Source organism: Lissotriton helveticus, chromosome 4_1 (assembly GCF_964261635.1).
Source record: "Lissotriton helveticus chromosome 4_1, aLisHel1.1, whole genome shotgun sequence".
Taxonomy (NCBI): domain Eukaryota; kingdom Metazoa; phylum Chordata; class Amphibia; order Caudata; family Salamandridae; genus Lissotriton; species Lissotriton helveticus.
This window is the reverse complement of record NC_136063.1, coordinates 1,662,635,026-1,662,707,114: the sequence shown is the minus strand read 5'-3', so window position 1 is coordinate 1,662,707,114 and position 72,089 is coordinate 1,662,635,026.

Here is a 72,089-nt window from a genome sequence, read left to right as displayed (position 1 = left end):
TCCCTCGGGTAAAAAAAAAATATATATATTTTTTTCGATTTTCGCGGGGGGAGCGCCCGGTACGCGCACCGGGGAGCGTACCGGGGAGCGTATTTTGGTGAAAAATAGTGAAAATAATAGTGTAAAATAATCATTTTGAGGTATTACAGGTAGGGTAGCTCTGAAAAGAGGTTTGGGGTTCTGTGGCTGTTTTAGGTACCTACAAGTACGTCCCACACACACCCACATGCACACAACCCTACACCCCCACAGTCACACACTCCCCACACACACCTTACACATGCACACCTCCACCCACACTCAAACACCCCACAGCCCTACACCGACACCTTACACATCCACACCCACAACCACACATCCCACACACCCAGACACACACACACACCTCACCTGCCCCCAACACACACACACACACACACAGATACCTCACAGACACACCTCACACATCCCACACACCTCCCCCCCACACACACACGCACACCTCACAGACACATCCACACATCCCACACATACACACACATCCTATACACATACTCCCCACACCCACACACACCTCAAACACACCTCACACACCCACACTTCCACCTACACCAAAACACCCCACACACCCACACCCACACACACACTTTACACACCCACATCCCCACCCACACCCACATACCCCACACAGATATACACCTCATCCCCCCAGACACACACACACACACATACACACCTCACAGACACACCCCGCACATCCCCCACACACACCTCCCCCACCCCCACACATGGGGAAAACTCAGTGAAACACTAAAATAATAATTTAAAGTGCTTAAAGGTAGGGTATCTCTGAATAGAGTTGTTGTGTTGTGTGGGTGATTTAAGTACCAACATGTAGGTACCAATGCAGAGTCTTAAATTCAATGTACACCGTTTACTCTGTAGATAATTTGCATGTTGTTATAGAAGTTATTGTGGTATATGGAATGCATACCATAGTCTGTCAGGAAAACACAAAGAACATGGAGGCAGGAGATGAAAAAGAGATGTCAAATACACTTTGGAGATAATATAGTGGGAGAAAGTAAGTATCTATGAGCAAAATTACTATGTAAAACAAAAAAGTTGCACAGTATACTATAAGTTTGACTTTACATTATAATCAATTTGGTAGCATTTTAAGATTTACATATAAAAATGAATAATGTCTCAAACAATTTTAGAATTATTAAATATAAATTTATTTTTGAGATTCATTTTCAAAATTTGATAGAACGTCTAACATTTGACTGTCCGAAATGTCCTCTTTTTGAGTGAACATAACTTCCAACATTTGACTGTCAGAAACATCCTCATATTGAATTAACAAATCCACAGATTCTACACATTGTAGATGTTCATGGTCCCGTGATTCATCCATGAAAGTCCAAGTCATTGGGTTCAATGATTTCCTCATTGTTCATCTCTAGGACAATTTCAAAGGAAACGTTCTGTTCTCCTTCCATTTTTGTGCTGAAATTTACATTAAAAAAAATCAGTAGAAATATGGCACTGTTGGGTTTAAGTTCAGAAAGGTAGTTTTGATTTTTTAACAGTGAAGTTAACTTTGGGCAGTGTATGGTAACAGGCAGGAAGTAGAAATATAAAAAAGTGCCTGTGAAGAAATGTAAGTAAATTCATAATTATAGCATAGAAGCCTAAGTCAATCCATAAATATAACAGAGGAGCCTATCTCTATCTATAACTATAGCAGAGGGACAGTAAATAACTATCAGAAAACGTTTTTAAAAAATAACTTGAAGAGCCCCTTACAAATTATCAACTTACTTTACAGAGAGGTGAAGAAGACAAAATGCGAAAATCCTTTCAAGATGTACCTCAGGTAGTTGTAGTCAAAATGGCTGTGTTTCCCTCTCATTTTTCATTTATATTCATGTACATAACCAATCAAATGTCAGGAAAAAAATTTGAAAATGAAAGTAACATTTTAATTGGTTGTCAATTCTAACACTTCAGATGTGTTTTTGTGAAGTAATTTACCTCAGGGTATTTAGAGAGGTCTACAGGCTAAATGGCTCAATGGAATTCCATCGAATTTGGGAAAATGGTAGGGATTGGTATGTAGTATGAGCTATTCTATATTTGGTGAAAGTGTCTCCAGTGGTATTTATGTAAATTAACTTTTAATATTTTTTTAGAACGCTTCCCGGTGCGCGCCCCGGTACGCGTACCGGCAGCGCTACGGCAGTCCTCCATTTTGTTTTCGGTAGATTTAAGACAGAAAATGGAGGACAAACAATGTTGGGAATGGGTATAAGGGGGCATCGTAGGCACTCCTTGACCCTCTATGTTTTGTGAGGGGGTCTTAGGAGGCTGTCACGGGTCCGACGAGCATGAAGCTGTTGACCCCAAAGACTGGTGGTCCGCCACCCCCCTTACACCCTGCACCTTTTCCCCACAGCCACAAACCAGTACGTGGTACGAGGTACCTGGAGACGTCGAGAAGGAATGGTCAGACGGGATGAACGTGTACGGCTCCTTTAAGGCAGAGGATTGTGATGACGAGGCTCCACCCCTGGTGACGACAAAAGCAGGAAGTTCAAGCATGAAGACGGACGGCGATTCCCCGGCGGAGGTGGAAGCAGAACGAGAACGAGAACGAGGACGAGGACGAGGACGAGGACGAGAGGTGACCGAGAACGGGACAGAGGCCCAAGTAGGCAAAAAAAAAACAAAATTTTTTTTTTTTTTTTCGCGGGTGGGGAGCGCCCGGTACGGGCACCGGGAAGCGTACCGGGGAGCGTACTATGGTGAAAAATAGTGAAAAAAGTTAGAAAAAGATAATCATTTGGAGTGATCAGAGATAGGTTAGCCCTGAAAAGGGCTTTTGGGTTCTGTGGCTGATTTAGGTACCTACAAGTAGGTACCAATGCACAGTCTTAAATTCAGGAGGAATATTCTATTCCCCTCATCTGAAAAGTGCACACCATCTTCCCTGTAGATATCTTGCATGTTGTAACGCAAGTTATTATTGTATATTGAACCCATTCCATAGTCTCTCATGTAAGCAGAAACAGATTTATTCACATGTTTCCGTGCTTTCTCAAATTGTGGACAAAATTGATTGGACCACTTCAATTTCTGCCTTTGGCATATATTGGAATATACCAAGGCAGTTTGAGGAAAAAGTGCCATCAATTGATCAAAGGTGTCCTTTATAAGCATTTGCAGACCTACCCCAGTCAAAGTGCCCGAGTCATTTCCTCCACAGTGCACAATTAAAAGGTCAGGGTGTGGCAAATGCAAAAAGGTTTTCACCAATGGTATCAATTGGTGACATTTCAATCCTCTGTGGCCAATCCATTTAATCTTCACATTTGGTAAGTCAAGGTTGTGCAAATTGCTGGTAGCTGCATACCTTTGAGCCCAGTGGATATAGCTATGTCCAATAATCCAGACAGAATACATGGTGAGAGGAGATTCTGATGCAGTCAGATGAAGTGTGGAAAAGAAATGGCAGTTGGAACAATAGGAGTTTGCAAAAAAAAACCTGTGGAGTTTCAGTGCTCTTGAATCACAAGCAATGATTGGTACATTTAGGAAACACAGCACAGATCCTATTTACAATCATCTGCCTCACAGCAGGGATAAGACTGAGGCAAATTCTTGCACCTGTCTCACAACAGGAATAAGACTGAGGCAAACGCTTTCTCAAGGAGCTTCACAATTTTACAAAATACAATTACTCTATGCAAACAAACTCAATATGCTTCTTACACTGAGTTAAAACACAGGTAACATCATTGTAAAGAGTCAAATTGACACCTGTGTCTAAGAATGCAGCAGAGATAGGCTTCATGAAGCCTAGTACACTGCACTCTTAGACACAAGCCTCATCACCTACGCTCCCCAGGAAAGCCCAAACAAGTACCTTTTTGCCCCATATTTAAAAATTGACGCATGTAGGTAGATGCGTCACTTTTTAAACCTCTGCGCCACATTATACTCAAAAATATAAAAACCATTTATTTTCCCCAAAATCGTTTTTGACATCACATTTAGGAAACACAGCACAGATCCTATTTACAATCATCTGCCTCACAGCAGGGATAAGACTGAGGCAAAATCTTGCACCTGCCTCACAACAGGAATAAGACTGAGGCAAACGCTTTCACATGGAGCTTCACTATTTTACAAAATACAATTCCTCTATGCAAACAAACTCAATATGCTTCCTGCACTGATTTAAAACACAGTTAACATCATTGTAAAGAGTCAAATTGACACCTGTCTCTAAGAATGCAGACAGGGATATGCTTCAGGAAGCCTAGTCCACTGCACTCTTAGATACAAGCCTCACTACCTAGGCTCCCCAGGAAAGCCCAAACATGTACCTTTTTGCTCCATATTTAAAAATTGATGCATGTAGGTAGATGCATCACTTTTTAAACCTCTGCGCCACATTATATTCAAAAATGTAAAAACCATTCATTTTCTCCAAAATCGTTTTTGACATCACATTTAGGAAACACAGCACAGATCCTATTTACAATCATCTGCCTCACAGCAGGGATAAGACTGAGGCAAAATCTTGCACCTGCCTCACAACAGGAATAAGACTGAAGCAAACGCTTTCACATGGAGCTTCACAATTTTATAAAATACAATTCTTTATAACTATATAACTCAATACTTTCTCGGGAAGCATAGGTGGTGAAGCCTGTGTATAAGAGTGCAGTGGACTTAGACATAGGTCTGATCTTCTTTGTACTTGTGGACAAAGCTGTCTTCCACTATTCTCTTCAATACAGGCCTCACCTTTTGTGCACCCCTGGAGAATCCTCACCTGTAACCCTGTATAGATCGTTTGCTTTTTGTCATTGCTTTGTTGTTTGGTAATAGTGGTCTATAATGTGCTAATTTTTTCTTTAACACAGATTGAAATCGTTATTTGAAGAGTAAGCAAAGATGCCCACAAAGGAAAGGACAAAGAAACAACGTAACCGGGAAAAATCAAAAACAGCAATGGAATTACAGCACTCTTCCCCAACAAATACTTCAAAAAACAGGAACAAAGCTCCTGGTAAGACAACTAAGTCTTTTTTACGTAACATATGTACATCCCAAAAAAATGATGGACAGCATGTAGAAAAAGAAAATGAGAGAGTAAAATTGAAAAGGAAGGAGAGAACTTCAAAGAATCCTAAAACTGGAGCAGGAGAGAATAATATGTATAGGAATAGAGGGCAGAATCAGTTTAGAGACATTCGAAGACGAATGTTTCGCAATAGAGTGGTTTTAAATTTGTTAAAAAACATTAGGAAAGGTAAACAGAGAGCTGTTTTTTATAAGAAAAAGAAACGTGTAGAGAAGATTGTTGATCAGGCTTTTGAAGTTAAGAAAAAATGATTTATTTTAATAATCAATAGAATTAGGACACTTAACAAGACAATTGATGTTTTCAAATCAAACAGTAGATGGAAAAGAGTAAATAATCGGACTAATTTTTGTAAAGTTTTTTCTGGAGACTGGCTGCACAGTTCAAGTTGTGAGCCATTTTTTAATGAGGAGAGTTACTTCCAGGAGAATTATTTAGTGCATGCAGTTGACACCAGTGGTCGAGCGTATGAAGTGAAAGACGGTTGTCCGATTGAAAAAGAGAAACTTGTGCCTAGAGAACCAGAAGAGGTGTTATCTGATGGAGTTTTAGGGAGAGCTACTAAGGGTCCAGTGTACACTTGGAAGTGTAGTAGTATTTGTAGTGTGCGACAGGAATCAATTGATTTGTTTTGTAATTTCTTACGTACATATAGTAAAAAAAAGTATAAAGCAGAAAGTGAAGTTGTTGCAAGACTCAGATCCTTGCAGAGTGAGAGGAATCACAGGTTTGCAAGGCCATTCACTGGCTTGTCTTTCTAGAAAAGTCTGTCAGAGTGTTTTTCATCATTTTAGGATGTTAGCAGTGCATCATACCAAAATGAGGAAATTAGTGAGAATGTTGTATTATGCAAAAAGTCCTGCACTTAAGCTTAAACAATTAAACAGTGCTCTTTTGCATGGAACTGAATTAGATGTGAAGAAGATTTGTTATTTTCGTGAAAAAGAGGACAGTGTAGAAATTGAGACAGCAATTCAAGGTAATGTGGAAGACAATGTACAGATTTTAAATACAGAAATGTTTGAGAAGGAAATTACCAGGTTTAAGGTGAAATCAAGTGAAAGGCCGAATTTTACTTGTGTGTGTTGTCGATGGACTCATTATAAGATTCAGACTAGGTTAGTTACTTTATATGCAAAAAGTGAAAACATGGATAATTATGAGTGGAAAGATTTAGCAACTTATTTGTGGGTGGAGAATTGTTTTGATTTGAGTTCTGATCAGCGTATTTGTAAATATTGTTATGATAAATTAAATCAAAACAGAATGCCTGCTAGAGCTGTTCATAATAATCTGGAGTTGGTAGACATTCCCCGTGAATTGATGGATTTAAATACATATGAGTCTATTTTGATTCAATGTGTCCATCCTTTTCAGGCAATTGTTCGCATGGAGCCTAAGATAGGGAAATTGCCTCCTACAGATTTGCAGAGAGGATTAAAGGGAAGAGTTGTTTATTTGCCCCTAGATTTGAAAAAAATATTGATACAATTGGTATAGAAAAAGTAGAAGAGGAACCTTTAGTTATTCTAGTTAATGGGGTTCCAACAAAGAGTAAAAAAATCTGGCGAGATTTAGTGGATGTTAGGAAAGTCAAAAAGGCAATGTTGTATTTAGTCAAAAACAATGAGTACTACAAAGATGTATGTGTTGCAGCAGAGGAAACAGCTGCAGATGAAGACAGTGATTGTTCAGGCGGCCAAATTGAAAAAGTTGATGTGTCTAGAAGTGAAGAAATATATGAACATTATACTGTTCATCCTTTGCATTCCAAAGAAGTAATGGGGAATGCAATTGAATTGTTTCAAATAAAAACAGCAAAAGGAAGTCCCATTAGTGTATGGGAAGAAAGTTTGGAAGCTCGTTGTTTTCCACAGCTATTTCCAACAGGTCGAGGTGGACGATATGACGATCGACCACTTCAAATTCCTGCATCTGAATATCGAACTGTAAGATTATATGCTGAAGATGCAAGGTTTCGTCAATGCATTCCCTATTTGTTTCATCTACTGTATGAAAGTGACTTGTCTGGGCTTTTTTATGCAGTAAACCATATTCTGAAAAGTGGAGCACATCTGCAAAATGTTTCCGCGAGGGACTTTATGGAGCAAGTGAATCTGCAAGATAATATTTTAGAATCTCATCTAATCAATCTCATGGCATGTCAGCGTGGTACAAATGAGTATTGGTACCGGCGCCATGGAGAATTGAAATGTATGCTAAGAAACTTAGGAACTCCTACATGGTTCCTCACTCTTAGCTGTGCCGAGTATGCATGGGAGGACTTACTTCAATTTCTACGAGAGGCCAATGCTAATATACAAAATATAGAATTCAAAACACCTGGAGAACTGTGTTCTTTGGATCCAGTGAATGTATGCAGATATTTCAATCATAGATTTGAAGCTATGATGTCTTTTATTACCAACAAAAAAAATCCTCCCCTTGGAGAGGTTTTGGATTTCTTTTGGAGAAAGGAGTATCAAGCGAGAGGTGCTCCTCACATACATATGTTATTATGGATTAAAGATGCACCCAAGTTTGGAACAGATTCAGATGAGACAGTGATGAGCTTCATTGAAAAGTATTCAACATGTGCTGTTCCGAACTACCGAAGAAAACAATTTAAGGCAACAAGTTTTACGCTTTCAATCCCATCGTTGTGGAAAGTACTGTCGTCGAAAATTCAGAAACAAGGACAAGTTCTACACAAAATGTTGTTTCGCTTTTCCACGACCAGTGATTTCTAAAGGAAGAGTAAATAATTTAATGTCTTCTCTGCGACATACTGTGACGAGAAAATCACCAAAAAATACATACAATTTAAAAAGAAACGAAGAGTCCAAGTACATCAATGACTACAACCCAGTGATTTTGTCCATGTGGAATGCTAACATGGATATTCAATTCGTTGCTGACAACTCTATTGCTGTAGCTCGATATGTGACGTCTTACATCACAAAAAAAGAAAAGACAGAACTGAAGGAAATGTGGGAGGACATTTCACATGAAAATAGCCTAAGCAAGAAATTGTACAGTTACAGTCTGAAGATGTTGTCGCATCGAGAAATTGGAGCATATGAATGTTCTGATCGATTGTCGTCAGCAAGTCTCTATGCCAAATCAAGAACCATCATTTGGGTGAGCCTAGGTCTTGCTGCAACACGAAATCGAGTTTTGAAATCTGTACAAGAGATAGAGTATTTGGCGGAGAAAGAACCAGAAAGTACAGATATTTTGAAGACAAACATGTTGGATACATACTATCCAAATAGAAGTCCTCACCTTGAGAACGTTTGTCTCTATGAAGTTCTGCAAAGATATATTTATAAGAGGAACATCAGAGAAGATGTCAATAATGGAATATATGGAATCATTGGATGTGAAGGATGTCTAGTGAAACAGAAAAAAGGTCATTTGATTAATCATCGAAAATTGAGTTGTGAAAATCCAGACAAAAGAGAATTTTACTATTTGGCTCTTTTGCAACTCTTTAAACCATGGCGAGAAGAAGAGGAACTACTTGGAGATTTTCTCTGTTATGAAGACTCATTTAATGCTACGAAGGATACCATAGAATGTCCTGTTTTTCCAAATTATCTGCAAATGTTGAATGAAGAAATAGAGCAAGAATCAACAATTGCTGCAGAGATTGCGAGAGATAGTTCTCAAGGCAGTCAGAGTTCTGCTTCATTGAGTCAGGATCCACTAGGAGGACCAATTATCCAAAATGAAGCTGCCACTGCCATGGATGAAGTGGAAAGAGCTATGGAGCAAGCTTAAGAGGATGTAATTCATTTAGAAGATTTGGTGAAACAATTAAACCTTGAGCAGAAACTGATATATGACGAAGTCACAGAACAGGTTGAACATGGGTTGAGTCATGAGAAGAAAGAGTGCTCATGTACATCATTTAAGCCTGTCTGACTGTACGTGAGTGGAGAAGCGGGAACTGGAAAAAGTTTTTTGATTAAAGCAATTGCATCTTATCTGCAGAAAAGGACTGAATCACCACTGTCTTGTGTTGTTACCGCTCCAACTGGGCTGGCAGCACATAATATTAAAGGGATTACTTTACATTGTTTACTGATGCTGCCAGTGGAGCATGATAACAAATTGCAATATCACAAGCTATCTGGAGATGCGTGTTCCGAAGTTTCGAGAGTCCTGAAGAAAATGAAACTTCTTATCATTGATGAAGTAAGCATGGTGTCAAATATAATGCTTGCTTTTGTGCATTTGAGAATGCAAGAATATCCTAGAACAGACTATGATGTTTTATTTGGAGGAAAACATATTATTGTTTTTGGAGATCTTCTGCAGTTGACTCCAGTGAAAGGACAACCTGTGTTCAAAATGCTCACACATGAAGATACCAGGAAGTGCCTAGGAAGCAATGGAAACGTTAATATATGGTTAGACTTCAAATATGCAGAACTGCTTCAAAATATGCGGCAGGCAAAGGATGAAGATTATAAAAATATTTTACAAGATGTAAGAGTAGGAAAAATAAGTCAACAAGGGAAAGAAGCTTTACATGGACGGTTAATTTCTAATTTGTACCCAAATGAAAACATTCTTCCAGAGAATATTTTTAAGAAAATTAACGAGAAGAAATCTGCCATATGTTTGATGCCTACTCTGAAAGAATGTTCCATGTTCAACATCAAAATGCTGAAGTTAGAAAATGAAGAGATAGTGAAACTGGAAGCTATAGATAAAATAGAGCATATGGGAGCAACAATTATTTTGTCAGAAAATTTGAAATCAAAATTGGATTCATTGGAGAAGACTATATCTAAAACTGCTGGTTTTGAAAAGACTCTGAATGTTTGTTTGAATTGTCGTGTCATTTTGAGAAGGAATTTAAATGTTGAAAGAGGTCTGGTAAATGGAGCAATGGGTCATGTTGTTGGTTTTGTGAATTACAAAAATAGAGATGGAATTGAAATTTTAAAAATTAAATTTGATGGCATTGATGAAATAGAACACATTTGTCGTTGTTCAGCTAGATTTTTGCTCGTGAAAGACTTATATGTTCGCCGAAAACAGTTTCCTATTTGTTTGGCATATGCGGTGACAATTCATAAGTCTCAAGGTTTAAGTGTAGATAGCGCTTTGGTGAACATTGGAAGTTCTGTGTTTAAAGAGGGTATGGCATATGTGGCATTATCACGAGTCAGAAATTTATCAGGATTCTACTTGATTGAGTGTGACGAAACAAAGATTTGTGCAGATCTAGATTGTGTTAAAGAATACAATAGGTTAAGAAGAGAGTATGCTCCACATTTGCCTCAATATCCTCTGATTGAAAAACGTGTGGTAGACCGAAAAAGAAGATATGAGAGTAATTGCAGTGAGGTAGTAGCAAAAAGACAAAAAGTAGATGAAACTGTAATTGTAAGCAGAAGGAAAAAGGATTCTGTTGAGGATGTTGTTGGATTTCAGTTTGAAAACAGTTCTGGTGTCAACTGCTATGCTAATGTAGTAGTTAATGTTGTTTTTTTTCCTCAAAATTTACAAAAACAGATTGTCGAAAATCGGGAACAAACATTGTGCTGTTTATTGAATTCTGTGTTAGAGAAATGTAGTAGTGATAGAGGAAAAATAGAAAGTGTTTCAGAAATTAGGAATCTTGTAGACATATGTTCAGGTCAAAATCAATTTTCACAGATAATTCAGCAGGATTGTCAGGAATTTTTAATGTATATGTTTGATGTATTGGAAGATGAAGGAGTAGATATAGAAAATCTTTTTAACCTTTCTTATCAATGGCAACATGACTGTGATAACTGTGCTTCATCAAGTACTACTAGAATAGACAGTGAAAGATTTATATATTTGACTTTACCAGACTGCAAATCAGTGCCTTTTAATAATCTAGTTAAAGCAGCTGATCACAATATGGTGTGTATCCAATGTAAGTCTACAACGCTGTCCACATTATTTCTACAAAATTATGGTCACTATGTCATTTTAATGTTCCAACGATGTAGACCTGATGGAACTAAATTGACAACGTCTATTAAAAATTTCGTGGCTTCTCAGTTATCGATATCAGGAAGAACCTTTGCAACTGTAGCTATTATTTTTCATGACGGTCCTTCTACAACATCAGGGCATTACACATGCTATTTAAAAACTTCTAAAGGTTGGACCCAATGTAATGACACTCATTTGACTTTCAAACAACGTTTGCCTTTTGGCTTTATAAATTCATACTTAGTGTTTTTACAGCCAAAATTTAGGTAAAGGTAATTGGCCTATGAAGACGGGAGGAGTACTGATATATACTCATACATCTGACACTATTTGGCCAAATGGAAAGGTGCAGGAATGAGTAAAGAGTCATGACTGAAAAAAAAGGAGTATATGAAAATATTGAAAATATTTCAGATGTTCTTGGAGTTTTTCTTCTAGAAAGTCGATGAAATGGATTTTTTACTGAACAGCAAAGTACTTTGCAACGAGAAAAGGACCTCCATGATATACTATTTGGCCTCAAGGAAAAGTAAGTCAATCAAAGATTAGTGTACATTTGTCATTTGTTAGTATCTAATGTTTTTTTTAAAACACAATCTTTTAGATTGTGGTTTTTTTTTCCCACTGTCATATGATGAGTAATTTGAACTCACTGTTTTAAGTGAAATTCAATATATTCTGAGAACAGCAAAAATAAACTATGTAACATGTTGTACAAGTTATTCTATACTTTGGATTGTGTAAATTAAATTGTATTCCCATTCTCTGACACTCACTTTCCTTTTTCCGTCCTCTTTCAGCTCTTTTAACTCACTTATAATGTCTTTCTCTCACTCTCTGTAACCCCCAATCCCTTACTCCACTTCTTTGACAACCCCTCATTTTCATTTCAACTGTCTGCATCACCTCTCTCCCTTGCATAACTTTTCAGCTTTCAGTCTCTCTGCTTTTCTTCTCTTTTCCGTATTTTCCTCCTTTGCTCTTTTAGTAATTCCTGTTTACTCACTTAGCACTATTATCGCACTCTATCACTATAAATCACCCACTCTCCCTCGCTTATCTTTGTTAGCTCCTTACTTTTGACCTTTTCTATCTATTTTTCGTTCACTACTTCAATGTCCTCAGTGCCTCACTCTTCTTGTGTTATGTTCACTTGAGTTTATCTACCTTCTATCATTTCTTTTACAACAACTTCAATGCTCCTCTCTCATCGTTCTTCATCCCATTTCTTTTACTCTGGTTCCATTACTATCTCTAATTTCCTATGTTTCACACTGTTATGATTTTTAACCTCTTCATGTGTATCTTTTAATTTAAAATACATATTTTACTAATTATACCTTATTTTTTCTGCTCTCTTTCACAGATATAAAGTGTACTAAAAAAATGTAATTAAAGTTAAATTTATTATATGGTAAGTGTGACTAAATAAATGTAGTTTGTCATCACCCTTTGCTTTAAGCTCACTAATATTTTCTCAACCAACCTCACTCCTGTTTCTTTACTCTGCTTCCCTCACTTATTCTTATTCTCCATGTTTACTCCAATTTCCCTATTTCCCCTCTCATATTCAACTTCTTTCAGTCCCTATTCTTTACTTCACTTACCCTCTGTTCTCTTTCTTTGCTTCTTCACTCATTCTGTTTTTCTTAATTATTTACCTTACTCCTACAAACACACCTCATCCCCGTCCCAACACATACACACACCTCTGACATACACCACACACACACATCACACACACACCTCATACACAGAAAAAAATCCCCCCACACACACACTTCACATACACACACACATTCCATTCAGGTACTGTTACCTTTATTTTCTCTGTCCTTTGTGTTTGTCACTCCCCATCTCTTATCCTAATTCAATTTTTCACTGTCTTTCACCCCTCTTTACTTATACTAACTGGTCTTTTCTTACCCTCCCTCACCGTTATTCATTTATCCCAGTTACGCCACTACCGTTCATTCTCAATTTTTTTCTGTCCTATCGTTTTCTTTCAACACCCACTCATATTCTCCCACTATCTCTAGTTTAGTGTGCTTCCTCTCTCTTCCCTTCTTTCGCTCCTTTAGTGATTTTACTTTTCTCATTTTCACCCTATTACACATTGTCTGTTTTTAACTATGTAGTAAACAATCCCTCTGTGTTTCTCCCTCGAGCTCTCTTTCTCTTAACATTACTCTCTTTGTGTTCTTCCCTCATGCTAACTCCTTCATAAATTTTTTTTTCTTTTTTTTTTTTGGTGCGCTCCCCAGTGCGCGCCCCGGTGCACGTACCGGTACGCGTACCCTGCAGAAAAAAGATTGACACAGATTCTTTAAAAATATAGGTTTATTTTTATAAAGTAAAGGTAGTTCTAAAAAGAACTGTTTTTTTCTTCCTTTTGTTGTTTTATATTTTTTTATGTTTTTTTGAACATTTTGTACTTTTTTGGCTTTTCTGAACACTTTTATATTTTTTTGTATTTTTTATGGGGAGAAACAAAAAACAGGGAATTGTAATTGGCTCAACTGGAGCATGAAAAAAAATCAGGAAAAATTAGGTTTTTTTTGGACACTTATGGTTATCACCAGAAACCATAATAAGTTCAATGCTTTGCTCACCATAAGCAAGTAACTTGTTACAATATTTGCATAAAATTTTGTAATCATTAAACTTTGGTTGGATAGTAGCCAATGTGTCTCTTACCCCCGAACCTGATGGAGTGGGTTGTTTTGATGTTGAGCCGATGATGGGGGTAGTTTACTGCAGAGGTCCCTTAACTCTGCATTAGAGTAGTTGTTTGGATGCCAACGCATCATGTGGCGAATCATCGTATGATTCCCGAGGGAATACTTTTTGTTAGGGTTCCCCCTGGATAGCTGATCACCACAAATTAAGCAAGTCACCTTTGCTGCGTTGACTTTTTTAAAACCCCTTGGGAGTTTGTAGAACTGCCATACAAAGTGCTCTTTGGGTTTGTAGGGCTGTTTATCTTCTGGCAGGAACTCCCTTGTCTGTGCCTCCTCTTCCTCATCCTCCTCCTCTTCCTGTTCACCACCAATATAATCTTCTGGTGGTCTTTTAGATGGTGGTGGTGGTGGTGGTGGGCCAGATGCTCCAGCTGCTGATACTGCTGTAGCCATTTTCTGAGATAGAACTCGAAACAGGTCTTCCTCAGTCAAAGGACAAAGTCACAGTAAGGAAAAAAGGAGGGGGCTTTCATCATTTGGAAAACAAAAGTGTTCTGGACCAATGAAAAGTGTTATTTTCAAGTCACATGATCCAAGCTTTCATCATTTGGAAACCAAAACTGATCTGCACCAATGAAAAGTGTTATTTTCAGATCACATGACCCGATGCGCTTACGCTACGCGCCCCGGGGCGCGTCGCGTAAGCGCGTCATGACGTTGCGCGATCGTATGCGATCGCGTGATTCCGGGTGCGCTTACGCAGTGCGTCATATGACGCATCACGCGACTACGCGAAACGTCATGATGTTGTTTTCGTTCCCGGGAATAGCGCTCTCGGGACGCTCCCCGGTACGCGCCCCGGGGCGCGCCGTAACATTGCGCTTACCCGTGCGTTAACCGGTACACGCCCCGGGAGCGCTCCGGGGCGCGTACCAGGGCAAACAATAAAAAATATATATATATATATATTTACACTATTTAAAATTTGTTATAAAAATTATTACTTTCTTACCTATAGATATTTGCTATTAAAAAACCTATGAAATTCACTGGAAAAACCATAGGTTTCACCCCAGTCATAGTTAGGAATTAGCATTTAAAAAACCTATTAAATTCACTGAAAAAACCATAGGTTTTACACCAGTTATAGTTAGCTAGAAATTTTACTCGCATAAAACCATTGACATTCCCACGTTATAGTTAGTTGGACTCACTATAACTTGCGCGTGCAATGCACTGCTGATGACGTCACATATTACATCACTCATGACATGGTCAGTGACATCACTCATGACATCACTGATGACACCATCATTGTGACAGAGTGACAGACCTCCTTTCACTGTAATGTAACCCTTGAAACACATATTCAAAAATAGAAACTAAAATTTTCAAACAAAATGGAGATACCCATACCAGATACAACAACCAATTCAATAATTCCACCATCTATATATACATCCACTCATTCACCAACAGTTCTATATAGTCACTCATACATATACTCACTCATCATATGTAATGATACACCTATACATCCTGTTACACACTGACAGGCATCCAAAAGTTACTCACACACATACTCACACATGCAAATAAACTATTGAACATCCATTCATTTGCATATATAGCTATACACACACTACCACTTTACTTCTAAGGAAACTTACACATACTTACTCTCTTAAACAATCACTTATAGAAACGCATACTAATTTAAACAGGAACTCTTAGAATCCCTCACTCTCACATATACTCACTTATATACATCAATATTCACATATACTAGATTAAAACATATGTAGTTACTGATAAAGACACTAGTGAGACAGTCATTCACTCACTAACACACACATATACACACTCATCCACCCATACAGTCCTGCACATATGCTGTCTTCAAAACACATACAAAGAGAGAGTCAGTCATTCATGCATGTATGTGCTAAGTAATACCCCCACCAAACCATACAAACACTCATACTAATACTAAGAAAAACATCTAATAACCCATATACAAACACATGTAGCTACTCACCAACCCATGCAGCCACTTATACACAAAGCGAAACTATAATACATATATTTAAATATTTAAACATTACTCACTATTATTTATTTTTCAGAAAGACACACATTCACTGGATGGTGTCATCAGTGATGTCATGAGTGATGTCACTGACCATGTCATGAGTGATGTAATATGTGACGTTATCAGCAGTGCATTGCACGCGCAAGTTATAGTGAGTCCAACTAACTATAACGTGGGAATTTCAATGGTTTTATGCGAGTACAATTTCCAGCTAACTATAACTGGTGTAAAACCTATGGTTTTTTCAGTGAATTTAATAGGTTTTTTAAATGCTAATTCCTAACTATAACTGGGGTGAAACCTATGGTTTTTTCAGTGAATATATATATATATATATATATATATATATATTACCTACTGGCGGTCGCCAGTAGGTATATATAGTTAGGATTTTTTCTCTATGGGTTTTTTGAAAATTCTATGTCTAATAACTTTGGCGTTTGTGGACGGAATCGGCTGAAATTTTCAGGAAAATGGCACATTTTGTTTCTGAGCAGCCCTTGAAAATTTGGGGGGGGTTCGTCCAGTGGGGGCCGAGAAAAAAGGGGGTCCCAAAACGTGTTTTTAACATTGAGTTTTCCATAGGGCGGTTGGCCTCACTTTTAGCCCGAACGGCTGAATGGATTTGCACGAAACTTGGCAAAATTGTAGGGACTGGTAGCCCGATGTGCCTTTTGTAGGTCTCAATATATGTGCTCCAGTGGATTTTGAGAAATTAACGTTTAAAAAAAGATATATATCTGTAACAGCGGACCGGTTAGCGCTCTGGTTCGCGGACTTTTCGCGCAACGGAGCTTTGTGAAGCGAAGCTGATTGGCTCTCCGGCGTCTGTCAACATTCCAAACAGTCCGTAGCGGCCGCCATCTTGTCTCTCGGTAGGATCGAGAGACAAGAGGAGGTCAAAACAAAGGGGGAAATAACTATAAGGGGGCATAGTAGATCCTCGCTGACCCCCTAGGTTTGATGTGGAGGTTTTAAAAGGGCCCCGCGGGGCAAAAAAAAATAATAATAATAATAATCGAACGGCTGAATGGATTTGCACGAAACTTGGCAAAATTGTAGGGACTGGTAGCCCGATGTGCCTTTGCTAGGTCTCAATATATGTGCTTCAGTGGATTTTGAGAAATTAACGTTCAAAAAAAGATATATATCTGTAACAGCGCACCGCTTCGCGTACTTTTCGCGTTACGGAGCTTTGCGAAGCGAAGCTGATTGGCTCTCCGGTGTCTGTAAACATTCCAAACAGTACGTAGCGGCCGCCATCTTGTCTCTCGGTAGGATCGAGAGACAAGAGGAGGCCAAAGCGAAGGGGCAAATGACCATAAGGGGGCATAGTAGATCCTCGCTGACCCCCTAGGTTTGATGTGGAGGTTTTAAAAGGGCCCCGCGGGGCAAAAAAAAAAATAATAATAATAATCGAACGGCTGATGACCATAAGGGGGCATAGTAGATCCTCGCTGACCCCCTAGGTTTGATGTGGAGGTTTTAAAAGGGCCCCGCGGGGCAAAAAAAAATAATAATAATAATAATCGAACGGCTGAATGGATTTGCACGAAACTTGGTAAAATATTAGGGACTGGTAGCCCGATGTGCCTTTGCTATGTCTCAATATATGTGCTTCAGTGCATTTTGAGAAATTAACGTTCAAAAACAAGATATATATCTGTAACAGCGCTCCGCTTCGCGGAGATAAAATTATATGTGTATTACCTAGCTGTTGCTAACACCAGTTAGCGACGGCTAGTAGGAGATAGCGACCATCTTGGGTCCCACTTTGCATGTGAGTGATATTTATCACTAATGACATGCAAAGTGGGCATGCCAAGATGTTAGCGACTGGAAACAGTCGCTAACATCGCTATCTCCTATTATCAACTTTTGGAAAAATTCGAGATAAGCGCGAATATCTCCAAAAAGTAACAGCTGCCCTGAGCAGTTCTTAGCCATGTTATCCAATGGGAGGTGGATAACATGGCTAAGAGCATTAGCTCGGTAATGCATGAATATCGCGGAGTTTTCAGCGACATTAATGCATTGCGCTCGTTTTTTATCGTATTTGCGATAAACCTTGATAATAGCAAGGTTTATCTGCGATAATTTCTGACGGTAAAAAAATCTTTGCAATGCATCGTTAGGGATAAATATCGCTTAACTTTGGTAATATGCCCCAACGTCTGTTAACGTTCGATTCGAAGGAAATCAGGAATTGTTGAAAAACATTGTGTGCGCCATCTTGTCTTTTTTCAAATGCCACACTTTTGTCGTGCACGGCAGCCATTTTAGATGCCTTGACCAGATCCACTCTGTGAACGCTGTCGATCCTTAGCATGGCTCCCCACCCTCGCAAGCATCTCCCCCAGGCAGTGGTCACCCCCGCTCTCTGTTTTATGCATGGGTAATAAACCTCCCCCCATCTGCGCTGTTCTTCCCTGAGAATCACACCCTGTGCCCGCCCGACACCTCCCTTTCGCCCTATTCACTACCGCACCCTCTGACACTCCTTTTCCTCTGTGTCCGATTGTCCAGGCCGGTCCTAGGCTATCAGCTAGCCCTGCAGATGTAGTTTATGGCCACAGCTGTAAAGAATCACCCGTCTTCAAAGGAGTTATAGTAGATCAAGGCCCACACTCGATGAGATCCGTCACAGCAGAAGCGTTGCTATTATCTGAAAACCATTCTGTATTGTGATTGGGGAGGGGACCGAGCGTGAAGCGGAAGATTCCAGGGATGACTCTTTGTACATCAAAGTTTTTACAATTATGTGTCACATTAAAAATATATAGCACTCCGACAAAGTAGTAAGATTATAAAACTTTAATAATTTATAAATATATACAAGAAAACAAAAATAGTAATAACATATAAACATTTTTAGAGAAAAACAACGAAGTAGCGGTCGGCTGTGCGAATAGTCCCAACGCAGCACAACGTCCAGATTTCCGGCGTGGGGCGTCGCGGGGGGTGGGTGATCAGTAGCAAACTGTTGTGCGAATAGTTCCAAGGCAGCAGAACGCGCCGAAATCTAGATGACACAAAAGTGATGTCTAGTAAGTTGCCACCCAGCAAATAATGGCGTGGGGCGTCGCGGGGGGTGGGTCATCAGTAGCAAACTGTTGTGCGAATAGTTCCAAGGCAGCAGAACGATGGCACCAAGGTGATGTCCAGTAAGTTGCCGCACTGGTTTTGGTATCCTACAATGCTGCTCCGAATAACGGCGTGGAGCGCCCCGGGGGAGGCGGCGTGAACGGGCCTCTCCAGGTGGAGTCTCGTCTGTTGTAGTGGGGCGCCCCTTTACCGTTTCAGTTGCCATTCCGTCCGCTTTTGGTCCACTGTGTCAAAATCCGCCATTCAGCTGAGTTGCGCCCACTCTTGCGGTGCAGCGATAGGCGGCTGTCACAGGACTCTCAAAATGGCGGCAGGCTGTTTCCTTTTTGGGCCTGGTCCACTGAAATGGCCCTGGGACACCTTGGAAATCGGACGCTTGTCTGCTAGGTCTTGGACCCCATTCTCGAAAGCGTCCCCTCCGCCTTGAGAATTCATCAAAAGTTTTGGGGGCCCCGACTCCTGCAGGCTTCTGGTGGGGAGCGGCTGCCATGATTGCTCGCGGAATGACCACGACGGAGCTACGAGATGGTGGTGCTCTCATGGTGACGCCAGCTTCAGTCTGAAACATCCAGAAACAAGGTGGGGCTTTCATCGTTTGGGGGGAAAAAAAAGTTTTCATCCAATGAAAAGTGTTGTTTTTAGGTCATATGATCAAGCCTTCCATCATTAGGAAACCAAAAGTAAAATGAACCAATGAAAAGTTTTATAAACAAGTCACATGACCTGTTATGCGGCATAGGGTATAAAATGCGGAGAAAATACGTTGGCACGTGAGGCGGCGTCAGTAGCGGACCGATGTGCGAATAGGCCGAAGGCAATACAACGCGCCAAGATCCGGATGGCATCGAGGTGGTGTCATAGTTGAGAGTTCTGAGCAGCGGTTGTAACACTGTCTGAAGCTTATTTGCAGCTGCTGCAGCTTCACTACGCGCCAAGATCCGGATGGCACCGAGGTGGTGTGTAGGAAGTTGCCGCACTGGTGTGGCCATCCTACAATGCTGAAAGTCGGCGTGGGGCGCCCCGTTGGCCTGTGAGTTTGCGTCAGTAGCGGACCGATGTGCGAATAGGCCGAAGGCAGCACAACGCGCCAAGATCCGGATGGCACCGAGGTGGTGTCTAGTAAGTTGTCGCACTTCTGTGGCCATCCTACAATGTTGAAAGTCGGCGTGGGGCGCCCCGTTGGCCTGTGAGATGGCGTCAGTAGCGGACCGATGTGCGAATGGGGCCAAAGGCAGCGCAACAATATTTTCTACTATATTTCCGGTGTAGAAGAGACCACAAGGCGCTGAGATGCCAAGATCCGGATGGCACCGAGGTGGTGTGTAGCAAGTTGCCGCACTGGTGTGGCCATCCTACAATGCTGAAAGTCGGCGTGGGGCGCCCCGTTGGCCTGTGAGATGGCGTCAGTAGCGGACCGATGTGCGAATAGGCCGAAGGCAGCACAACAATATTTTCTGACTGACACCACAAGGCGCTGAGATGCCAAGATCCGGATGGCACCGAGGTGATGTCTAAGTTGCGGACTGATGTGCGAATGGGGCCAAAGGCAGCGTAACAATATTTTTTGTATGGAAGATACCACTAGGCGTTGAGATGCCAAGATTCGGATGGCACTGAGGTGATGTCTAGCAAGTTGGTGTGGTCATCCTACAATGCTGAAACTCGGCGTGGGTCACCCCATTAGCCTGTGAGATGGCGTCAGTAGCGGACCGATGTGCGAATAGGCCGAAGGCAGCACAACGCGCCAAGATCCGGATGTCACCGTGGTGGTTTCATAGTTGAGAGGCACTTCATCTGCAGTGGGGCGCCGAGATCCGGATGGCACCGAGGTGATGTCTAGCAAGTTGCTGTACTGGTGTGGTCATCCTACAATGCTGAAACTCGGCGTGGGTCGCCCCATTAGCCTGTGAGATGGCGTCAGTAGCGGACCGATGTGCGAATAGGCCGAAGGCAGCACAACGCGCCAAGATCCGGATGTCACCGTGGTGGTTTCATAGTTGAGAGGCACTTCATCTGCAGTGGGGCGCCGAGATCCGGATGGCACCGAGGTGATGTCTAGCAAGTTGCTGTACTGGTGTGGTCCTCCTACAATGCTGAAACTCGGCGTGGGTCGCCCCATTAGCCTGTGAGATGGCGTCAGTAGCGGACCGATGTGCGAATAGGCCGAAGGCAGCACAACGCGCCAAGATCCGGATGTCACCGTGGTGGTTTCATAGTTGAGGCACTTCATCTGCAGTGGGGCGCCGAGATCCGGATGGCACCGAGGTGATGTCTAGCAAGTTGCTGTACTTGTGTGGTCATCCTACAATGCTGAAACTCGGCGTGGGTCGCCCCATTAGCCTGTGAGATAGCAGTTCTTTGGATTTGGGCCTGGCTCGTCTGCTGTAGTGGGGCGCCCCTTTACCGTTTCAGTTGCCATTCAGCTGAGTTTCGGCTGCTCTTGATGCTACAGCGACAGGCGGCTGCAACAGGACTCTCAAAATGGCGGCCTGTTCTTTGGATTTGGGCCTGGTCCACTAAAATGGCCCTGGGACACCTTAGAACTCGGACGCTCGATTTTTTTTTCCTTTCCTGTACATGCAAAAAAAGGTAAATGCCCGGTACGTTACACGCTTCATCTGCCACGATGAACTCTCTAGAGGAACCGAAAAAAAATATAGTTGTGGTAACTATACCATGCATCGTCATATGGAGAGGTGGCACCAATTAATTATAGTGCTGCATAAAAGAGAGATTTGGAGGAGAACCCCTGACCTGCTAGTACATTCATCAAAGAAGTGGCACTGAGAGCTTCAGAGGCAAGGGAAACGGTCCCAAATATTTAGAAGAACTTTGGAAAGATTAAAATGACATGTTTAGATTGTGGCAAATTTATTTCATGTGGACATCTGAGTGTTACTCTAATAAATACAGCATATGAACATCATCATAGTCGATGGTTGGTAGAGACATTTTGACTATATCCTGGACCTGCCCGTCCTCGCCCAAAATGGCGCCAGAATAAATGGGACTCGTAACTCCTTGTTGTGTACTGGTTGCAGAACCTTGAAATCACGAGATACGTATGCAGTTTTGAAGCACATGGCGGGCGGGGACGAGAATTGATTGAATATTTCGACATCCCTATTGATATTAAGTTCTGATGTGTTATTGATTACTGTACTGTTGAAAGTTCGAATTAACGTCACCCATGGTACTTGCCCGCAAATGTATATCTAGATAATTTTATTGTAACTGGCCCTGTCGTATTTTAATTATAAAATGTACGTCCACCGATTCCGTAACTGTTAGACACCTTAGTTCTTGCAACCTAATGGCCCGCCCGTTACGTTCCTCTACAGTGTAAATGTCTATTCATCATATACGATTACAGTTTGCTCCGTGGCCGGCCCACGTGGTTATAGGCTCGTATTTGTATAATGAAATTTTCACAATAAAGGTTTTTAAAAGAAAACATGGTAGTAGTATATACATTGGTAAAGTTTTTAATAATAGTCACTGTTTTAGAATCATTAAAAGGCAAGTGAAATAAAGCAGACCAATTACATGAAGGGTAAAAGGTATAATACGAAGGAACGCAGTAAAGATAAATGGTCAAGGGCTGTTGTGTTTTCTATTCCTGCAACATAAAGTGATCGATAAGAATCTCATATTCAGGCGTATCGGCGACTAAGACAGCAGGTCGACCCTCTTTTGCTCAACGGCTCCGTCATGGGACGAAGAAACGCTCTTTTTCTCGAAAAAAGAATATATTTTACTTGCAGGACAGTTGTAAAATTTCCGGGAAAGTACATTAGCCTGGAACATTATAACATATATTTAAGAAAAAATAATGTTCGGAAGTAATGAAAAGCGTAATTTTTAGGTCATATGACCAAGCCTTTCATCATTACAATAAGAAAAGTAAAATGAACCAATGAAAAGTTTTATTAACAAGTCACATGACTTGTTATGCTTACGTTACGCGCTGCGCGCCCCGGATGACTTCCGGATGCGCTAACGCGGCGCGTCATATGACGCATTACGCGACAACGCAGGTACAGAATATAGTCAAAATGTCTCCACCAACCAGCGGTCGGAACACAACCCCTTTCAGCAGGCTAAATAGTTCTGTTAAATGACAACAGAAGGGACAGGCAACAAGAACCATCAGTCAAAGAGGGGAGGGCTAGTTCTTCTCTACCGGGTTACATTGGGGCGCTACCGGAACTGATCGAATTGGTAGTCTACAGTGTTTCTGGATGTTTCAGACTGAAGCTGGGGTTAGCATGAGAGCAGCACCATTTCGTAGCTCCGTCGTGGTCATTCCGCAACCAATCATGGCAGCCGTTCTTTATCGTTATTTTGGGCGGGGTGGGTGGCGGAGCAGAGCTGTTTTGCAGCCATCATTGTGTGGAGTTCAGTTCATCTCACTAGTTTTGTATTTGTCATGAGGGGTTGTTCCTAATGTTTCTATTTTAGCGAGGTCAAAAAGAGATCCCATTAGTGGCCTACTGATTTTGCTCGATTCCTTTTCTTTTTTTTTTACACGATTTTTCGTTATCTGCAAAGACTAAACAGAGTATTGCGACTCTGTGTTTGTTTGTAAATAGAGAATGAACCAAAGAGAACTAATTCTAAAACAGTAAATACTTGGATAACAATGAATCAAATGGAGAGAGAAGCAGGCACGACGGATTACAATGGGGGCAAAGACCTGCGTTAACTACCTTTCACTATCTGCAAAGAGAGAGTACTCCTAATAGAAATGAGGGGGGGGGGCACCATTCAAAGCAGATCAGTGTGCATAAACACGAAAATGTTTTCACTTACCACGTACTTGACATTCGACAGCTTATGATATTTGCTATTAAAAAACCATTGAAATTCACTGAAAAAACCATAGGTTATAGACCATATATAGTTAGGAATTAGCATTTACAAAACCTTGAAAATTCACTGAAAAAACCATAGGTTATAGACCATATATAGTTAGGAATTAGCATTTAAAAAACCTTATTTTACTCACACAAAACCATTGAAATTCCATATATAGTTAGTTGCACTAACTATATATCGCGCACCTGCAATCCACTGCTGATGATGTCACATATTACATCATTCATGACATGGTCAGTGACATCACTGATGACATCACTGATGACATCTCAAATGACATCACTGATGACATCACTGATGACAACATCCAGTGACTGTATGTTTCTGTAAAGTTAAAATGTGTCTTACATATTGAAGAATGAGTGGAAGTATAAGTGTCTGGACAAAGGATTTAGTAGGTGCATGACTGAATGCATGAGTGAGTGATTAAATGTGTCTCACTGAGTGCATGGGTTAGTGACTAAAGTGTCTTAATTTGTGCATCATTATGTCTGTTGTTCTGTAAACTGCTGCATGTTTTGATCAGTAGCTATATGATTAACTATATGGGTTACTGATTGATTGTCCAAGTATTTGTATGGGAGACTGAGTGTGTGTGTGGCTGGCTGGGAGGTGTGTGACTCTGTGCAGATCAATGTGTACTTGTATCAATGATTGTATAACAAGGTAAGTATGTGTTAGTATATGTTTGAAAATGTAAGGTGCTCTATGTTTAACTGTATAGACAAGAAAATGGAAGTGTCATTGATTCTTTACAGGACTGACTAGGTGTGTGAGTAACTCCATGGATGAGTGGCAGACTGTGAGTGTCTGTATAGGTGTATGAGTGCATATGATAGTGTTGTAAAGATGAGTGATTGTATGTATGAATGATAGTATGGGTGAATGAGTGAAGGTGTGTGTAGACGTAGGAATCAGTGAGTGCGTATGTAGTAACTAGTATTGGTGTGTCAATGGTTTCAAAAATTATATTCTGTATTTAACACTGGGTGAAACAGAGGTTATATTAAAATGTGAGGAGATGCATTGTATTGTCACATGAATGATATCATCAGTGATGTGGTCATTGATGTCAAATGAGATGTCATCAGTGATGTCATCAGTGATGTCATTTGAGATGTCATCAGTGATGTCATCAGTGATGTCACTGACCATGTCATGAATGATGTAATATGTGACATCATCAGCAGTGGATTGCAGGTGCGCGATATATAGTTAGTGCAACTAACTATATATGGAATTTCAATGGTTTTGTGTGAGTAAAATAAGGTTTTTTAAATGCTAATTCCTAACTATATATGGTCTATAACCTATGGTTTTTTCAGTGAATATATATATATATATATATATATATATGTATATATATATATATTCACTGAAAAAACCATAGGTTATAGACCATATATAGTTAGGAATTAGCATTTACAAAACCTTGAAAATTCACTGAAAAAACCATAGGTTATACACCATATATAGTTAGGAATTAGCATTTAAAAAACCTTATTTTACTCACACAAAACCAATGAAATTCCATATATAGTTAGTTGTACTAACTATATATCACGCACCCGCAATCCACTGCTGATGATGTCACATATTACATCATTCATGACATGGTCAGTGACATCACTGATGACATCACTGATGACATCTCAAATGACATCACTGATGACATCACTGATGACATCTCAAATGACATCACTGATGACATCACTGATGACATCTCAAATGACATCACAACATCCAGTGACTGTATTTTTCTGTAAAGTTAAAATATGTCTTACATATTTAAGAATGAGTGGATGTATAAGTGTCTGGATGAAGGATTTAGTAGGTGCATGACTGACTGTATGAGTGAGTGGTTAAATGTGTCTCACTGAGTGCATGGGTTAGTGACTAAACTGTCTTAATTTGTGCATCATTATGTCTGTTGTTCTGTAAACTGCTGCATGTGTTGATCAGTAGCTATATGAGTAACTATATGGGTTATTGATTGGTTGCCCAAGCATTTGTATGGGATACTGAGAGTGTGTGTGGGTGGCTGGGAGGTGTATGACTCTGTGCATAGATGTATGGGTTCAAAAGTGCATGTGGAAACAGCTGTATGGGCGGTTGACTGTGTGCATGACTGTATTGGTGAGTGAATAGATATCTCAGTGCTACATGTCAAAGTAAGTACATATGTAAAATACAGTACATGTGAGAGTTGACATATATAAATAACTGTGCATAAGAGCCAGTGAATGTGTGAGTGGCTGTATGGATCATTGTGCTCTTGTATCCAGGATTGTATAAGTGAGTAAATATGTTTTAGTATATGTTTGAATAAGTAAGGTGTGTATAACTGTATAGTTGTGAAAATGGAGCTGTGATTGATTCTTTGCATGACTGATTAGGTGTGTAAGTAACTCCATGGATGAGTGACAGTCTGTGAGTGTCTGTTTATACTGAGTGTATCTAAGGTTATATTAGAGTCTGAAGATGTTCATCGTATTATCACATGAATGATGTCATCAGTGATGTGATCAGTAATGTCAAATGAGATTTTATCAGTGATGTCATCAGTGATGTCATTTGAGATGTCATCAGTGATGTCATCAGTGATGTCATTTGAGATGTCATCAGTGATGTCATCAGTGATGTCACTGACCATGTCATGAATGATGTAATATGTGACATCATCAGCAGTGGATTGCGGGTGCGTGATATATAGTTAGTACAACTAACTATATATGGAATTTCATTGGTTTTGTGTGAGTAAAATAAGGTTTTTTAAATGCTAATTCCTAACTATATATGGTGTATAACCTATGGTTTTTTCAGTGAATTTTCAAGGTTTTGTAAATGCTAATTCCTAACTATATATGGTCTATAACCTATGGTTTTTTCAGTGAATTTCATTGGTTTTTTAACAGCTAATATCAAAACCTTTACAATGTATTCTTCTTTAAATAGAAAAATATTTTTTACATGTTTTTAATACAATTTTTTTTAATTATTTTTTTTGTTTCGCTCCCGGTACGCGAACCGGTTAGCTTCCCGTTAGCTCAATCCGGAGGCGCGACCCGGTCCGCGAACCGGTAAACGTTCCGTTTGCGCACCTCTCGCGTTAGAAAACAACATCGTGACGCGTCGCGTCAGCATGACGTTTCGCGTTCTCGCGTAATACGTCATATTACGTGCTACGTTAGCGTACCCGGAAGCGCACCGGTACGCGAACCGGAAGCGATCCGCGGCGCGGCGCCGACCGCGTAACGTAAACACAGCAGGTCATGTGACTCGGTAATAACACTTTTCATTGGTTCATTTCACTTTTGGTTTCCTAATGATGTAATACTAGGTCATGTGATCTAAAATGAACACTTTTCATTGGTTTACAACTTTTGCTTTTCCCAAATGATGAAAATCCCTCCTTCTTTCCTCACTCTGACTTTCATCTTGGTGAGAGAAAGACCCTTTACTTACACTTTGACATGGCTTCAGTAGTAGCTTCAGCTGGTTCTAACGCACCACCTCCACCAAATCCAAGAAAGAGAGGACCACCTGCTGAAGTAATTTTGCAAGAAGAGGAAGAACAGGAAGAGGAGGAAGAGGAGGAAGAGCCAAGGTTTTTGCCAGAGGAGCCCAGGAGGTACAATCGAAAGGAGAATTACATTTGGCAATTCTATAGAATTCCTGAGGGGCAAAAAAAAGTGAATGCACGCTACGTGTTTTGCCGTATATGCGGTGATAGATTGTCAAGGGGAACTGAAAAAAAATACAGTTACGGCAATCACACTATGCATCGGCATATGAGTAGGTGGCACCCAAATAATTATAGTGCTGCCCAGCTACGTGATGAGCAACAAAATCCCCTCCCAATGGCAAGAAGATCGGTTGTTCCAGAGGTGTCGGGACCAGAGGCGAGGGAGATGATCCCAAACATCCAAATGTTGTTTGGGCACGTGAAGCAAGTGTGCGTGCACTGTGGCGATTTCATCTGCTACAGGGAAAGTAGCATCATTTTGATTATGAGAGCTATTCAAAATCATGTTAATGTTTGTCCGAGACGCCCCAAAGAATAAATTCTTTTTTTTTTGTTGCTCCTGTTGAGCCCTTTACAATGGATCGTTTTTGTTTCCCCCCCCCCAAAAAAAACCCAAAAAAATTTAAAAACGTTCAGAAAATACAAAAAAAGTAAAAAAAATTTCAAAAAATACTAAAAAAAATATAAAACAACAAAAACATAAAAAAAAAAGTTCTTTTCAGAACTACCTCCCCATTATAAAAAAATTGGTAGAATATTTGGAACTCTGCCAACCTCTATTTCTCTTAGTTCGCTCCCCGGAGCGCTACCCGGTACGCGTACCGGAAGCTAACCAAAAAAAATATTTTTTAAAAAAAAGAACAGTAAGTATAAGGTAAGCAAACAGACAGTTATGTGAAAAGAAAGACAGCTCTAGGGAGTAAACAAGAGATACTGTTACCTACAATCCACTGCTGATGATGTCACATATTACATCATTCATGACATGGTCAGTAACATCAACAGCAGTGGATTGCGGGTAACAGTATCCTTAGTTTACTCCCTATAGCTGTCTTTCTTTTAACATAACTGTCTGTTTCCTTCCCTTATAGTTACTGTTCTTTTTTTTAAATTTTTTTTTTGATCAGTCATAAACAGTGACATTAATAGAAACAGAGAGAATGAACAAGAGTGAAGAACTATGGTCCTCCTCAGCCACCCTCAGAAAACCAAGGGGGTCAAGATACATCTACCGTGCCCCCTTCTACCCATTCTGAACATTATTTGCCCTCCATCTTGTATCTTGATTTGACCGAAACACAAAATGGTGGACTCCCGTAACGCTGCTGGTTTGCGAACCGGGCCACTTCCCGGGAAGCGGTCCAAAAAAAAAGGTGGGAAAGTAATTCACAGACACTAAGAGTAATAGAGACGGAGTGAGTGAACAAGACTGAGGAACTATGAGAACAGAGGGACTGAGAAAAAGAGTGGAAGGATTGAGTAAGTAGGTAATAGAGAAAGGAATGAGGAAAGTAGCAAAGGCAGGAAACTGAGGGTTAAAGAAGTGAAGCAGTGGATCTAATAGTAGGTGAATGTGATAGAAATGTAACGAAAAGAGTACAACTATTTACCTTATAATTGCCGTTAAATTAATCACTTTTTATTTTTATACTTTCAATCTGTGAAAGAGAGAACCAACATTTGAAAAATATTAAAACATGTATTTAAAAATTACAAAAGACAAGGGAAAAGATTGAAGGACAAATAGTTTTTCAACAACTTTCACACTGACAGAAGCTTCTGCTTCTCCAGGTCCCCTACACAGTCCTAAAGATATACATTTTAAACTAACAGTATCTTGATGCAGATGAAGTGAGGCCTATCTTAAAACATGGTGCATCTTTTGCATTGCTCTTGTTTCAGAAAAGTGTCGCTTCAGGATGCCAATAACATGTCTCCTATCCAGAGATTTGTTTGAGGTGAGGCCTACTCAGAGTTCAAGATGAGATTTACACTTGTTGAAGTGTACAGAGGAGATAATATCTGTGAAAGTCTACCAATGAAGTGAGTCATGTCCACTGCACTCTTCAACAAAGTAGAAACCTCCTATGTTTCCCTGGACAGACCTAAACTTGATCTGCACAATGTGATTCATAATGATAGGAAACACAGGTGATGTAATTCAAATATGTGCAATTTATTTTGCTCATTTCACAATCACATCACTTGTGTTTCCTTTGCTTAGGTATCTCATTGTGCAGATGTAGTCCAGCATATGAAAGAATACGTAGAAGTGCAGCACTGCATGCAACAACTTTGACACTTACAGAAGCCTCACCTTCTCCATGCGTCCTACACAGTTCTACATATACATCATAAATGCAAACAGTACAGAATTAATTATACATGTTAAATGGTTTATTTTTGCTGTTCTCAGAATGTATCAAAATTCACTAAAAACAGTGACTTGAAGGTATTCATCATGTAACAGCGGGGAAAAAAAAACACAATCAAAATGATTGTGTTTAAAAAACCCATACAACATCAGAAATCAAAATTCAGAACTCCTTAAAGTTAACTTACTTTCCATGACGTCCAAGGATGTCCTATGAACAGCTTACACTCTTTTGTGCTGTTATTACTTTCAGCCCGCCACTTTCTGAAAGAAAACCTCCATCGTTTTTAAAAACACGTTACATGCAATAAATGACTTCTTGCTCTCTACCACTATTTTCCACAAGGCCAAATCTAGTCAGAGCCATTTATAACTCTTGGATTTCTTGTAAGCCAATCCCGTCATTTGGCATTTCCGCAACTTTCAGAATTAAAATGTTGAAGATCATTTTCACAATCCTGGAATAGTAATATCTTCCCCTTCTTGCTCAGTCATGTTCTACATTTCCTATGACACTGATACTGCTTAATATGAAGCAGACTTACACTACCTCTATGACTACAACAATTATGTAATTCTCTACATCACTTTTAATCACAAAGCAATGTAAAACAGTAGACAGCATTGCAGACTTACATTCCCTCTACTGCATGTTTTGATTGGCTGCTTCAATTAGCTTATAAAAAGAAACAGTTTTTCTGAACTCATTCAAAGTGCACATATATCTCCATGATGTCCAGTCCTATGATTAGAAGTTATGTCTCTGAACTACACTTATCCTCAAGGCCAAATTGTGTAGGAGCCATTAGAACTTCTTGAAATTCCACAGAGCACATCCCGAGATTATTTCCCTAAAATTTTGGTTTTAAAAACACCAGGTAAGAGTTTTTAAGGTCATACGGCAATTTTTTTTTGAAAATTAAAACAGAATCATTGCAGAATGACCAGCCATTTCTAGACTTTAAATAAGCTGTGTAATGTCCTGATGATATTGAAGGGCCGTCATGATATATAATTGCTGTAGTTACAAAAGTCCTTCCTGATATTGACAACTGCGAAGCTACAAAAATTTTTATTAAAGTTGTCAATTTTGTTCCATCAGGCCTACATCGTTGGAACATTAAAATGACGTACTGGCCATATGTTCGTATAAATAATGTGGACATCATTTCAGATTTACATTGGCTACACTCCATGTTGTGATTAGCAGCTTTTACTAGCTTATTAAAGGAGACTGATTTACTGTCTGGCAAAGTTAAATATATAAATCTTTCTGAGTCTACACTAGTAGTACTTGATATCATACAGTTCTCGCAGTCATGCTGCCATTGATAAGAAAGCCCAAACAGCTGATCTACATCTACACCTTCAGCATGTAATACATCAAGCATATACATTAAAAACTCCTGACAATCTTGCTGAATATTTTGAGAGAATTGTGTTTGGCCTGAACATCTGTCTAACAGATTTCGAATTTCAGACACACTTTCTATGTTTCTTCTATCAGTGGTACATTTCTCTAACACAGAATTTAACAAACCGCAAAATCTTTGATCAGAATTGACCACAATCTCTTCTTTTACATTTTTTAGAGAAAACAAAACATTAATTACTACATTAGCATAGCAGTTGACACCAGAACTGTTTTCAAACTGAAAACCAACAACATCTTCAACAGAATCCTTTTTGTTTCTGCTTGTAATTTTAGGTTCATTCACTTTTTGTCTTTTTGCTATAACCTCCCCAGTATTGTTCTCATTTCTTCGTTTCCGGCCTACCAGACGTTTCTCAAACAAAGGAAACTGAGGCAAATGTGGCGCATACTCTCTTCTTAACCTATTGTATTCCTTAACACAATCTAGATCTGCACAAATGTTTGTGACATCACACTCAATCAAGTACAATCCCGATAAAGTTCTAACTCGTGACAATGCCACATATGCCATACCCTCCTTGAACACAGAACTGCCAATATTCACCAATGCACTGTCTACACTTAAACCTTGCGATTTATGGATTGTCACCGCATATGCCAAGCAAACAGGAAACTGCTTACGGCGAACATATAAGTCTTTTACAAGCAAAAATCTAGCAGAACAACGAGCAATTAGCTGTACTTCCTCAATGCCATCAAATTTAATTTTTAAAAATTCAATTCCATCTCTATTTCTGTATTTCACAAAATCAACAACATTACCCATTGATCCATTTACCAGACCTCTTTCAACATGTAAATTCCTTCTTAAAATTATACGGCAGTTCAAGCACACATTCAGAGTCTTTTCAAAACCTGCAGTTTTAGATATACTCTTCTCTAATGAATCCAATTTTGTTTTCAGATTCTCAGACAAAATAATTGTTGATCCCATATGCTCTACTCTATCAATAGCTTCCAGTTTCACAATCTCTTGCTTTTCTAAATGCAACATTTTGTTGTTAAATTTGGCACATTCTGCAAGAGTTGGCATCAAACATATTCCAGATTTCTTTTCAGTAATTTTCTGAAAAATATTCTCAGGCACAACATCTTGTTCTGGATATAAATTTGACAGTAATCGTGCATGTAAAGCTTCTTTCCCATGCTCGGTCACTTTTCCAATTCTAACATCTTGTAGAATAGTCTTGTAAACTTCATCCTTCGCCTGACGCATATTTTCATGCAGTTCAGCATAATTGAAGTTTAACCATATATTGACGTTGCCAATGCTGCCTAGGCACTTCCTGGTATCTTCATGCGTGAGCATTTTGAACACAGGTTGCCCTTTCACTGGTGTCAGCTGCAAAAGATCTCCGAAAACAATGATGTGTTTGCCACCAAATAACACATCATACTCTGTTTTGAGAACTTCTTGCATCCTCAAATGCACAAAGGCAAGCATGACATTGGAAACCATGCTTACTTCGTCAATGATAAGAAGTTTCATTTTCCTCAAGATTCTTGAAACTTCAAAACAAGCATCTCCAGATAGCTTGTGATATTCTAATTTGTTGTCATGCTCCACTGGCAGCATCAGTAAACGATGTAAAGTAATCCCTTTAATATTATGTGCTGCCAGTCCAGTTGGAGCAGTGACAACACAAGACAGCGATGACTCTGTCCTTTCCTGCAAATAGCATGAAATTGCTTTAATGAGGAAACTTTTTCCAGTTCCCGCTTCTCCACTCACGTACAGTCGGACAGGCTTTAACGACGTACATGAGCACTCTTTCTTATCATGACTTAATCCATGATCAATTTGCATGGTAACTTCGTCATATATTTTCCTCTGCTCAACGTTGAGTTGCCTTTCCAACTCTTCTAAGTTAACCGCATCCTCTTGAGCATGTGCCATGGCTCTTTCCACTTCATTCATAGCAGTGGCAGCTTCATTTTCGATAAGAGGTCCTCCTAGTGGATCCTGACTCAAAGAAGCAGAACTCTGACTGTCCTGAGAACTGTCTCTGGCAATCTCGGCTGCAATCGTTGCTTCCTGCTCAATTTCCGCATTCAACATTTCTACATATTTGGGAAAAGCAGGACATTCTATGGTCTCCTTGGCGGCATTGAAAGAGTCTTCGTAACAGAGGAAATCTCCAAGCAGTTCCTCTTCTGCACGCCAAGGCTTGAAAAGTTGCAAAAGTGCTAAATAGAAAAACTCCTTTTTTTCAGGAGATTCGCCACTCAATTTTCGATGGTTTACCAAGTGGCATTTTCTTTGCTTGACCAGACATCCCTCACTTCCTATTACAGCATACACTCCTTTCTCAGTATCTTCTTTGATGTTCCTCTTGAATATGTAATTTTGCAGAACCTCATACAGACAAACATTCTCGAGGTGACTGCTTCGATTTGGATAATATGTATCCAACATGTTTGTCTTCAAAATGTCGGTACTGTTTGGCTCCTTTTCCGCCAAATACTCAATTTCCCGCACAGGTTTGAGAACTCGATTACGCGTTGCAGCAAGACCAAGACTCGCCCAAACGATACTCCTGGACTTGGCATAGAGACTTGCTGAAGACAACCGGTCAGAACATTCGTACGCTCCGATTTCTCGATGCGACAACATCTTCAGACTGAAACTGTACAACTTCTTGCTGAGGCTCTTTTCATGGGAAATGTCCTCCCACATATCCTTCAATTCTGTCTTCTCTTTTTTGGTGATGTAAGACGTCACATACCGAGCCACAGCCATACAGTTATCAGCCACAAACTGTATATCCATGTTAGCATTCCACATGGACAGAATCACCGGGTTGTAGTCGTTGATGTACTTGGACTCTTCGTTCCTCTTCAAATTGTATGTGTTTTTAGGTGATTTCTTCATCACATTATGTCGCAGCGAAGACATCAAACTGTTTACTCTTCCTTTAGAAATCACCGGTCGTGGAAAGCCGAAACGACATTTGGTGTAGAACTTGTCTTTGTTTCGGAATTTACGACGGCAGTACTTTCCACATCGATGGCTTTGGAAACGCAGAACTTTTTCTCTTAGGCTTTTCTTCTCCTTTGCGTTTGGAACAGCACACGTAGAATACTGTTGGATGAAACTCATCACTGAGTCTTCTGGATCCGTTCCAAATTTAGGTGCATCCTTGATCCACAGCAACATATGTATATGAGGAGCACCTCTTGCTTGGTATTCCTTTCTCCAGAAGAAATCCAACACCTCTCCAAGAGGTGGATTCTTCTTATTCATGATGAAAGACATCATAGCTTCAAATCTATGATTGAAGTACCTACATACATTGACTGGATCCAAAGAGCACAGTTCTCCGGGTGTCTTGAATTCGATGTTATCTACGTTAGCATTTGCCTCTCGTAGAAATTGAAGTAAGTCTTCCCAGCCATACTCGGCACAACTCAGAGTGAGGAACCATGTGGGAGTACCTAAGTTCCTCAGCATACATTTTAAATCACCATGACGACGGTACCAGTACTCATTAGTACCACGCTGACACGCCATGAGATTAATCAGGTGAGAATCCAAAATACTATCTTGGACATTGACTTTATCCATAAAATCACTTGCCGAGATGTTTTGCATGTGTATACCACTTTTCAAGATGTGGTTCACTGCATATGACAGTCCAGACAGATCGCTTTCAAACAGGAGATGAAACAAATAAGGAATGCATTGTCGAAACCTAGCATCTCCTGCATACAATCGCAAAGTCCGGTATTCAGAAGCAGGAATTTGATGAGGTCGCTCATCATATCTTCCTCCCTGACCTGTTGGAAAAAGCTGTGGGAAACACCGAGCTTCCAAACTTTCCTCCCAAACACTAATGGGACTCCCTTTGGCTTGTTTCATTTGAAACAACTCAATAGCATTCCCCATGACTTCCTTGGAATGCAAATGATGAACACTATAATGTTCATATATTTCTTCACTAGTAGAGGGTTCTACTTTCTCAATTTGACCAGCACACAAATCGCTATCCTCTTCCTCACTTACTTCCTCTTCTGCAACATATACATTCTTATAGTATTTATTATTTTTTTTCAAATACAATGTTGCCTTTTTAACTTTCCTAACATCTACTAAATCTTGCCATATTTTCTTATTCTTTGTCGGAACCCCATTAACTAAGATAACCAGAGGTTCCTCTTCCACTTTTTCTACTCCAATTGTGTTAATGTTTTTCTTGAAATCTAGAGGCAAATAAACAACTCTTCCCTTTAATCCTCTCTGTAAATCTGATGGAGGCAATTTCCCTGTCTTTGGCTCCATTCTTACAATAGCCTGAAAGGGATGGATACTTTGAATCAAAATAGATTCATAAGTATTTAAGTCCTTCAATTCAGAAGGAATCTCAACCAATTCCAGATTATTATGAACTGCTCTAGCAGGCATCTGGTTTTGTTTTAATTTGTTACAACAATAAGTACACACACGTTGATCCAATCCCAAATCAAAACAATTTTCTACCATCAAGTATGTTGCAAAATCCTTCCATTCACTATTATTTTCCCTTTCACTTTTTGCATATAAATCCACTAACTTAGTCTGATTCTTATAATAAGTGCGTCTACAACACACACAAGTGAAATTAGGCCTCTCACTTGATTTCACGTCAAACGTCGCAATTTCCCTCTGGAAATTATCTGTACTGGAAACCTGTACACTATCTTCCACATGACCCTCTACTTCTTGCTCAATTTCAACATTCTCCTCTTTACTTCCAAAGTAACAAAACTCAATTTCTTCACATATATTCTTCACATCTATTTCAGAACCATGCAAAAGAGCAGCGCATAATTGTTTCAGCATAATTGCTGGACTCTTAGCATAATACAACATTCTAACTAATTTCCTCACTTTGTTATGATGCACTGCTAGCATCCTGAAATGATGAAAAACACTCTGGCATACTCTCCTGGAAAGACAAGCCAGTGAATGACCATGCAAACCTGTCACTTCTCTTACTCTGCAAGGATCTAATTCTTGCAACAACATCATTTTCTGCTTCAAACTTTTTTTGTTAAATGACCGTACAAAAGCACAAAGCAAATTGATGGAATCCTGTCGCACACTGCAAATACTACTACACTTCCAGGTGTACACAGGACCCTTAGCACGTCTTCCTAAAACCTCATTACCTAACAACTCTTCTGCCTCTGTTGTCACAAGTTTTTCTTTTTCAACTGGACAACCATCTTTCACTTCATAAGCACGACCACTGGTGTCAACTGCATGCACCAAATCATTATCCTGGAAATAACTCTCCTCATTAAAAAATGCCTCACAGCTTGAACTATGCATCCATTCTCCAGAAAAAACTTCACAAAAATTGCTACGATTAACTATTCTCTTCCATCTACTATTTCTTTTGAAATCAAAAATTGCCTTGTTTAGCTTCCTAATTCTATTGATTATCAAAATAAATAACTTACGTTTAATTTCAAATGCCTGATCAATAACTTTCTCAACTTTTTTTTTTCTCTTATAAAAAACTAGTTTCTGTTGACCTTTCTTAATATTTTTTAACAAATTGCCAATTATCCTGTTGCGGAACATTCGTTTACGAATCTCCCTAAACTGTTGTTTCCTTCTACTATCATGCACAGATTTATCTCTTGCTCTAGCAGTAACATTTTTCATTGTCCTTTTCTTTCCATTTGATTTCCTTCTCGTTTTATGGACTGAAACATTTTCTGTAGTAATATTTTTTTTATTACAAATATTTCTTATGAAATATTTAGAGCTCTTACCCGGTGCTTTCTTCGTGGCTTGAGAAATCTTTTTGTTAGAGGACTGCTGCGTTTTTTTTTCACCTGCTGTCTTTGACGTTTTGCAGCCTTTATCTGTCTTTGTATTGTAGGCATGGTGAAATCTTGAAATGATCTGCAGTTGAATCTGTGGAAAAATATAATAAAAAATGTTAATAAACATTATTACCAAACAGTAAATCAGTAACAGTGATCAAAAACTTAACACACTACTTGACATTTTAATTTGAAGATTTTTTAGTCATTGGCAATTTTACAATACAGAAATACCAGAAAAGAAATGACATTTATATTTATGTTACCTATGCTATTTTATATGTGAATCTGATCTAATTTTATGAGCATATTTTAATATTTTATTGAAGACACTACACATAACCTGTTTTTGAAGGTGTCTTTATTTTTAAATTAAACGGTTTACCTTTTTACTTTTTATTGATTATAAATTTTAAAAATAAATGTTTATATTTCCAAAGGCTCAAGCAGGTCAGCTTCCCATCCTATATCATATAATTCGGACAAATCTGCATCCTCATCACGCTCTTCTTCATCCTCAGGATTTAAATCATCCAAAGGATCAACATCCACTGATGTTTCAATTACAAGTTCAATGATGAGGTCAAAATCAACTGATTGCAGATTGTCGCTCATGTTGAGGTTGTCTTTATCTTTAAAGAAAGATAACAACAATGAGATGTTGCAGAGTAAGAAACAAATCTCAGAGATTATAATAGTAAAATTGTTTAACAAGATTAACATTTTGCAGCTATTATTTAGCCATGTCCAGCAATGCTGAGCAGGTGAAGCCTATGTCTAATTTTTCACTGAACAGGACTCATCTCTTCTTAACCTTGGATAAGCCTCACCGACTCTGTGTCCCCTGCACATACTTAAATGTTAAAGGGCAGATTTATATTAAATGGCACATCCCCAGGCATGCACCAGTTAATGTGCACCACTGCTTTACCACCCATGGTGTGCCGCATTTACAATCAGATAGGAGAAAGCTGCGTCAAAACCCTGCGCCTGCTTGAAGCTGGCATAGGTCTTGACACAGCATTGTGGAGATGGGGCACCCCTGAGCCTTGCTGGAGCTGCATCGCACTTGCGATACAACTCCAGCAATGCGCCACCTTTACGGCACAGATGCGTCACGCATCTGTGCCGTTTTTGCCCCATGCTGCGCCGCATTGTAAATGCAGCACAACATGGGTGGCGGAACAGCGGCGCAGGATGAATGTCACATCCCTGGTGATGCGCCAGTCATCATAAATCTATCCCTAAGCTTCTTATCTTGTTACAGATGAACTGCCATATGTATCATCAAAATATTTTACATTTTCTAAATAGCGAATTTTAAGGAATAAATAGCGATTCTTTACCATTCCTAATTTGCGATGAGCAAATTGCTAATTGCAAGTTACCCATTCATTTCCATGGCCTAGGAGGCTCATATGAATGAAGGTTTAATTTGCGATTAGCAATTTGCTCATCACAAATTAGGAATTTTTCCAAGGGTGCAGGGGTGTCTCAAGAACACCCTGCTGCACCCCTGAAAAACAAATTTGGGGGCATATGGCACACATACATGCCCTAAGGGCATGTGTTGGCGTCATATGGCACCTTTTGTTTTTTTGAAAAAAAGCTTTTTGAAAAGAATTCACAAATTACCACCAATTTACCACAATAGTTTCCAAATCCTTAATGTCATTTTTTACATAGTTTTTGTTTGATACATTGCATTTAAGTAGTCACAAAATTTGCAAATCCTTCAGTGCAATTGCAAAAATAAGGAATAGCAAATTTTGCTACTCCTTATTTTGCATCAAACTTGTTTGATACATACCATTTGTCTAATTAACATTCGCAAAGGCCGAAATTCATAGAATTTTGATCTTTGCAAATGCTAATTAGCTTGATACATATGGCCCCAAGTGAGGCCTGTCTTGCGACATGGTGCATCTTTTGCATCACTGCTGCTTGGGTTTTATGTGGTACGTTTTTTTTACACCATGACATATCTGCCTAAATGCATCAATTTGTAATGTTGTCGCCTCATAGCAAATCTTTTGCACCACCGCTGCATCATAAAAGTGACGCACAGTGGCACAAAAAAGGCATACACCTATCATAAATCTGTCCCTAGCATTTTAAATGATTAATCCAGGATGACAATAAAGTGTGTCCTATCCAGAGGTTTGTTTAAGGTGAGGCCTACTCAGGATTGCAGATTAAAGTTACGCTTGATGAAGAATACAGAGGAGATAATACATATAAAGGCCTACCAATGAAGTAAGTAATGTGCACTTTATTGCGCCAGTCATCATAAATGTATCCCTAAGCTTCTTATCTTGTTACAGATGAACCACCATATGTACCATCAAACTATTTTGCATTTCCTAAATAGCAAATTTTAAGGAATAAATAGCAATTCTTTACTATTCCTAATTTGCAATGAGCAAATTGCTAATTGCAAATTACCCATTCATTTCCATGGGCTAGGAGGCTCATAGGAATGAAGGTTGCAATTTGTGATTAGCAATTAGCTCATCACAAAATAGGATTTTTTTCAAGCGTGCAGGGGTATCTCAAGAACACCCTGCTGCACCCCTGAAAAAGAAATTTGGGAGCATATGGCACACCTACATGCCCTAAGGGCATGTATGGGCGTCATATGGGACCTTTTTTTTGTTGTTGAAAAAAATGCTTTTTGAAAAGAATTCGCAAATTACCACAAACTAGAAGTTTGTGGTAGTTTCCAAATCCTTAATATCATTTTTTACATAATTTTTTTTTGATACATTGCATTTAAGGAATCGCAAATTTTGAATTATTGACATTTTAAGTCATTTCCACATGTGCAGTGTTATCAAAATATAATTTGAAAATCGTTTTTGGGGAAAAGTAATGGTTTGCAAATTTATGACAAGGACATAATGGTGTATGCTTCTCTATAAGGCATTTCAGTGTCTCTGATGTCATTTTTCCCATATTACATTATAAGACCTTTCCCCATGGAGCACATTCCTTGTAAATATGCTCCCACCTGTGCATTGCGAATTTAGATTTTGACTGTTTCAGTCACATAGCCATGTTGAAAGTGACCCAAAAAAATTGCAAACGTTTTAAAATAACACATTCATGTGTCTTAAGGACATTTTAAGTCATTTCCCCATGGACAATGTTTTCTAAGTGGCGCAAAAGAGGTATACACCTATCATAAATCTGTCCCTAGCATTTTAAATGATTAATACAGGATAACAATAAGATGTAGCCTATCCAGAGGTTTGTTTAAAGTGAGGCCTACTCAGGATTGCGGATTAAAGTTACGCTTGATGAAGAATACAGAGGAGATAATACATGTAAAGCTCTACCAATGAAGTAAGTGATGTCTACTTCATTGCGCCAGTCACCATAAATGAATCCATAAGCTTCTTATCTTGTTAGACATCAACCGCCATATGTATCATATAACTATTTTGCATTTCCAAAAAAGCAAATTTTAAGGAATAATTAGCGATTCTTTACCATTCCTAATTTGCGATGAGAAAATTGCTAATTGCTATTTTACCCATTCATTTCCATGGGCTAGGAGGCTCATATAAATGAAGGTGCAATTTGCGATTAACAATTTGCTCATCACAAATTAGGAATTTATTCCAAAGGTGCAGGGGTGTCTCAAGAACACCCTGCTGCAACCCTAAAAAAGAAATTTGGGGGCATATGGCGCACATAAATTTTAACAACATTCCTTTACCTCAACAACGATTTTCAAATCATAACTTCAAAACACTACACATGGGAAAATTACTTAAATTGTCCTTAAGACACATAAAAGCGTTTTTTGATTGGCTTTCCTGCATGGTAGGGTCACTTTTAACATGGCTATGTAACACAAACATTCAAAATCAAAATTTTCCATGCACATGTGGGAGCATATTTACAAGCAATTTGCGCCACAGAGAAATGTCTTACACTAAAATGAGAAAAATAACATCAGGGACAGTCAATTGCCTTATAAAGAACCATACACCATTATGTCCTTGTCATGAATTTAAAAACAATTCCTTTTCCCCAAAAACGATTTTCAAATCATAATTTCAAAACACTGCACATGAGAAAATGACTTAAAATGTCATTAAAACACATGAAAGCGTTTTTTGATTGCCTTTCGAGCATGGTTGGGTCACTTTTAACATGGCTATGTAACACAAACATTCAAAATCTAAATTTTCCATGCACATGTGGAAGCATATTTACAAGCAATTTGCGCCACAGAGAAAGGTCTTACACTAAAATGAGAAAAATAACATCAGGGACAGTCAATTGCCTTATAAAGAAGCATACACCATTATGTCCTTGTCATGAATTTAAAAACAATTCCTTTTCCCCAAAAACGATTTTCAAATCATAATTTCTAAACACTGCACATGGGAAAATGACTTAAAATGTCATTAAAACACATGAAAGCATTTTTTGATTGGCTTTCCAGCATGGTTGGGTCACTTTTAACATGGCTATGTAACACAAACATTCAAAATCAAAATTTTCCATACACATGTGAGAGCATATTTACAAGCAATTTGCGCCACATAAATCATCATTTTCTCCTTAAAGCACACTATTCTCTATCTAAATTAAAGAAATATTTTCTCACCTTAGCAAATACTTTGAGTTTGAAAACAGTCTAAGAAACACACCAATTTGTCTTCAGCAGAGCAAAAGGTATGCACTCCAGAGTCTGCAGCTATCAAAAGCACAGAAATGCTGTAATTCTTCACACATATTTCTCATGTCACCCAATCAAAACTCTTCCCTCACTTTTTTTCAAATGAAAACCCTTCCCCCTCTGCCCTTTCTGCCTATTTTCCATAGCAACCACCTCTTGGAAAAACTCTGGTGTTTGCAAGTTCACACAACAATGTTGCAATTGAACTCTGAACTCTCAGTGCACCTGCATATCCAGTGCATTCTTTCATTTAATGATTTTTTATTGACCACTCAAAATACATCTTTCAAAGAACACATCTGTGCACCCTAACTTTCTGTTTTCATCAATCAAAATCCACCAATCACTGTTACTGCTTCATGAACACAGAAACTCCACAGTTTTTTTTACATTTTACACTCTCATTTTTTCAACTGCCATTTCATTGCCACACTTGATCTGACTGCAGGAGAACCTTCTCTCACCATGTTTTCTGTCTGGATTGTTGGTCATAGTTATATTCACTGGGCTCAAAGGTACGTTGAAAGCAGGAATTTACCTAACCTCAATTTACAAGATGTGGAAATTAAGTGGTTTGGCCACAGAGGATTAAAATGTCACCAATTGATACCATTGGTGAAAACCTTTATGCATTTGCCAAAACCTGACCTGTTAATTGTGCACTGTGGAGGTAATGACTTGGGCACTTTGACTGGTGTAGGTCTGGAAATGCTTTTAAAGGACACCTTTGAGCAATTAATGGCACTTTTTCCTCAGACTGCCTTGGTATATTCAAATATATGCCAAAGACAGAAATGGAGGTGGTCAAACCAATTTTGTCCACAAATTGAGAAGTCGAGGAAGCATGTAAACAAATCTGTTTCAGCTTACATGAGAGACCATGGAATGGGCTCCCTGTACAACAATAACTTGCGTTACTACATGCAAGATATCTACAGAGGAGATGGAGTTCACTTCTCAGATGAGGGCAACAGAGTTTTCACTCTGAATTTAAGAATGTGCATTGGTACCTACTTATAAGTACCTAAATGTACCATAAACCCAAAAGCTCTTCTCAGAGCTACCCTACATCTAATCACTCACAATTATTATTTTACTCTAACTTTTTTCACTAATTTTCAACAAAGTACGCTCCCTGGGGCGCTACCCGGTACGCGTACCGGGAGCTAACCTCGCGAATTTTTTTTTAAAAAATGTTTTTTTTTCGCACATATAAACCTCCTCAGCCACCCTCAGAAAACCTAGGGGGTCAAGATAACTCTACCGTGCCCCCTTCTACCCATTCCGAACATTATTTCCCCTCCATCTTGTATCTTAATTCGACCGAAACACAAAATGGTGGACTCCCGGAACGCTTAAGGTCCGCGAACCGAGGCGCTCAACGGTTCGCGTACCGGGTCGCTCCCTAGGAAGATAAAGGAAATAAAAAATAATTAAAAAATCTAACAATCAATTAACATACAGCATTTGAAAAGACTATCATTCATTTTTCATTGTAGTACGCTCCCCAGAACGCTTCCCGGTTCGCGGACCGGGCGCTAACCACGAAAAAAAACAAAAAAAAAATTTATTTTTTTTTGCCCCGCGGGGCCCCTTTAAAACCTCCACATTAAACCTAGGGGGTCAGCGAGGATCTACTATGCCCCCTTATAGTTATTTCCCCCTTTGTTTTGGCCTCCTCTTGTCTCTCGATCCTACCGAGAGACAAGATGGCGGCCGCTCCGGACTGTTTAGAATGTTGACAGACACCGGAGAGCCAATCAGCTTCGCTACGCGAAGTTCCGGTACGCTTAAGGTCCGCGAACCGGGGCGCTGCCCGGTCCGCGCTTACAGATATATATCTTTTTTTGAACGTTATTTCTCAAAATCCACTGCAGCACATATATTGAGACCTACAAAAGGCACATCGGGCTACCAGTCCCTACAATTTAGCCAAGTTTCGTGCAAATCCATTCAGCCGTTCGGGCTAAAAGTGAGGCTAACCGCCCTATGGAAAACTCAATGTTAAAAACACGTTTTGGGACCCCCCTTTTTTCTCGGCCCCCCCTGGACGAACCCCCCCCAAATTTTCAGGGGCTGCTCAGAAACAAAATGTTCCATTTTCCAGAAAATTTCAGCCAATTCCGTCCACAAACGCCAAAGTTATTAGACATAGAATTTTCAAAAATCCCATTGGGAAAAAATCCTAACTATATATACCTACTGGCGACCGCCAGTAGGTAATATATATATATACATACATATATATATATATTCCAAATGCAAAGCACCCACAATTGGAGACCCACTCCAGCATGTCTTCATTGTTTTATTATTCTATTTGGATATCCCCTATTTGACAATTTCTTTTTCTCTCTGCATGTTTTTCAAAATCTTTTCGATCTGAACAGTTCCTGCGGAGCCTCAGAAACTGCCCAAATGGGATGTTATCCTTCTGACATCTTGGATGCTCACTTTGGTAGTGGAGCATCGTGTTCCTATCGGTGGGCTTCACGAATAAGTCCACATTCAATTTATTATTTTTGTGTTGGATAGTTATATCCAGGAAATCACAAAATTCCTGGCTCTTGTTAGAAGTGAATTTCAGATTTTGATCTCCACAATTAAGCCACTCTATGTATGTCATTAGATCTTCTTCGCTCCCTGACCAGATGAAAGAAATATCATCTATAAAACGCGACCAATTGGTCACGTTTTCATAAAAAGGGGCTGCTTCATTATAAATATGTTTTTCCTCAAAGTGTATCATGCTCGTAGTGTTTTACAGGCAAGGCATCGTAAGGAAAGGACTATAAAGGAATGTCAGTCACTATGCATGGGAGACAGTAGGAGGGCGCATTTGAGTCAATTGTGCACCCCATTAAGAAAGGTATTACATTAAATGACACTAACACTGAATACGATATAAATGGGTGTCATGTTAAGGCTGAGACAGTGAATGAGATGCCAGTATGAGTAAATAAATGGGGCATCTTAGACAATAGGTAAAGGCGAGAAACAGAACGCTAGTATAGAAATGCAGTGTCCTAGCTTAGTATGACAATGGGCCAATAATGAATAGACACGGGAGAGTAAGAATCAGGATATAAGTGACATTAATGGCAAAATAAATGCATCATGGACATAAGCGACTGAGAGTAAGTTATCCTCTTTTATTCATAGAACTCTGGGACTGGGACAATTGATAAAGTCCCGTAACAGAGCAATAAGAACCATCGGAGGAAAAGCACAAAAATCAAAGTATCTGCATGTAAAAGAAAGTGGTAAGTGAGGAATATGGAGCACTGCCTGATAAAAATTAGATAAGATCTAAAAGCAGGGTAATTGTACAAATTTTTACCCCTTTCTATTAGATATTGATGATCAAGAGCAACACATGAGAGGGGTTCTTCAACCTTTTTTAATGCAAACCAATTGAGCAAGGTCAACAGAATCAATACAGGAGGCATTACCCTTATTCATAGTAAGTGAACACACCAAGATTATCACATTCATTCCGGATAGGGGCACGAAAGATGATTAATTGAGATCCTTCTCTTTTTTGCTCAGTTTGTTTTTAAGAGTTATTGTAAATCCTTGATGAAGCTATCATATTGAACCTGACAAGTGGAGCATCTAACGGCCACAAATAAGGTGTGTGATAAAATGCCTAGACACTTTATAATGAATGTGAGGAGTTGAAATAAATAGAAGCAAATGCCCCGAGAATAAGACAAGCGGGTAATGACAATGGACGCATGAGCCCAACCCTAGGGCATGGAGTGAATGGCATTCTAAAAAGAGAAATAAAAGGGAATGTAGTATGAAAATGGGTGAAGGGGATTTAGATTAGGAGTGGAACCCACAAATCATGAGCACAGGTTTATAAATACCGATGAAAATAAATGAATGTATATGAAGCCAAGGAGGAGGACTAGGATGCTATAAGCCAATGATAGGCATGAATATTGTTTGTAATACATATCGCAAAGAATGATTAGTGACTATGTTTTATTTTTTGTAATTCATTCCAACAGATTGTTTTTCAATTTGTCCTGAGGAAGGTGGTGCGCACAGCAGGATCCACCGAAACACGTCGACACTTTTTTATGTATTTTATATTAAAAATGTTCTTTTTTTAATTATATGTTTTCCGATATACGGTTGAAGATTAAGTGATTATGTGTACAAATTGTTATGCTGATCTGATGTGTGTTATGTACTGACCCAAATGAAATTTAAAAATTCTTTTACAATTATAGCACAAACTGACTGTAACTTGAATTCTGTGTGGCATACTGAGCCTGTCATTTTAACTGGTATTATAAATAAAATAATGGAAGTATTCTCCCTGGCTACGCATTTAACTCTTTAATCCTTTAGATTGTAAGTGCCTTTTGTGGTTTCGCTCCTAGATAATGTATCCTCATTGCTGAATGATTGATGAGTATGTGGTGATAACCCTATAGATCTGGCATTACTTATCCCAGTGAGGCAGGACCCCAGTGTAAACTGATAATTACTACAACCAAGGGAATCATTTGTTTTTACTTGCTTCTCCTGATTGGCCATACCTGTGAACAAGGGCGGAAGGACGCCAGAAACATGTAAGGGAACTTTTGGCAGAATTGTGCGATGTCCTCAAGTTTGTTTGCAGCACTGCCTGGCAAAATAAATCAATGAAGACATGCTGGAGTGGGTCTCCAATTGTGGGTGCTTTGCGTTTGGAATATATGCAGCCCATCCAGGTCGCGGATAATCCGTGCGGGTCCGGCGCAGTCACTAGAACAGCGCGTAAGGAACAGCGTGTTGTTTTTCCAGGACAAAGACAGTGTAGCAGCAATCTCTGTTGGGCAAAGCAACCCACTGTTGTTTTTAATATCATTGAGGAGAACAAGCAGCAGCTTCTACGGAAAGATTCAATCATTCCAAGACTACTAGTACCAGAAGGCATCAAGCCGCCACGCCCTAGGGTGGGACTTCGGAACACTTTAAAAAGTTATCGCCGTGCACTTAAAACCCACCTCTTTAAAATGACAGTCTAAACTCCTCTTCTTTTCTGATGCCTCTTTGCCTTTTACGCGCCAGGATACTCCTGAGTAATTGAGCGCACTACAAAACTACCCATAGCATAACATATATATATATATATATATATATATTACCTACTGGCGGTCGCCAGTAGGTATATATAGTTAGGATTTTTTCTCTATGGGATTTTTGAAAATTCTATGTCTAATAACTTTGCCGTTTGTGGACGGAATTGGCTGCAATTTTCAGGAAAATGGCACATTTTGTTTCTGAGCAGCCTTTGAAAATTTGGGGGGGGTTCGTCAAGGGGGGGCCGAGAAAAAAGGGGGGTCCCAAAACGCGTTTTTCCCATGTTAATTTCCATAGGGCGGTTGGCCTCACTTTTAGCCCGAACGGCTGAATGGATTTGCACGAAACTTGGCAAAATTGTAGGGACTGGTAGCCCGATGTGCCTTTTGTAGGTCTCAATATATGTGCTCCAGTGGATTTTGAGAAATTAACGTTTAAAAAAAGATATATATCTGTAAGCACGGACCGGGCAGCGGCCTAGGACGCGTACTTTTCGCGCAACGGAGCTTTGTGAAGCGAAGCTGATTGGTTCTCCGGCGTCTGTCAACATTCCAAACAGTCCGTAGTGGCCGCAAACAGTCCGTAGTGGCCGCCATCTTGTCTCTCGGTAGGATCGAGAGACAAGAGGAGGCCAAAGCGAAGGGGCAAATGACCATAAGGGGGAATAGTAGATCCTCGCTGACCCCCTAGGTTTGATGTGGAGGTTTTAAAAGGGCCCCGCGGGGCAAAAAAAAAAAATTATAATAATAATCTTACGGCTGAATGGATTTGCACGAAACTTGGCAAAATTGTAGGGACTGGTAGCCCGATGTGCCTTTGCTAGGTCTCAATATATGTGCTTCAGTGGATTTTGAGAAATTAACGTTCAAAAAAAGATATATATCTGTAACAGCGCACCGCTTCGCGTACTTTTCGCGTTACGGAGCTTTGCGAAGCGAAGCTGATTGGCTCTCCGGTGTCTGTAAACATTCCAAACAGTCCGTAGCGGCCGCCATCTTGTCTCTCGGTAGGATCGAGAGACAAGAGGAGGCCAAAGCGAAGGGGCAAATGACCATAAGGAAGCATAGTAGATCCTCGCTGATCCCCTAGGTTTGATGTGGAGGTTTTAAAAGGGCCCCGCGGGGCAAAAAAAATAAATAATAATAATAATCGAACGGCTGAATGGATTTGCACGAAACTTGGTAAAATATTAGGGACTGGTAGCCCGATGTGCCTTTGCTAGGTCTCAATATATGTGCTTCAGTGCATTTTGAGAAATTAACGTTCAAAAACAAGATATATATCTGTAACAGCGCTCCGCTTCGCGGAGATAAAATTATATCTGTATTACCTAGCTGTTGCTAACACCAGTTAGCGACGGCTAGTAGGAGATAGCGACCATCTTGGGCCCCACTTTGCATGTGAGTGATATTTATCACTAATGACATGCAAAGTGGGCATGCCAAGATGTTAGCGACTGGAAACAGTCGCTAACATCGCTATCTCCTATTATCAACTTTTGGAAATATTCGAGATAAGCGCGAATATCTCCAAAAAGTAACAGCTGCCCTGAGCAGTTCTTAGCCATGTTATCCTATGGGAGGTGGATAACATGGCTAAGAGGATTAGCTCGGTAATGCATGAATATCGCTGAGTTTTCAGCGATATTAATGCATTGCGGTCGGTTTTTATCGTATTTGCGATAAACTTTGATAATAGCAAGGTTTATCTGCGATAATTTCTGACGGTAAAAAAATCTTTGCAATGCATCGTTAGGGATAAATATCGCTTAACTTTGGTAATATGCCCCAACGTCTGTTAACGTTCGATTCGAAGGAAATCAGGAAGTGTTGAAAAACATTGTCTGCGCCATCTTGTCTTTTTTCAAATGCCACACTTTTGTCGTGCACGGCAGCCATTTTAGATGCCTTGACCAGACCCACTCTGTGCACGCTGTCGATCCTTAGCATGGCTCCCCACCCTCGCAAGCATCTCCCCCAGGCAGTGGTCACCCCCGCTCTCTGTCTTATGCATGGGTAATAAACCTCCCCCCATCTGCGCTGCTCTTTCCTGAGAATCACACCCTGTGCCCGCCCGACACCTCCCTTTCGCCCTATTCACTACTGCACCCTCTGACACTCCTTTTCCTCTGTGTCCGATTGTCCAGGCTGGTCCTAGGGTATCAGCTAGTCCTGCAGATGTAGTTTATGGCCACAGCTGTAAAGATTCACCCCTCTTCAAAGGAGTTATAGTAGATCAAGGCCCACACTCGATGATATCCGTCACAGCAGAAGCGTTGCTATTATCTGAAAACCATCCTGTATTGTGATTGGGGAGGGGACCGAGCGTGAAGCGGAAGATTCCAGGGATGACTCTTTGTACATCAAAGTTTTTACAATTATGTGTCACATTAAAAATATATAGCACTCCGACAAAGTAGTAAGATTATAAAACTTTAATAATTTATAAATATATACAAGAAAACAAAAATAGTAATAACATATAAACATTTTTAGGGAAAAACAACGAAGTAGCGGTCGGCTGTGCGAATAGTCCCAACGCAGCACAACGTCCAGATTTCCGGCGTGGGGCGGGTCATCAGTAGCAAACTGTTGTGCGAATAGTTCCAAGGCAGCAGAACGCGCTGAAATCTAGATGACACGAAAGTGATGTCTAGTAAGTTGCCACCCAGCAAATAACGGCGTGGGGCGTCGCGGGGGGTGGGTCTTCAGTAGCAAACTGTTGTGCGAATAGTTCCAAGGCAGCAGAACGATGGCACCAAGGTGATGTCCAGTAAGTTGCCGCACTGGTTTTGGTATCCTACAATGCTGCTCCGAATAACGGCGTGGGGCGCCCCGGGGGAGGCGGCGTGAACGGGCCTCTCCAGGTGGAGTGTCATCTGTTGTAGTGGGGCGCCCCTTTACCGTTTCAGTTGCCATTCCGTCCGTTTTTGGTCCCCTGTGTCAAAAGCCGCAATTCAGCTGAGTTGCGCCCACTCTTGCGGTGCAGCGATAGGCGGCTGTCACAGGACTCTCAAAATGGCGGCAGGCTCTTTCCTTTTTGGGCCTGGTCCACTGAAATGGCCCTGGGACACCTTGGAAATCGGACGCTTGTCTGCTAGGTCTTGGACCCCATTCTCGAAAGCGTCCCCTCCGCCTTGAGAATTCATCAAAAGTTTTGGGGGCCCCGACTCCTGCAGGCTTCTGGTGGGGAGCGGCTGCCATGATTGCTCGCGGAATGACTACGACGGAGCTACGAGATGGTGGTGCTCTCATGCTGACGCCAGCTTCAGTCTGAAACATCCAGAAACAAGGTGGGGCTTTCATCGTTTGGAAAAAAAAAAAGTTTTCATCCAATGAAAAGTGTTGTTTTTAGGTCATATGATCAAGCCTTCCATCATTAGGAAACCAAAAGTAAAATGAACCAATGAAAAGTTTTATAAACAAGTCACATGACCTGTTATGCGGCATAGGGTATAAAATGCGGAGAAAATACGTTGGCACGTGAGGCAGCGTCAGTAGCGGACCGATGTGCGAATAGGCCGAAGGCAACACAGCGCGCCAAGATCCGGATGGCACCGAGGTGGTGTCCAGCAAGTTGCAGCACTGGTGTGGCCATCCTACAATGTTGAAAGTCGGCGTGGGGCGCCCCGTTGGCCTGTGAGTTTGCGTCAGTAGCGGACCGATGTGCGAATAGGCCGAAGGCAGCACAACGCGCCAAGATCCGGATGGCACCGAGGTGGTGTCTAGTAAGTTGCCGCACTGGTGTGGCCATCCTACAATGCTGAAAGTCGGCGTGGGGCGCCCTGTTGGCCTGTGAGATGGTGTCAGTAGCGGACTGATGTGCGAATGGGGCCAAAGGCAGCGCAACAATATTTTCTGACTGACACCACAAGGCGCTGAGATGCCAAGATCCGGATGGCACCGAGGTGATGTCTAAGTTGCGGACTGATGTGCGAATGGGGCCAAAGGTAGCGTAACAATATTTTCTGTATGGAAGATACCACTAGGCGTTGAGATGCCAAGATTCGGATGGCACCGAGGTGATGTCTAGCAAGTTGCTGCACTGGTGTGGTCATCCTACAATGCTGAAACTCGGCGTGGGTCGCCCCATTAGCCTGTGAGATGGCGTCAGTAGCGGACCGATGTGCGAATAGGCCGAAGGCAGCACAACGCGCCAAGATCCGGATGTCACAGTGGTGGTTTCATAGTTGAGAGGCACTTCATCTGCAGTGGGGCGCCGAGATCCGGATGGCACCGAGGTGATGTCTAGCAAGTTGCTGTACTGGTGTGGTCATCCTACAATGCTGAAAGTCGGCGTGGGGCGCCCCATTAGCCTGTGAGATGGCGTCAGTAGCGGACTGATGTGCGAATGGGGCCAAAGGCAGCACAACGCGCCAAGATCCGGATGGCACCGAGGTGGTGTCCAGCAACTTGCCGCACTGGTGTGGCCATCCTACAATGCTGCGCCGAAAGTCGGCGTGGGGCGCCCCGTTGGCCTGTGAGTTCGCGTCAGTCAGTGGGGGCTGTTTGAGGATCTGACTGCATTGGAAAGCAATGTGATGCTGTGCGTCGCCCCCAAGATGGAGGTTCCTCGGCTGCAGTGGGGCGCCCCTTGGTGTTTCACTCGCTATGCAGCTGAGTTGCGTGCGCACTTGTGGCGAATAGGCCGAAGGCAGCACAACGCGCCGAGATCTGGATGGCACCGAGGTGGTGTCCAGCAATTTGCCGCACTGGTGTGGCCATCCTACAATGCTGCACCGAAAGTCGGCGTGGGGTGCCCCGTTGGCCTGTGAGGTGGCGTCAGTAGCGGACCGATGTGTGAATAGGCCGGAACCAGCACAAGGCGCCAAGATCCGGATGGCACCGAGGTGGTGTCATAGTTGAGAGTTCTGAGCAGCGCTTGTAACACTGTCTGAAGCTTATTTGCACCTGCTGCAGCTTCACTATTGCCCTGGTGTGGCCTAAGATCGCCCATGACATAGGCGGCCACCTCCCGGGGTCCGGCGGAACTTTTTTCCTTTTCCTTTGTGCATCTTGTCCCACAATCCGTTTGACCTGAAGACACGACCAGGTCCCTGAATGTGTGCAGGGGGACGCTATTGATTGAATCAAAATGGCGGCTTCACACAAAGCTGACTCAAGCGTTGCTGCTGATGCTATACAGAGAAAAACTGGTTTTCAGTTTGTACATTCTTCAGGATTTTTCCATCCAAGGCTGGTTGAGAGTTTGTATAACAATGGCTTCAGATTTTCAACATACTACTCTTCAACATTCTTCCTAAATGTAACAATGTGAGACTCACTAGGAGAACGGTGTAGTGAGGGCCACAAACGGCTGTTTGTCTTTCCTTTCAAAATGCTGCCAACAATATTTTCGGAATGGAAGACAACACAAGGCGCTGAGATTCGGTTGGCACCGAGGTGGTGTCCAGCAAGTTGCCGCACTGGTGTGGCCATCCTACAATGCTGCGCCGAAAGTCGGCGTGGGGTGCCCGAAGGGGGGGGGGGGAGGCGGCGCAAACGAGCCTCTCCCGCTTCTCCATGTGGAGGCAGTTCATCTGCAGTGGGGCGCCGAGATCCGGATGGCACCGAGGTGGTGTCTAGCAAGTTGCCGCACTGGTGTGGCCATCCTACAATGCTGCGCCGAAAGACGGCGTGGGGTGCCCGAAGGAAGTGTCCTTATCCAGGGCATTATCGCTGTATCATGTCCTCCACTAAAATGGCCCTGGGACACCTTAGAACTCGGACGCTCGATTTTTTTTTCCTTTCCTGTACATGCAAAAAAAGGTAAATGCCCGGTACGTTACACGCTTCATCTGCCACGATGAACTCTCCAGAGGAACCGAAAAAAAATATAGTTGTGGTAACTATACCATGCATCGTCATATGGAGAGGTGGCACCAATTAATTATAGTGCTGCATAAAAGAGAGATTTGGAGGAGAACCCCTGACCTGCTAGTACATTCATCAAAGAAGTGGCACTGAGAGCTTCAGAGGCAAGGGAAACGGTCCCAAATATTTAGAAGAACTTTGGAAAGATTAAAATGACATGTTTAGATTGTGGCAAATTAATTTCATGTGGACAGATGAGTGTTACTCTAATAAATACAGCATATGAACATCATCATAGTCGATGGTTGGTAGAGACATTTTGACTATATCCTGGACCTGCCCGTCCTCGCCCAAAATGGCGCCGGAATAAATGGGACTCGTAACTCCTTGTTGTGTACTGGTTGCAGAACCTTGAAATCACGAGATACGTATGCAGTTTTGAAGCACATGGCGGGCGGGGACGAGAATTGATTGAATATTTCGACATCCCTATTGATATTAAGTTCTGATGTGTTATTGATTACTGTACTGTTGAAAGTTCGAATTAACGTCACCCATGGTACTTGCCCGCAAATGTATATCTAGATAATTTTATTGTAACTGGCCCTGTCGTATTTTAATTATAAAATGTACGTCCACCGATTCCGTAACTGTTAGACACCTTAGTTCTTGCAACCTAATGGCCCGCCCGTTACGTTCCTCTACAGTGTAAATGTCTACTCATCACATACGATTACAGTTTGCTCCGTGGCCGGCCCACGTGGTTATAGGCTAGTATTTGTATAATGAAATTTTCACAATAAAGGTTTTTAAAAGAAAACATGGTAGTAGTATATACATTGGTAAAGTTTGTAATAATAGTCACTGTTTTAGAATCATTAAAAGGCAAGTGAAATAAAGCAGACCAATTACATGAAGGGTAAAAGGTATAATACGAAGGAACGCAGTAAAGATAAATGGTCAAGGGCTGTTGTGTTTTCTATTCCTGCAACATAAAGTGATCGATAAGAATCTCATATTCAGGCGTATCGGCGACTAAGACAGCAGGTCGACCCTCTTTTGCTCAACGGCTCCATCATGGGACGAAGAAACGCTCTTTTTCTCGAAAAAAGAATATATTTTACTTGCAGGACAGTTGTAAAATTTCCGGGAAAGTACATTAGCCTGGAACATTATAACATATATTTAAGAAAAAATAATGTTCGGAAGTAATGAAAAGCGTAATTTTTAGGTCATATGACCAAGCCTTTCATCATTACAATAAGAAAAGTAAAATGAACCAATGAAAAGTTTTATTAACAAGTCACATGACTTGTTATGCTTACGTTACGCGCTGCGCGCCCCGGATGACTTCCGGATGCGCTAACGCGGCGCGTCATATGACGCATTACGCGACAACGCAGGTCCAGAATATAGTCAAAATGTCTCCACCAACCAGCGGTCGGAACACAACCCCTTTCAGCAGGCTAAATAGTTCTGTTAAATGAGAACAGAAGGGACAGGCAACAAGAACCATCAGTGAAAGAGGGGAGGGCTAGTTCTTCTCTACCGGGTTACATTGGGGCGCTACCGGAACTGATCGAATTGGTAGTCTACAGTGTTTCTGGATGTTTCAGACTGAAGCTGGGGTTAGCATGAGAGCAGCATCATTTCGTAGCTCCGTCGTGGCCATTCCGCAACCAATCATGGCAGCCGCTCTTTATCGTTATTTTGGGCGGGGTGGGTGGCGGAGCCGAGCTGTTTTGCAGCCATCATTGTGTGGAGTTCAGTTCATCTCACTAGTTTTGTATTTGTCATGAGGGGTTGTTCCTAATGTTTCTATTTTAGCGAGGTCAAAAAGAGATCCCATTAGTGGCCTACTGATTTTGCTCGATTCCTTTTCTTTTTTTTTACACGATTTTTCGTTATCTGCAAAGACTAAACAGAGTATTGCGACTCTGTGTTTGTTTGTAAATAGAGAATGAACCAAAGAGAACTAATTCTAAAACAGTAAATACTTGGATAACAATCAATCAAATGGAGAGAGAAGCAGGCACGACGGATTACAACGGGGGCAAAGGCCTGCGTTAACTACCTTTCACTATCTGCAAAGAGAGAGTACTCCTAATAGAAATGAGGGGGGGGGGCACCATTCAAAGCAGATCAGTGTGCATAAACACGAAAATGTTTTCACTTACCACGTACTTGACATTCGACAGCTTATGATATTTGCTATTAAAAAACCATTGAAATTCACTGAAAAAACCATAGGTTATAGACCATATATAGTTAGGAATTAGCATTTACAAAACCTTGAAAATTCACTGAAAAAACCATAGGTTATAGACCATATATAGTTAGGAATTAGCATTTAAAAAACCTTATTTTACTCACACAAAACCATTGAAATTCCATATATAGTTAGTTGCACTAACTATATATTGCGCACCCGCAATCCACTGCTGATCATGTCACATATTACATCATTCATGACATGGTCAGTGACATCACTGATGACATCACTGATGACATCTCAAATGACATCACTGATGACATCTCACTTGACATCAATGATCACATCACTGATGATATCATTCATGTGATAATACAATGCATCTCCTCACACTCTAATATAACCTCCGTTACACCCAGTGTTAAATACAGAGTATAATTTTTGAAACCATTGACACACCAATACTAGTTACTACATACGCACTCACTGATTCCTATGTCTACACACACATTCACTCATACAATCATTCATACATACAATCACTCATCTTGACAACACTATCATATGCACTCATACACCTATACAGACACTCACACTCTGCCACTCATCCATGGAGTTACTCACACACCTAGTCAGTCCTGAAAAGAATCAATCACACTTCCATTTTCTCATCTATACAGTTAAACACAGAACACCTTACATTTTTTAAACATATACTAACACATACTTACTCTCTTATAGAATCACTGATACAAGTACACATTGATCTGCACAGAGTCACACACCTCCCAGCCAGCCATACACACACTCAGTCTCCCATACAAATACTTGTGCAACCAATCAATAACCCATATAGCTACTTATATAGCTACTGATCAACACATGAAGCAGCTTGCACAACAACAGACATACTGATGCACACTTTCAGACAGTTTAGTCACTAACCCGTGCATTCAGTAAGACGCATTTAATCACTCACTCATACAGTCAATCACGCACCTACTAAAACCTTCATTCAGACACTTATACATCCACTCATTCTTCAATATGTAAAACATATTTAAACTTTACAGAAACACATAATCACTGGATGTTGTCATCAGTGATGTCATCAGTGATGTCACTGACCATGTCATGAATGATGTAATATGTGACATGATCAGCAGTGGATTGCGGGTGCGCAATATATAGTTAGTGCAACTAACTATATATGGAATTTCAATGGTTTTGTGTGAGTAAAATAAGGTTTTTTAAATGCTAATTCCTAACTATATATGGTCTATAACCTATGGTTTTTTCAGTGAATTTTCAAGGTTTTGTAAATGCTAATTCCTAACTATATATGGTCTATAACCTATGGTTTTTTCAGTGAATATATATATATATGTATATGAAACAATTAGACAATTAGAAATAGAGAGCGTAGTACTCATTAACTAATTATGCTTCCTACCAGCATGTGGCACATAAAGTGTAAAAATAAAAAATTGAAACTCAAAGGAAGTCATCATTCCTCAACTTTTAGAAACATCAGTTTATTCATCACAAATCTAATTCTTCTTCTAGCTATTTGTCATCTCTTTTTTTTGTTATTTTCTCTGACTTTATTATTCTAAATCTGAAAGATTTACTATCATAACTGTTTCTCTTTAACCTTTGTTTTCCCTTCATTTCTGCTAACCCAGGTTCCAAAGCAGAATCAGATCCACCAAATGTAGTGGAGGTGGAGTGGCCATGCAATATATATGAACCTCTTTCAAGTCATGTGAGAAACCTCAGCAGGACATTGAGTCTCTTTTCTGAGCAATTTAATGTGAAAGGTAGTCAGGTAAAGGGAAACAGGTATATTGGTGGTTTCCATGTGAGATTTCCATTAATACACAACAAAAGCTGTACTTTACTACTCTCAGCTGACCACTAGGCTTTAGCAAACAGAGACTGACTGGCAAAGGTATAGTGACTTGAATAGACCTTCGTAAGCTCTAGTGGATTTAAAGTCCTGTTGGGTATATCAGCAATAATTAAAATATTGATATTCAGCAATAACTCTCACAGGGAGATCGGGGCCCGGCGCTGATTACAAGGGTTGTCGCCTGATGCTGTTCTTATATTGAATGTTGTAAACTCAATTTTAATAACTGTTTTTAAAAAATATTTGCTGCTAAAATCGAAAATTACTATTGCCAAGACTTACAATTGAGTGTTTACTGTTTACTGGTTCCCTGCTGATAACGGTGCCCGTCTGTCAGAGTGGACCCGTATAGCGGTCTAGTTTTTCCCTCTCCACACTCCCCTTCCGTCTATAAATTACCAGATGCTGCGACCGTGCAGCGGGTGTGCCAACGGTGTGCGGAAGGTGCGCCAAAGGCAAGCCCGTCTGCACCCGTCGGCACCCGGAGTGCGACCAGCGCCAGAATCCCTGCCCAAATTCCCAGATTGTCCTATACATGTGATGAACTACTGAGCCTTAATTGTGGTAAGTGCCCAGATTTAAACACAAAAATAGACCCTATTAAAATTTTTCAGATGTCTTGCAATCAGTGCAAGATTAAGTCAAGGTCCTCTAAGGCGACCTGGTCTAGTGATGTCAGGCAGTTTAATAACATCAGGCGGCTTAATGTTATGAAGGAAGACTCGACGTTACCTTTCAAAGCCCATTCAAAAAAGTCATCTATCAACAGCCCCATCAGTCTATCAAATGTGTCCTGATCAATGCCAGGTCAACATGAAACATAAGAATGATCTAGAGTGTTTTATTCAAGTTGAAAATCCTGATCTGATTTTCTTAACTGAAACGTGGGCTAATGATATGAGTAACCCCGATTGGAACTATGTTGTGCCACCTGACTATTTTGTTACTAACATGGACAGGACGGGAAAAAGGGGGGGAAGGATGGCTCTAATCTATCGCGCCTGATATAAGGTGAGAATGTCAACAGAGTCACTACTGGATGCTGAGGCTATGTTTTTAAGTATAAAATTAAACAATATGGAATTCTTTCAAGGAATCCTATTATAGAGACCCCCTGGACTTTTGGGGGATTTTAACTTTCATCTTGAGGTAATGAATAATTCCGACACTTTAAATCTAACTGATATCATGGCTAGTTTTGGAATGAAGCAAATTGTGCAAGAACCCACACATCAGGCAGGACATATTTTGGATGGCATTTTCACTAATAGTGCCCACATTGAGGTGATTAGCATGCTGGCCATACTTTGGTCAGATCACCATGCTGTCAACTTCATCATTAATATTCCCAATAATAAAGTGTGCCGTAGAAGTCGACCCCCTTTTGAGTAAGGTGCGTGCCTGGAAGAAGGTTTCTCAGCAAGCGCTAACTATGGCCTTAAAAGAGAACCTAATCTGTAGTGCAGACCCCAATCAGGCGGCCACGGATTTTAATAACTGGATAACCCATGCAATTCATCCATTGGCACCCGAAGTAACAAAGATGACCAAGAGAATACTGGTATCCTCCCCTTGGTATTCAGCAGAGTTAAAATTATAAAAATAAAATGCAGACTCAAGGAACGCATTTGGCGATCCTCATATAGCTTAGCAAATAAGACCGAATATGGCTCTGCACTAAAAGAATACAAGGAAGCAATAATTTTAGCTAAAACAGCCTATTTTACATCAAAACAATTTGAAGCTACAAACTCCGCCCAAAAATTGTTTAAAACAGTTACAAAGCTGTCTCACTGACCTAGGGATACTGTCTTTGCTCCTGACCAATCATTCGTCGATAACCTTGCGGTCTTTTTCCAGACAAAGGTCACAATGGTTTAGGAGGAGCTCTTGAATTCAGAGGAGGCTAAAAGTACAAATTTATTTCAGACTTGGGTAAACCACCCTGGCCAAAGTAGTCTAGCACAATACACCAGTGTGGAAGAAAAGCAAGTGGTAGACATACTTTCATTAACTAAGACAGGATCCCCACTTGACTCCTGTCCCTCAGACATCCTACATCTAGCCTCAGAGCATCTAGCCTCAGAGCCTCTACATCCTACATTTGCCCATCACTGACAACTCTACTTATTCTAGTTATTAGAACTGGGATCTTTCCCGCACGATGGAAAAAGGCGTGTATAAGGCCTCTTTTATAAAAAACTTCTTCTGAACCTTTGGAGGCCAAAAATTACCGCCCCATCTCCTGTTTACCTCTCCCCTCTAAGATCCTAGAGAAGGCCATTAATGTGGAACTGACTGCATAGCCTGAAGAGAATGAAATGTTTGATTCCACCCAGCATGGGTTCCGAGCATGGCATTCCACCGAATCCGCTCTGATCTTGGCTACGGAGAAGATTAGAAAGGTGCTGGATGAGGATGGTAGGACGGCTCTAATACTGCTAGGCCTCACTGCAGCTTTTGACACTGTAAATCATACAGTGTTAATCAATAGGCTGCATACATGGGTCACCGGTAAGGCCTTGTCCCTTCTCTCTTCTTTTCTCGAGTCCAGAGAACAAAGAATATACTGGGAGGTCTTAGATCGGAACAGTTCATCCTCCCGGGTGGAGTCCCCCAGGGCTCGGCACTTTCACCCACCTTGTTCAACATATATGTAGCACCATTGGCAAGACTAATTAAAAGTCACAGCCTGGCGTTTGTGTCTTACGCTGATGACACACAATTGGTAGTGTCAGTCACTCAAAACTACAGGATGTCCGCTGAACGGTTTTGTGATTGTCTTTCCTCTGTGATGTCCTGGAAGAATGCTAACTTTTTAAAATTAAACACCAAAAAAAGAGATTCTGGAATTTGGTAAACAACCTTCATTCTGGAGCCACTATTGGTGGCCCCCTGAAGCCGGCATTTGCCCGTTACCGGTGGCCAAGGCCAGAAACCTAGGTTTTTTCATTGATAAAGATCTGACCTGTGCTCCCCAAATGAACCAAGTGGTCTCTACGAATTTTTACACACTCAAGATACTGCTCAAAATTCTTCCATTCATCCCGTTCTCCCTTAGGAAAACATTGGTTGGCGCCCTTATCCAATCAAGGATAGATTACTGTAATGCTCTTTAAGTGGGCGCTGGAGTGAAACAGCTGAATTAGCTTCAGTCACTCCAAAATGCTGCAGCTAGAGTTTTGTATGGTCTACCTAAGCACCATTCCCCCTCTGCCAGTATTAAACAACTACATTGGCTACCGGTGAGACGACGGGTGAATTTCAAAGCCCTATGCCTAGAGCACAAAGGTCTCTATGGAGGTGGGGCAGAAGACGTGCACTAAATATTCCCCCATACATTCCTTTGTGTTGCTTAAGGTTCTTGGACACTGGGCTGGTTCTTCCTCCCATGACGGAAAGGGTCAGATGGGGGGGGGGGCATTTTTCATTCCTGGCAGCCAAACTATGGATTTCTCTCCCCGTTTCTCTCAGACTACAGCCTTCACGCACCAGCTTTAGGAAAGCTAATACAACCAGGCTTTTTACACAATGCTAACTGACTGTGCCTTCTCTTATCACTCTATCCAGCGCCAAGACGCCTCGGCATAAGTGCGCTTTATAAGTACCCTCTGTCAGTCAGTCAGTCATGTAAAATGGGAATATTCGGATTCTCTACATTATCAACCCCAATTACATTTCTTTTCAATGGATTTCAACCCATCCTCTTTATGCTGATAGTGTGATGTTCAATTCACTCATGGCAGACATCTGTTTTGCTTTGTTAAATTTTATAATTTCTTTTGCTTATCATTTACAGATTTTTCTCTACGTTGCCATGTGCACAGTTGAAGGGGTCTGGAATAGACATAACAGTACAGAGCAAGTACTAGGGATAACAACATTGACCTGCTCTTCTCCCACAATGATAATACTTCCAGGCTGCACAAAACCCCCCAGAGCCCCCTTTTGGTCTGCTTCACAGGCGCAGCTGTCAACCCGCATATCATGTGCATAGCTGTTATAGTAAGGTGTCCCAGGAGTTGATGTTGAACAGCATGGTAACTTGTGAAAGCCTGCACAATCCCTGTAGTCCTATTATATTTACTCTGTCGTTAATATCTTCACCAAACGTAAAGGGCATTTCATCACAGGAGCAGATATTCATCTGGGCATTTATATTGCAAAAAGTTCTTTTTCCACATAATTGGCCATCGGGGGTTCTGAAACTGTTATAAAACCTGATTTAAGGACGGAACAACATTTAATGCCAACAATAATCCCGGCAGTTTTCCTCTAAATAATATAGGTGAATGTTAAAATATGGCTTCACGTTTTTTATGAATACATTTTAAAATTTCACAACATTTACTATCATTTTAATAGTTTGGAAAATTTAGGAAATTCACCAGCCGCTTCATTGTTTCAAAACTGCTTCAATAATCTGACAACTGTAAGTACTGTGATCTGGTTTTCTTCAGTTATTCTTTAACAACAAAGCAATAATTAATGCTACACGTGTGTGAGGGAGCACAGAATCTTTAGATATTTTGCAAGAAATATGTACATTGTCTGCATTGGATGATATTAAGATTCCGGTTTACTTAGAAATGTCTTGAGATGTACAACGACAAGTTCAAACGAATCATAGAAACTCAGAAATAAGTCATTAGACAGGAGACCAAGGGGCAGATTTACAAGCCCCTTGCACCTCCTTGCACCACCATTGTGTCACTTTTTATGACACACGGTGGTGCAAACAATGAGGCCAATTTAAAAAGTGACGCATCTAGGAAGATGTGTCATTTTGTAAAGCCCTGCGTCACATTATACCTGCGCAGGTATAATGTATGCATGCCAGGTGTTCCCACTCAAAAAGCCATGTAGAACTTACGCAGTGAAATTTACAGCATTTAGCTGCGTCACTCCATACCTTCACTGTGTCAAAATCCCTACGCCTGCGCAGACCAGGTGTTGGGAATGATGCAGGGCTTTTTGTGTTGGACTCACCTATCAGTTGTGATACCTTGCTGGAGTTGCGTCACTTTCATGAGCAACTCCAGCAATCCGTCACTTTTGTGCCAACAGATGTGTCAGTATTTCTGGTCTGACGCATCTGTTAATCCTTGAGCCACAAAGCACTCTATTGTAAATACTGCGAATCCATGGTGGTGCAAGGACATTTGGCACTGGAGCAAGGAAACTGATCCATCTATGCAGATGAGCCAGTTCCTTGTAAGTCTGCCCCCCAAAGCTTAGCTTTCTCTTCTACTTATTCATAGATATGCTGTTTGAAATGCAGCAACACTACATGGGTTTCAACAACCTGTGCTGGAACTGGGTAGGATAAGGGCTCTCTATCGAGCAGGATGTCAGACTTTGAGTCAGATCTCCCACTAGGTATCATCAACTATTATAGTCAGATAAAAGCGTTATAATCTGTTACACAGGTGTACCACATACTAACAAGGATGTAGGGGATACTCGTCTCCTGACACTGCTGCAAACTCAGCTGAGATTGCCAACCTCTGCTGCATACGTCACTGAATAGTCCTCTTTGGTTATTACATTGTACAATTACAGACTTGCAAACACCTAAAAGATGATTTGAATGGAGTGGATGCTATTCTAATCAGTTTATGGACAGATTTTAAATGCACTCACAATGATTGCGACCCTTATTTTCTAGTTGGGCAGAGGGCACAAATGAGCTATCGTGCTTGGTTTGCAGGTTCGTTGAAAAAGAAGCATCTTCTAGCAAAAGTACTGTATGAATGAACTTACGATTAAGCTATTACCAACCTCAAAAATGCGCAGTATTCGATTTGCAGCTCCTCCTTGCTTCTAATTAGCGCCTGCGTTCTGCTTATCTCAGTCGTATTATTTGCTCATTCCCCTGTTCACTTTCCTCCCAGCTGTACCACATAAACGCCTCACGGGAGAGGTCAACATAGAAAAGGCAGCCTCAAGATTCCAGTGCTTTTACCGCTCTTCCTCTGAATATTCGATTTCTATTTAACCATGCCTTAGACGTCCTTTTTGCACACTAACATTACATATTCCATTGCCTGATTGTCTCTTAGAATCACTGTTGTTATACCTGTCAAACTCCCAGTGCATTCACATTATTTTTTTTTTGTTTAATACATTTTTATTGAAAATTTTTGCAAGTAAACCAGAGTACATGCCATAAAATGGAAACATATGAACTAAAATAGGGAGATACTATCAGGCATAATATCATGTGATGAAATACAGCAAAACGGGAGATGCAGAGGAAGGGGAAGGATAAGATAGAAGGAGAGAAAGGAAGAAGAAAAGAAAGAAAAGGAAGAAAAGAAAGGAAAAAAGAGAAAGGAAAGAGAAGAGAAGATGAAAAGGTAGATAATACTCAGTGAGATATAGTAGTAGAGGAAAGATAGGAGACAAAGGGGAGCCATAGAAGATCAGATTTTATTTTTTTGAGAAATGGAGGAAGAAGATACAGTGGTAATTCTATGTTCGTCACAAATAAAATTCCACCACACGGAGAAAGATATTTTAGAATTATCTTTCCAGGACGATAGAATAACCTTAAGAGCTAGAGCAATAAAAAGGTCAAACAACTTAGATGCAGATGAGGTTATATCACTATCGGGTGAAAGGGAACCTAGAAAAACATGCATAAAAGATACAGCATTGTTAAACTTAAAAATTGACATGCAAACCTTCCAAACTGAATTCCAAAAGGAATAAACCGTAGGACATGCATTCACATTATATTCACCAGACCCCAGAGTAAGGACCCTAATTGAACCCACAAACAAAGTGTACAGAGTTTACCACCACGTCTGGGGTGAAAAGACGTCAGTATTCCACCTCTAGAGATATATCGCCCCCACCCTCCCCTTATGACACTCTCCATATACAGCAAGCATTGGAAAGGCCATCGGTCTTGCATTTGCACTGCTGTGATGTCTGCTGCCAATTTAAAGTCAGCCTCTCCTTCAGGCTGGCTTTAAAATAAAACTATGCCTAAATTCGACTTTGGAATTAAAAGAAATTCCAAAGCCTAAAATTACCATTTTATTACATGCGAGTCTTTAAAGCGATTTTAAGTTCTGCAACTGGGACGGCACCGGGTCCAGATAGGGTCCTCAGCAGAGTTCTTTAAATATAATCTTGACCTCCAGGCCTGCTGGTAACAAATGTTTTCAGAACAGTGGTCAATCAGGGACCTATAGAGGCCTTACCCCTGCAAATTACATATCCATATCATTGCTAGATGCCTCAGTTAAAAATGTTCGCAGTGTAATGTGAGCAAAACTTGAAGAGTGGCTGAGAGAGAAATCTTTTTTCATGGAAGTGCAATATGGTTTCGCCCTGGGCACCTCAGAGCAAGCCCTGAATTTATCCCTGATCCTAGGTAAATATGTCAAGGCCAGGAGAGATGCCATACACTTGGCTTTTATGGACCTCTCCTGCGCCTATTACTTAGTGAATAGAGACATATTATTGAGAATCCTGTATCGGGCGGGGTTGACTCTGCCCTACTTCACGTTATAAACATATTATATCAAGATACCCACATAAGGGTTTGCTATACCAAACAAGGAGATTATACAGCCTCTCTTCAAATTAAACGTGGGGTTAGACAGGGCAATATTCTGGCTCCCTTTTTGTTTTTAGCCTATAGAAATGCCTTGGAGACTTTTTTTTATATTATGCACATATTATGCAAAATAGGTTCCCGCTTAGTTCCTGTACTATTGAATAAGGACAACACCGTTTTAATTTTGCACACAGCAATTGGGTTGCAATGACTTTTAAACGGTTTTAATCATTGTATGCAAGACCTGAAGCTTAAGGTGAACCTCAAGAAATCGCATGACCGACGTTCTAAAAACAAAAGATTGTAATTATTTAGGCCTTACGTTTAATGAGAATATGAATTGGGAAACGTTATTATTTCAGAGAAGACAGGGGATGGAGGCTGCTTCCTAATCAATTTTGAGAATCGCTAAGAAAGTTAGGTACCATAAACCCCTAGCAGAAATGATTGCGTTCTATAAAAGCAAACCTCTTAGCGTGGGGACACACTGAGCAGGGGTGTGGGTTTATACTTATACTAAGATTTTACAGGGAGCAGAGAATACATTTTTAAATCAACTATTAGTGATTCCTACACCCCCTCTAAATTGTATCACTCATAATGAACTTCGGTTAGGGTTTCTGGAAAATAGGGTAGGTTTGGCCCCTATTCAGTTATGGTGTAAGATTTGGACCACACAATAATTGGAATTCACTTGAAAAATAATTAAAGACTGCCTTACGCAGAGTAATATGTTAGCTATTCTATGTCTTAAGTATATCAATAAAATTTTCTGTGATTTTGGACTTAATGATTATTTTGCAGAACCCGATAAGATACTCCCACATGAAAATAAAAATATATCGTACATAACAAGGAATCTAGGTTCACAAAGATATTGGACCAGGTCACAGTCCAATTATACAAGCCACTGTCCACCACAAAAGGCATGGAGCCTTATTTTACCTAGGTAAAGGCACCAGAGTTAAGGGTTTACTTCACTCGGTTGCGTGGTAATAAGATTAATTTATTGGTGGCCATCCCTGTATCAGGTTCCCGGTTCCTAACAATATCCTTTTGCCCTAGTGATGGAAGATCACACCAATCAATGAAGCACTTTATGTTGTTTTGCACCTGATACTCTTCTCTCAGATCACGGTTCTGGACCCCAATATTAGTGGCAACATTTTTAATAATCATCAGGAGGGGTTGTGCTTTCTCCAGCGTTTGGAGTCCCCATTGATATGCTGCTCATTACTGAATTTTATTACCAAAGCACTAAAAGTCAGAAGGAAATATGCATCATATCCCAAGATATGTGAGTTTTTTTTAAATCTGCAGGATCTTATGTGTGAGCATGTAATTAATATGTATTTTGTGGCTTATGCGGGCCTTGACACCATATTTATGTACTTACTTCTCGCTTTTTTAAATATGGGGGACAGTTTTATTATAACTTGATGTTTTTAACTGTGTTACTATTGTGATTTTATGGTCGTTTGGCCAAGTAAAGTTTGTGGAATGAACGAAATGACCCCATATGACTTTTCAAAATATCACTTATGTGTGAGCATGTAATTAATATGTATTTTGTGGCTTATGCGGGCCTTGACACCATATTTATGTACTTACTTCTCGCTTTTTTAAATATGGGGGACAGTTTTATTATAACTTGATGTTTTTAACTGTGTTACTATTGTGATTTTATGGTCGTTTGGCCAAGTAAAGTTTGTGGAATGAACGAAATGACCCCATATGACTTTTCAAAATATCACTTATGTGTGAGCATGTAATTAATATGTATTTTGTGGCTTATGCGGGCCTTGACACCATATTTATGTACTTACTTCTCGCTTTTTTAAATATGGGGGACAGTTTTATTATAACTTGATGTTTTTAACTGTGTTACTATTGTGATTTAATTGTCGTTTGGCCAATTAAAGTTTGTGGAATGAACGAAATGACCCCATATGACTTTTCAAAATATCACACGGCTTTCTATTGAGACAATCTGCACATTGGACTTTATACTCTTCCAACTATTATCCACTTTGGGTCGATATAGAGCGTAGGGTTCTCTTGCGCTTTTCATTTTACAAAACATTTATTCAAAAACCTCAACAGCAATCCACTCCATTTTTTTAATACTCATGCAAAATATCAGAACCCATCATTTCATATCTGCCCAAAGATCTTCCCACTTTTCTTCACTTCACTATTTGGCATAATAATTTTATGCATTTTAAGAATAGACCCATTTACGGGAACACTTTGAAGAAAAGGAGATTAATATGGGTTAATATATTGTTCACTTAGGATTCCCTTATCTCTTTCCTGAGCAAGCCCAGACTCTTTTTAGATTTCCACCTTCATTTCCTAATACATTTCAACTTCTACAGGATAGATTTCTCAGCTAATATAACCAATTAGATATTAGATTTATTAGTAGCTGTTGCTTTTCAACATATAACGTGTAATTGGAAAGATTCTGCCAAGCTGTCATTTAAAATGTAGTGGTATATTGTTTGCCACAATCATAAATTAGATACTGCTTATCTGTATCCCACATCATTACTTTGAAAGTGTAAATAATTGACAGATTATTCGAACAAACAAACACAATCTTCTTTTGCCCTCCCACCTCTGAGACATTCCACCTATGAAAATAATAATTCTTAGTATTACACATCGCTGTGTTTGTAATGTAATTTTTTGTTCCAAATATACTATCAGGTTGCTCTTGCTAGGAAACATGTATATACCCCTCCCTCTTTTTTTCCTTCCCCCTTTATGCATTTGTAACTATTTTGCTCTTTTATTGTATTTTTTCTTTTTCTTTCAGATAATAGATCATTATTTGACTGCATTTTTTTTTATTACTGTCTGGATTTGTTAGGTTTTTCCAGGTGGCAGCCTACCCAAGCCTCAAAAAGTGCAGCAATCCGCCATTGCAAGTGGGATGATATTGAACAGTAGCCACACTCTACTGGCCTATATGTAGAAAGAACACTCAAAAGAATCTGGGGGTATATTTACAAGAATTGACACTAACCAGTTTTTGCGTTAGTTAGTGAAAATGTTCTTACCGCTGTCTATCACTGAAAACTACAGCCCTGTTAGCGACCTATTTACAATATGTTGCTTCATTGTGATAGTATCAGCTAGCGCAGCAAAAACTGCTGCTAACACTAGTGTGAAGGCAATAAAAAATTTGACGTTAGAGAGAGAAAAGTGCAGAAATGCCAATTAGCGGTAAAAAAAATCACATTAGTCAGCCCAATGTCACTTTTCAGCTTCCATAGGCAAAAATAGCCTATGAATCCACCTCTAATTAAAAAAGAAAATAAAAGCAATGGAATGCTGAATGAAGCAGCCAGGGCCAAGTTCAGCACTGGTCAACAACCCCTCAAATCCCCCAACAGCCAGGATTAACAGCCAAATCCCAGGGGAAGAGGAAATGCAGAATCGTGGTCTCATTTATGAAAAGATGCACATCACTGGGGATAACAAGGATGCAGCACTTTTCATAGCTCCATCCTTGCAACACCATGGCAGCCAATCCCTTGAAGTGTGGACAGTCTCCAGGGCCCAGAGGCCTCACTGGGCCTGCGACTGAGACTTGGTTGGGAGGCAGCAGTGCTGTCGAGTTGCTGCAGCGTAACAGTGGAGGCGGGCTGCGTCAGGGCCAAGCATGTGGGATGTGGCGGTAGACATTGAGACATCAGTGATCACCCTTACCTGGGGGTGAAGTCTGGCAGGTCTCATGGAGACACGTTACTGAGCTGCTTGAAAAAGACTGCTTGGCGCCACTTGGAGCTGTGATCAGTAGAAGCGCTCCGGCGCTCTGATGTAGGGAGGTCTGCATTGCATAACACGTGCTACAACTACACGGGTGTGCACGGAGGAGATTGCCAATGGTGGGCCAAGCCTCTCTGCATCACAGGCCGGAAGATGTGGCATTTCCCGGATGCTGTTGAGGGTGAGGCCCCTGAGCTACGCTGAACTTGTGTGGTGGAGCACTGCAACTTAATGCCTAAGGGGGCCCTGTTGCATCAGAACACAGAATCTGTTCACAACTATTAGATCGGAGGAGGCAACCGGGTGGTGCTGCCTTTCTCACCCCCTGGTAATGAGTTCCTGGGTATACGGGGGATTATCATCTGTGCCACCCAAACGAAGTCTCTTGGCTAGCGTACACCTGACAGGAGGAGAGGGGACGGCTTGCCACACTGCCCTGCACTGCATGCCATACATAGTGCCTGGGCATCTTGCACAATGATGGACCGTCTACAGATGGGGCATCGTCAACATTTGGCCGCTCCTCCGTGTCGGTGAACCGAGCGGCTGGGGATCGCTGGCCGCCGGGCATCCTTGACTCCAAACTAGGCTCTGTACTTGCAGTGGGTACCTCCCTCAAACAAACAGACAGTTCCTTTGAGTGCCACATAGACAAAATCACTGTCGACTTCACCCAGGAGCACGTAGATCATCACAAGCTGACTTATAAGGTACACAGCATTGGGCAAGATCTGACCAAAGTTCCCCCGAGTACCCTATGTGCAGCGTTGGAGGTGTAGCAGCTAATGACACATGTGAAGTCACTGGCAAAAACAGAGGAGGATTTGAAGGGCATCTACCAGTGTAACAACATGAGGGTGTTGGTTTTGCTTGAGGGAGCAGAAGGGGCTGGTGCAGTCACAGATACTGAGACATGGTTACATGAACTACAGCCAGCAGGTGCACTCTCCCTATTCTTGTTGTGTCTTGTTGAGGCTCACTGGCCCATTAGTGCCAGTGAGCCTCCCACTGATGGGGACAGGTCCTAGACCCTTTCTCTTCCACCTTCTACAGGGATAGTGATGCTGTTGTGAGGGAGGTATGCAAGCTGGGTGAGGTGAAAGTGGATAATGCCACTGTTATTTTCTTCCCTGACTACTCCCCCGGGGTGCAGAGGCAGAGGGGCTCGTCTCTAGTGGTTAAGCGAGGCCTCCAAGAGATGGGCATCAAATATTCCCTCCTCTACCCGTAAAGGCTGTGAGTCATCTCAAATGTTAACACACAATTCATTGACGCGGCTGAACTGATCTGGACCTGGCTGCAATCCACTGGTTGCCAGGTGCTGCAGACAGGGAGTCAAGGGTGTGCACAGCAAGCTGTCATTCGTACTGGTAGGCATAGGAGGAGCAGGCATCCCCGCCACAACTTCAAGGCATCTCCAATCTGCAGCAGATGATGCAAGAGAGATGGAAGGAGCTGCATGTGGTGCCAACGATGCACAATCATACTCAGAGACAGGATTCCAACACTTCCCCTGAATGCTTCCCCAGCAAAGTGCGCTCCACTGCGACATGGCCATCTGGTGCGGAGTCCGTGCAGCCCTCGGATGTAACTTCTCAGATGGCAGATAACCTTATTTACTGTTGATTGGTTATGCGTCTCTCCTTCTTCCATGGTTACAGGAGCCCCGTAGAGTCTATGGCTTTCTGTGGTTCCTGGTCTCCAACTTCCAGTTGCTGGAGTTCTGGCCTAATAGAGTCAGCACTTAGAGGGGATCAGGTCCAGTCGTCATCCAAATGGGTTGGGGCAGTTGTTCAGGTTAGCAATGCATGTCAACTCCTAGCTGCAATGGTAGGAGGTCCATGATACACTGTGTTTGCACTGTTATACTTTTTTTTTAAATTTGTTTATTGAAATTTGCAGGGGAAATACACAACAGCTTTCATATTATTCAGTACATGTTGACAACGAGATAATTACAGTACGATCAACTGCATTACATTTCGAAAGGATATGATATTTTGTAAACTAACCTCAAACAAGGCGACGGTCAGTACAATTGAGAAACATATCTGTTTTGTCCAATATGGATAAGTAAGAATGAAATTCAGCCTTAAATGCAACAAGACATGTTAGGTCAGTTCGGGATAGGGCAGACATATTGCATATATATAAGCATAGATACACGCACATGCATACATCATACATCAGCGAGGTGCGTCCAGACCGGGCTCAACCCTTGTCTGATCACATCCCTAATAAACAGGGTCATAAATAGTGCCGGAGGCGGTATATATTGTCTATCAAAGTCAGGAGAGCTCACTTCCACACATTATCTGTGGTCTACTACCCAGGCTCATCCGACCCCTGAGCCGGGGGCTCTCTATCACGCATCCACTGCAGGAACGGCTTCCAGATATCACGCGGCCTGGAGGTGGGCGGCATTAGTTACCCGTATGTGCCTAATTGTGTATGACCATAAGTTGCATCTGATAACTAGTCCATAAATTTAGGTAGAGTTCTGAGTCCACATTTCATAGCCACCTGACGTTTAGCATATAATAATAATATGGCATGCAATTTGCGACTTTTAGTTTCCGTGTTGGCAACCCACCCAAGGATTCCCAGTAATGTGGAGCCAGCAAGAGACGGGCAGCTCCAGGCAACATGTAAAAATGAGGCGCCCTCCGCTCCACACCTCCAGCACCTATCATCTTCCCTTATGCCCATGCGGTGGAAAGCGACAGGGGTGCGATAGAATCGATGCAGAAATTTGAAGTGTATCAGTCTAAGTTTATAATTGGGGGAGAGTTCCAATAATTGTCTGCAACAGAAAGACCACTGTTCGTCAGTTAGAGGTGTGTCTAGCTCTGCGTTCCATAATTGCATAGAGTTGGGCACTATGATAGGAGCTTGTTCTTGCATAGTGTTGTGTAGGCGAGACACAAATTTTTTCGGTGAGGCCCATGCTAGAACGTTTTGGAGTGCGTGTAATTGCGGAGGTTCATCTGGAAACTTGTCCCAGAATGCTCTACAGGATGATTTTAATTTGTGGTATGTGAACTGTTCATTGAAAGAGGGGCCTAGTTCAACGTCCTCGAACTGTGGATCCCGGAACCTACCATCCAGGTATAAATCAGCAAATGTGCGTAGTTGTGCCCCAGCCAGCGTTATGTCACCTCTACTTTCTTCCAAACAGGGGAGCATAGGGTTTTGTTTTAGAGGAATCGCTGGCGCGTATAAAAGGGGAAGATTAGCTCTTCTTTGTAATTCGCGCCATGTCTAGCGTAGCATATTAGCTGAGTCAATATCTTGCATTGGCCTCGGGGCCCTTTGATATAGGGCAACCCCAAGATGTAGCAGAGCCACCAGGTCAAGTTCCACTGCCACATGTGGCTGATAAGGTGTGGGGTAGGCCCAAAAATGCATGAATTGAGCTTGCGCGCATAACGCATATAGGTGCATATCCGGAGCCCCTAGTCCTCCCTGTCTCAGCGGTAGTGTCAGTAGTGCCCAAGATAGTCTAGCCTGACTACCAGCCCAGACCAGTGATAATAGATGAGAGCGCACACATGTGAAGAAGTGCTTCGTTAGTGGGATCGGGATATTTACAAACAGGTACAGGAACTTTGGTAGTGCTATCATTTTAGCAATTGCAATCCTTCCAGCTATGGATAAAGGTAGTTTTGCCCATATGGCCACCTTTCTTTCGAGCCAATTTACCGCCCTCCCAAAATTCAAAGCCCAGACATCTTGAAGGTTGCGACTTATCCAGACACCCAGATACTTCACCTCGTTTGCCTCTCAGCGCAGAGGAAACTCAGAATGCACTTCGGGAGTGTTGTCAGTTAAGGGAAATATCACTGACTTGGCTCAGTTAATTGAAATACCAGACAGTCCTCCAAACTTTACAAATTTGCGTAGCAATGGGTTCAAATTTTCGGCTGGTTTTATTACATACAGAGTGACATCATCGGCATATAATGAAATTAATAAACTACGGGTGCTGAAACCTATACCTCTTGCTGTG